Here is a 72,089-nt window from a genome sequence, read left to right as displayed (position 1 = left end):
CTTTTGTTTCCACTTTTACATTATCAAGATTTTCCAAAATTCAGCACATAATAGATGCCAACAGATTTTAATTACTAATATATTTAGATAATTTATGTTAATTAGTCTATAATAACTTCACTTCTTAACATATATATATATATATTTTTTTTTTTTTGGCCAAGACTGTATGTTTTGTTTCTCACATACGAATAACAGATGATTTAATAAATTAGAACAATGGAAGGTGCCAAGCAAATAGCCATAATTTCCTAAGATGTAAAACATATCGTTCTCACAGTACATTTTGGTATTCTGTGGTGACTGCATAGCGTGGAGAAGAAACACAAAATTACTTTACTCTTGTTACATGGTGGATGGTGTTAAACACGATCTATGCTAATGGTCGGATTTTTGCCCTATAAAAATAGATTTTATTTTCTTATGTACAATAAAGACTGTAAGCACGCTAGTAGCATAATCAGAATAGCCAATGACAAAGAAATGGCCTAGAGCTATGCTTCCCAAACTTTGCACATTGGAATCACTTAAGGATATTTATAAAATAACGGTTTGCTGGCTCACACCCACAGACAATATGATTTAATTCCTATGGGATGCCACTCAGGCATCAGAGTTTTTAAAAGATCTGCTGGGGATTCCAATGTACAGCAATATTTGGGGATCATTGGGAGCTTTCTACTCCAAGTCTGGTCACTGTATCAGCAATATCTACAGAACCAGGGAGATGGTTAGAAGCACAGAATCTTCAGACACACTCAAATCTACTGAAAGAGAATCTGCATTTTAGCAAAATATTGAGGCCAACTCCTATGCACATTACAGTGTGAGAAGTATTGGTTTAGAGCAGTGTTACTCAAAGGGTGGTCCATTCACCAGTAGTATCAGCAGCACCCAGGAGCCCACTAAAAATGCAATGTTCTTGGAACATACTCTAGACCTACTAAATCAGTATCTCTGGGGGTCACGTCCAGAAATCTGTGTTTTAACAAAAGCTCTAGGAGATTCTTAGGTGTACTGTATATACTAAATAAAAACCTGCATTTTCACCAGATTCCTAGGTCATCTATCAGCTCATTAAGATGATAAAGGGACTGACCTAGGGAATGTAAGAAACGAACGGTTACTGCTCCAAGTTAGGAAACATAACTTGTTCTCTCTCCAAACCAATTTGTGATGGCCCTGAGATAAATGGGAATGACTTGTCTGCATCAATACAAACAATTTTGCTCAGTTGTGGTACCATTTTGGCCAGTAGAAATGATAACCTCAAACATTAAGTGTTTTTTGCCTTATGGAATACACCCACTCCTCACCTATTGGCATGGTTAGGTTTATGTTTAAAAATGTATCATCTGGCTTTTGTTCCGAATCCTTTTTTCTATTCATTCCGACTTGGTTGCCTTTACTTAAAAGGTGAAGAAACAGTCCCCAGAACGTCAAAGTAATATAAAACATCATACTTTTTAAATAAAGCATAAATTCAAGTACGCTTACATCTAATTCAAGACCTCACATTTTCTACTATTTACATTGCCTTCAAAACAGTATTTTGGGTCTTCACATGAGAGCTATGGTAGGGAGGAAAGCAGAAAGAAACAAAATAAAACAACTCATCCCTGATCGTTGGGGACAGAAATCAGGATCTTGCATTAGTTGTTTTCGAATCCCTACATACAATACTTGGATTACCTTCCACAGATAATGAAGTCTCTAAAGCTATCAATTAGGGACCTACCTAATAAAAAGTTACTGTCAGATAGGACGGAAAGTGAACAGGGAATGAATGCCTCTTACCTTAAACAAACCTGTAGGAATGTATCTACAATCTATTACCTATCGGTCTGTCTGTCTGTCTGCCTATCTATCTGTCTATCATCTATGTAGAGATTTGACACCAAGACAAAAATCTTGTTGTTGTTGTTGTCTATCGTCTCATACTTCTCCTATTATGTATCCTATACACACATCCTGGAAACCCGGGCGGCATAGTGGTTAAGTGCAATGGCTACTATCCAAAAGGTCAGCAGTTCAAACGCACCAGGCGCTCCTTGGAAACCCTATGAGGCAGTTCTCCTCTGTTCTATAAGGTCGCTATCGCACCAGGCGCTCCTTGGAAACCCTATGAGGCAGTTCTCCTCTGTTCTATAAGGTCGCTATGAGTCGAAAAAGACTCGACGGCGATTTTCTTCTTTTTAAACACGTCCTGACTTTCATCTGACATCCTTTCTTTCACGGCCGGCAGAAAGAATAGAAGAGGGGTATACTATGTGAGAGAGAGAAAGAAGAGGGCAACCAGAGAAGACAAGAAAGGGAAAAAGAGGTTGGGGTGGAAGGGGAGCGTGCGGAGGGAAGGAAACTGGAGGAGTGTGGAAAACGCTCCAGCCGTCTGCGTAATCTTGCAGAAAAAGTGAAAATGCCGAAAACAGGATTGAACACGGAATATGTAAGTCCGGAGCATGGGACCAATCTCCACTAATATAACTCCTTAAAATAAAATGTGGGCGACAGATACTCTGGGCATCGCAGAAAGCTGCTGAAAGACCCTTTCAACCCCGCGCGGATAAAATCTGCATCCCAAGTCCTCTACTCCTTACAGCCTATCCTGTAACTCTGGGGTCTTCAGGGGCAGGCTTGGGGGACGCGGGGATGGGGTCATTGGGAAAAGGGGATGTGGGGTGGGTGGCGTGGCCTCCGGTCTTTACGATTGCATTAATTCTGTTGTCCAGGACAAGTTCCAGGTTCTCTGTAAAATGTATTCTTTCCTGCTTTTCTGTTTTAGAAATAATCTTTTTCTCTTTTGTGAACGAACCAGTTTTCAGTCATTTTTTATGGTTGCCATCCTGCAAGGGGTTGGAGGAGGTGTCAGGATGGTCCAGTGGTCTAAGTCCCCAAATTCAAGCATTCGCTTCCCGCGCTCGGGTTTTCTGGTCTCCAGATGGAGGCGTGGGTTCGAGTCTCACTTCTGACATTATTTCCTTTTGTTCCTGCCAGGCTTCCTTAAAAGTTGAACCTTGGAGCCCACAACAGCAGAGGTTTCTTCTTACTCTTGCCGGCTTAACTCTCCTCATGCTCTTAACCAGCTCCTCCTATCTGCCTCGCCCCATCCCGCCACCCCCCCCAACCCAAGTACTAGGCCATCACTCTCCGTTTCTTGGCCTTTACTCTCTTCCCACTGTCCATAATGCAATCCTTTTTGCCTCAAAGATGCCCAGCCCCGAATACTCTTGCCAAGGGCCTAGCGACTCTGTACGGATCTCACAGCAAAGCATAGCAAAGAAAGAGGCATCTCTGGCAACTCAAACCAAACAGTTGACAAACAAAAAGACCTGAACTAGAGAATTCTGGAATGTTTTCAGAGTCTTTCGGACGAAATTTAAAGCCCTGCAGCGCCTGATGCAGGAGAAAGCCATGCAAGAGGCAAGAGCACTGGGGAAGCCACAGGTCAGGCAACACCTGGACACCAGGAAGAGAAGCCCTCTTCCTCCCGCAACACCTAGCCAACATTTTCTCCTGACAAATCCTCAGGGCTAGGAAGCCAAGGAAAACTACTTTAATGGCTCAGATTTATTCTCACAAAGCAGGGAAAAGGATGATTTGGGGCTGAGAGAAAATAAATCCATACTCAGCACTGTTGTTCTTGTTAGGTGCCATTGAGTCATTCCGACTCATAGCGACCCTATGAACAACAGACAAAACACTGCCAAGTCCTGAGCCATCCTTACAAACCTTGCTATGCTTGATCTCATTGTTGCAGCCACTGTGTCAATCTACCTAGTTGGGGGTCTTACTCTTTTCCGCTGATCCTGTACTCTGCCAAGCATGATGTCCTTCTCCAGGGACTGATCCCTCCTGACAACATGTCCAAAGTATGTAAGATGCAGTCCTGCCATCCTTGCTTCTAAGCAGCATTCTGGTTCTACTTCTTCTAAGACAGATTTGTTCATTCTTTTGGCAGTCCATGGTACATTCAATATTCTTTGCCAACACCGCAATTCAAAGGCGTCAATTCTTTTTTGGTCTTCCTTATTCATTGTTCAGCTTTCACATGCATATGGTGCTATTGAAAATACCATGGCTTGGGTCAGGTGCACCTTAGTCTTCAAGGTGACATCTTTGCTTTTCAAAACTTTAAAGAGGTCCCTTGCAGCTGGTTTACCCAATGCAACTCTTTTTTTGATTTCTTGACTGCTGCTTCCATGGATGTTGATTGTGGATCCAAGTAAAATGAAATCCTTGACAACTTCAGTCTTTTCTCCGTTTAGCATGATGTTGCTCATTGGGCCAGTTGTGAGGATTTTTGTTTTCTTTATGTTGAGGTGTAATCCATACTGAAGGCTGTGATCTTTGATCTTCATTGGTAAGTGCTTCAAGTCCTCTTCACTTTCAGAAAGCAAGGTTGTGTCCTCTGCATAACATAGGTTGTTAATGAGTCTTCCTCCAATCCTGATGCCCCATTCTTCTCCATATAGTCCAGCTTCTCATATTATTTGTTCAGCGTACAGATTAAATAAACCAAAACAGATTGAATAGGTATCGTGAAAGAACACAACCCTGACGCACACCTTTCCTGAATTTAATCCAATCAGTATCCCCTTGTACTGTCCTAACAACTGCCTCTTGATCTATGTAAAGGTTCCTCATGAGCACAATTAAGTGTTCTGGAATTCCCATTCTTCGCAATGTTATCCATAGTTTGTTATGATCCACATAGTCGAATGCCTTTGCATAGTCAATAAAACACAGGTAAACATCCTTCTGGTATTTTCTACTTTCAGCCAGGATCCCTCTGACATCAGTAATGATATCCCTGGTTCCACGTCCTCTTCTGAAACCGACCTGAATTTCTGGCAGTTCCCTGTCGATATACTGCTGCAGCTGTTTTTGAATGATCTTCAGCAAAATTTTCCTTGCGTGTGGTATTCATGATATTGTTCTATAATTTCCACATTCGGTTGGATCGCCTTTCTTGGGAATAGGGATAAATATGGATCTTTTCTAGTCAGTTGGCCAGAAAGCTGCCTTCCATATTTCTTGGCATAGGCGAGTGAGCACCTCCAGCGCTACATCTGTTTGTTGAAACATCTCAATTGATATTCCATCAATTCCTGGAGCCTTGTTTTTCTCCAATGCCATCAAAGCAGCTTGGGCTTCTTCCTGCAGTACCATCAGTTCCTGATCATATGCCACCTCTTGAAATGGTTGAACATTGACTAATTAATTCTTTTTGGTATAACGACACTGTGTATTCTTTCCATCTTCTTTTCATCCTTTCTGGGTCGTTTAATATTTTCCCCATGGAGTCCTTCACTATTGGAAATCGGGAACTTGAATTTTTTCTTCAGTTCTTTCAGCTTGAGAAACGCCGAGCATGTTCTTCCCTTTTGGTTTTCCATCTCCAGCTCTAAGCATATGTGATTATAATACTTTACTTTCTCTTCTCGAGACGCCCTTTGTAATCTCCTGTTTAGTTCTTTTACTTCACCAATTCTTCCTTTTGCTTTAGCTGCTCGATGTTTGAGAGCAAGTGTCAGAGTCACCTCTGACATTCACCTTGGTCTTTTCTTTCTTCTCAATGACCTCTTGCTTTCCTTTCCTCATGTACGATGTCCTTGATGTCATTCCACAATTCGTCTGGTCTTCAGTCACTAGTGTTCAATGCGCCAAATCTGTTCTTCAGATGGTCTCTAAATTCAGGTGGGATATACTCAAGGTCATATTTTGGCTCTTGTGGACTTGTTCTGATTTTCTTCAGTTTCAGCTTGAACTTGCATATGAGGAATGGATGGTCTGTTCCACAGTCGTCCCCTGGCCTTGTTCTGAATGATGATATTGAGCTTTTCCATTGTCTCTTTCCACAGGTGTAGAAAATTTGATTTCTGTGTGTTCCATCTGGTGAGGTCCATGTGTATAGTCACCGTTTACATTGGTGAAATAAGGTAGTTGCAATGAAAAAGTCATTGGTCTTGCAAAATTCTATCGTTCGATCTCTGGCATTGTTTCTATCCCCAAGGCCATATTTTCCAGCTACTGATCCTTCTTCTTTGTGTCCAACTTTCACTTTCTAATCGCCAGTAATTATGAATGCATCCTGATTGCATGTTTGATCAATTTCAGACTGCAGCAGCTGATAAAAATCTTCTATTCATCTTTGGCTCTAGTGGTTGGTGCGTAAATTTGAATAATAGTCGAATTAACTGGCCTTCTTTGTAGGCGTATGGATATTATCCTATCACTGACAGGGTTGTACTTCAGGATAGATCTTGAAACATTCTTTTGGACAATGAATTCAACAGCATTCCTCTTCAAGTTGTCATTCCCAGCATAGTGGACTGTATGATTGTCCGATTCAAAATGGCCAATACCAGCCCATTTCAGCTCACTAATGCCTAGGATATTGATGTTTATGCGTTCCGTTTCATTTTTGAAGATTTCCAATTTTCCTAGATTCATACTTCGTACACTCCATGTTCGGATTATTAATGGATGTTTTCAGTTGTATCTTCTCATTTTGAGCCACGCCACGTCAGCAAATGAGGGTCCCAAAAGCTTTAGTCCACCTACGTCATTAAGGTCGACTCTACTTTGAGGCGGGAGCTCTTCCCCAGTCATCTTTTGAGTGCCTTCCAACCTGGGGGGCTCATCTTCCAGCAGTATATCAGACAATGTTCTGCTGCTATTCATAAGGTTTTCACTGGCTAATCTTTTCAGAATTAGACTTCCGGGTCCTTCTTCCTAGCCTGTCTTAGTCTGGAAGCTCAGCTGAAACCTGTCCTCCATGGGTGTCCCTGCTGGTATCTGAATCCTGGAGGCATAGCTTCTAGCTTCACAGCAACACACAAGACCCCACAGTACGAAAACCTGACAGACACATCGGGACATATTGTTTTATGACATTGTTCAAAAACCCCAGAACATGTCAACACTCTCCCTTCTCAACCTTGGGTTCCCTATTACTACCAAAAAAAAGAAAACAAATCCAGTGCCCTTGAGTCGATTCCAACTCATAGCAATTCTATAGGACAGAGTGGAACTGGGCCTTAGAGTTTCCAAGGAGGGCCTGGTGGATTCAAACTGCCGACCCTTTGGTTAGTAGCCAAAGCACTTAACGACTACGCCAGCAGTATGTATGTGTGTGTATATATCTATATTTATATGGAGACATTCTTTTTTGACCTGAAAATGAGATACTGCTGTAACTAACCCTAAAGCATATGGCTTTGGAACTGGGCAGCAGTTGGAAACTGGTAAGACCTTCAGGAGAATGTTAGTGAAAAGGTCCCCGAAATGGGAAGACAATTTCTATCTGCTGCCTAGTTAGGAGAATGAGGAAATTATTATTAGAAGCAGAAGTAAAGGGGCCCCTTGTTATCTAGTGAAAAAGAAAGTTTAACGACACTGTTGTTGTGGTAACACAGAAGGTAAAAATTATACCCAATGAACTGGGTGATTTAGCTAAGGATATTTCCAGGCAATGTGTTGAAGGTGACCCCTGGTGTTTTCTAGCTGCCTAAGGTAAAGCTATGAGTTGGAATCGACTCGAGGGCACTGGGTTTGGTTTGGTTTTTTTAAGATGAAATGGGTGAACTGTTAAGTATAAAAGAACCATGACTTTCTGTATATTAAAAAATAAAACCTTCTCATTTCCATCCCCTCCAGATGACAAACAATGCCACATAAGAAAAGGCTTCTGGGAAAATAGCAGACCCATGACATTGTCAGAAACTAGGGTCTAAAAACGAAACCAAGGGCATAATCATAAAATGTTTTATTCAGACCTCAGACAGATTCAACTGGTCCCTCAAACAGACTTATGAATGAAGAAGCATTCAGGTGATTTTAGGCCCAGCTCTCAAGCCACCGTACCTGAAAGGGGCCCAGATGAGCTAACCTCTCCACACCCCCTATGTCTGCCAACTTACAGATTTTTGAACAAACCAATGTTATTGTTTTATCTCCCTGGTTTGGGGGGCAATTTTTAATGCAACAATCATGACAAAAATACAATATCACAAATGAACACTATAAAAGAGAAGAAATTCAAATAGTGGGCCTCAAATTTCAAACAAGATGTGGGAGCTTGTATTCATTCATATTTAACATTTGAAGAAGGGAAAGGATCCAGACATGCTCATTTTGGAACCAACTCCAGGCTTCTCAGGCTAACAATTTCTCTCCATTCTGGACAAGCTTTTATTTATGGAGAGGCATGACTTAGAGTGGTGTGGGATAAGAATCTAGGGCTTAGAGCTCTGTGGAAAGCAGAGAACCATGCCCAGTACCCACAGAATTGTGCTGCACTGGAGGCTCTATTAGCCTTCTTTTCACACTCTGATGCACTTCCATAATGTTTCTTTACCTGAGAAGGTGATAAAGAGTGTCCACAGAATTCCCACAAGGCCCATAAACTCTTGTGTTTTTAGTCTTCTTGGAAGAGAAAGGGAATGGCTCATTTGTTGAATCTCTGGCATTCTTGGGACTTCTATCCAGGCTCTTCAAACCTAGCTAAAGTTATTTATGCCTGACTAGAAATGTATTGACAACTTCTCAGCTTCTGCGGCTGCCTCCTTCCCATCCTACAAAGGAGGAAGCAAAAGGAGTTGTTCCACTAAATCTTACCTTTTAGGGAGTTGAAAGACCTAAAACAATTACAACCACATTAGGCTGTCTTTAGGTTTAGGGAGAGATGTTATGATTTCTAAGTGAGTCCTGTTTGTTGGATAAGAAACTACTGTATTACAAAATTGGGACCTCTCTTTTCTTTGTGTAGCATCACTTAGTCCAACAGAAGTAGCTAGGTTCCTGTGGACTCAAGATGATGCCAATGTGTGTGGACACTGTCAGTGGATACTTGCTATTTTGAAATAAATGACTATGACAGTATCTCCACAGAATATAATGTAGAGCACAGCCACTGAAAATGTGGTCTACAGACCAGTGCTAAACCGTGTTTGCTACCAGCTAGCACAATTTTGAGATACAGAGCTAGTGCCAGCATGTCAATCAGCTGTATCACTAAGCATTTTGTCTAGTTCTGTTGATTATTCATTTCTTTATTAGTTGTAGAAAGAGTTCTTCAATGAAGTCAGCAGTGCATTTAATTGTATTCTGGTGAAAGTTTACATCTTTTGAGAAGCAGTAACTGATGTTCCCTAACTGATAACTTTGCACACCACTGGTACTGGAGAATTGAGTCCCTGGTGGTAGAAATAATTAAGAGCTTGGTTGTTAACTGAACGATTGGAGTTTCAAACCCATTTGTAGGCACATTGGAAAAGGTTTTCTGCTTCTGAAAGGTCACAGACATGAAAACTCTATGGAGCTCACTTCTACTCTGCAACACATGGGGTCATTATGAGTTGCAACGGACTTGATGGCAATTGCTTTGGTTTTTTGGAGTGATATTAGAGTAACACTCCAACAATAGAATATAGATCAGTATCCTGCAATTCAAAATGAAAGAGGTTTACAAAACTGTATTGTGAAGCTCACAAAGTCCCCAAAAGAAACAGACTATGTTGCCCTCTAGCAGAAACCATACAGCCAAGAAATATCACTGCAGCCTTCACTGGCTGCTTGGCATAAATGAAATTACAGCTGAAGGCAGAGCTTCACCACATTCTCCCCACAACCAGATGCCTCCTCTGCCTTACTTGACAAAAGATATGCTTTCCACATACCAGTCTCACTGGGTTGCCTCTGTTGGAAAGAATCTATATTTGATGCCTTCATCCTCACTTTATGGAAGTTTGTGGCAAACATATTTTTGTTCCTTCTTGCCATGGTTATTCCCCTAATAAAAAAGGTGTAGAGGTAACCACTTCCTATCAGCTGCTCAAACTCCAATCTACCTTATTATCCAAGGTTTATATAGAATAGAAATTCATGCTCCAACCAAATGTAGGAAGGAATCACAGAAATTACAGCACCAGTGTATTGATTCATTTTCCATTTGCCCTTCCAGGACCATTTTCTGCTCTGCTCTGTACCTTGGAAGGCTGCTTTACTTGGGCTTTCTTGCACCCTGGCTTCTGGCAGGATTCAGCCAATGGGATGTACTAGCAGGAGATCAGATGGCAGGAAGAGAGGGAGAGGTAGATGCAAAAATCCCTCCCACTAATTCCCAGCCAGGCTGTATTTCTCCCATGGGCACAACTCCTGGTGGGTGGCTCCTCTCCCATGGCAAGAGCTCTTGCCAAGTTCTGGCAACTCTCCTTCTTTTCCCTGCCCTTTTATGCCTAGGGATACTAAGGACTCCCAGTGTTCTGGTTGCTCAAGGTTTCCTCCCATCTTATTAGTTTCCTTAACTGTCTATCAAGCCCTTCCAGTGGTCTCTCCTCAATTCACTGTTTGAATGTGTGACCTGCTTCCTGCTGAAATACTGATTAATAAAACTGTTGTTGTTAGACCCCTTCTAGTCGGTTCTGACTCACAGCAATCCTATGCACAACAGAAGAAATACCGTCCAGTCCTGCACCTTCCTCACAATCATTTTTGCAGCCACGGTGTCAAACAATCTCATTGAGAATCTTCCTCTCTTTCACTGATAGTCTACTTTACCAAGCATGATGTGCTTTTCCAGAAACTGGCCCCTCCTGATAATATGTCCAAAGTAGGTGAGATGGAGCCTCAGCATCCTCACTTCTAAGGAGCATCTGGCCATACTTCTTCCAAGACAAATTTTTTCATTCTTCTGGCAGCCCATAAAAATAGTCAATATTCTTCTCCCACAGCATAACTCAAAGGCATCAATTCTACTTCAGTGTTCCTTTTTGTTGTCCAGCTTTCCCATGCGTATGTGGTAATTGAAAATATCATGGCTTGGGCGTGGTGCACCTTAGTCCTCAAACTGACATCTTTGCCTTTGGACACTTTAAAGAGTTCCTTTGCAGTAAGTTTACCCAATGCAGTACGTCATTTGATTTTTGGCCTCTGCCTCCATTTACATTGATTTTGAATCCAATAAATGAAATCCTTGATGACTTCCATATGTTCTCCATTTATCATGATGTTGCTTGCTGGTCCAGTTGGGAGGATTTTTGTTTTATTTATGTTGAAGTTTAGTTCATATTGAAGGCTGTAGTCTTTGGTCTTCATTATGAAGTACTTCAAATCCCCCTCACTTTCGGTCAGCAAGGTAGTGTCATCTGCATATCATAGGTTGTCAATAAGTTGTCATGGATTGAATCATTTCACCCCAAAATATGTGTGAACTTGGGTAGGCCATGATTCTCAGTATTGTGTGATTGTCCACCATTCCATCATCTGATGTGCTTTTCCTATGTGTTGTAAATCCTGTCTCTCTGAGGATTAAGGTGGCAGGATTAGAGTCAGTTTTTTTATTGAGGCAGGACTCTATCTACAAGATTAGCTTGTGTCTTAAGTCAATCTCTTTTGAGATATTAAAGAGACAAGTGAGCAGAGAGACAGGGAGACCTCGTACCATCAAGAAAGTAGTGTCAGGAACAATGAGCCTCCTTTGGACCAGGGATCCCTGGGCTGAGAAGCTCCTAGACCAGAGGAAGGTTGATGACGGGGACTTTCCTCTAGAGCCAACAGAGAGAAAGCCTTCGCCTGGAGCTGGATCCCTGTATTTGGACTTCTATCCTACTAGACTGTGAGAGAATAAACATCTGATTGTTAAAGGCATCCACTTGTGGTATTTCGGATATATCAACACTAGATGAATAAGACATGAGTCTTCCTCCAATCCTGATGCCATGTTCTTCTTGGATTATTTGTTCGGCTTACAGATTGAATAAGTATGTTGAAAGGATACAACCCTAATGCATATGTTTCCTGATTTAAACCACGCAGTGTCCCCTTGTTCTGTTCCAATGACTGCCTCTTGGTCTATGCACAGGTTCAGCATGAGCACTATTAAGTGTTCTTGAATTCCCACTCTTCGAATTGTTATCCATAATTTGTTATTGCCCACACAGATGAACGCCTTTGCATAGTCAATAAAACACTGGTAAACATTTTTCTGGTGTTTCTGCTTTTAGCCAAGTTTCATCTGACATCAGCAATGATATCCCTTGTTTCACCTTCTCTTCTGCATCCAGCTTGAATTTCTCGCAGTTCTTTGTCAATGTACTGCTGTACCTATATTTACCCAAGTCCTCCTCCCACCCTTGCCCTCTTGATCAACTTGAGAGCAGGTGTTTCACGGATTGGGCCTAGAAGAACAACAAGGTTTGTGACATGAGCAGCAATGTCCCCACATCTGTGATTCTCCCTCTTCAACACAGCCCTAAATTTGGAAATCAGTCCAATGGTCGCCCTGAAAACATTCGTTACAAGAATTTTCAATTAGACATAGATTTCTTTTTGTACAAGAGGTGGAAATTAATAACAACAAATAAAATTTCAGAAAAATTCAGAATCTGGTTTATTCTGACATAAACAATAGGGCAATTCCTACATTTCCTGAGTCATGAGTAATTGATCCCCCAAATTCTAAGTAGCTCAGGATTCCTGCTGCTGGAGAACAGTGACAAAATTCACCTCTTACCCCCCTCATTCTCCTCACTCTAGGCTAAATTTATATGCCCACTTTTTGTTTTGTTTTGTTTTCCTGTCATTTGTATTTATGAACTCCAGGTCACATGGGACATTATTTTGACTGTACTTGACCTAAGGGATCAAAACGTGGAGTGTATGATTGCTGATCATACCCTTTGTGACTCTTTAGGAGCCCTGGTGGTGCAGCAGTTAATAGCTATGTCTGCTAATTCAAGAGGTGGGCAGTTTGAAGCCACCATCCACTGATTCTAAATCCTGTGAGACAGTTCTACTCTGTCCTTATGGGATCACTGTGAGTCAGAATTGGCTTGAGGGCAGCGGGTTGGGTTTTTTGTTTTTGAGACCTTTTGGAGAGCTGTCTGGCTGGTTTGGGCTTAAACAATACATTTTGCAGCCTCCCTTCTGGAATACAGAGAGCTGTATTCCCGAGATGGAAAAGACGCACAGAGCCTTGATTCCCCATCTCCCAACCAGCGATTCCTATTTTTCTGAGTTGTATTAATAAGTTGCTTGTATTTGTCACTAGTAGAGGGTTTTGCTTTTTGTTTTTCTATTATTACCACGACCTTCTGTTTTTTTTTTTTATCAAACCATGAAAGTAGAGAGGAAAACAATTCCTGCTTCTTTTCGAATGGCCTGTAGGGTGAGCTGTGCAAGGCCCAGGACTTCGAACAGGAGGTCTAGGGTCCGTGGCTGAATTTCCTTTTTATCCTGCTCTCTTTTCTTTTTTCTTTATATTATGGTTGTTGATTGCCTCCGCCGAGTCCCAAAATAGCTATTCTGATGCCCGCTCAAAGCTCCAAGGATGGCGGAATTTATCTTGTAACAATTTTCTGGTTTCTTTGCCACAGCGCGCTAAGACACGTCTCTTGTATTTGGATTTCAGCGCAGCCCAGCGGGGAATAAGAAACACGGCCCCGAGACTGGAGACCTGAATTGACTCTTGGAAACTTTCAGCCTCAAAGAACAGCAAACAACAGGAAGAGTCTCTCCACTAGGCTCCTGTTCCCAGGAGGTCGCCGCATCTCCCCCCTTCAGGCTGCCTCACTCTTACCCTCTCCTTCAGTCTAGCTCTCTCTTCTCATTTCTACTATTGGGAAAAATGGGACAGAGTTCCCCTGTTTCCCCCCAAGGCTCAAAGAACTGAAATTCTGAATACCCTTGAGAAAAACACCACAGAGCAGAGGGCCTGGCAGTAAGTAAAATCAAGAGGGCACTGAAGTCCCCACCCAAATTCCTTATCTTCAGAACAGACAGGCTGTCATTTCCGTCTCTGGTCAACTTGTAGTTCCCGATCTTCGATTATCCTGGCTTTCTTCCAAGTTCTCAGGAGCCAGATTAGGGGTCTTGTACTTACTTCTTTTGACAAAAGTCAATGGATGGGATGTTAAAGCCAGCAGAGAGTGGGACTTGCTTGAAAACATCCCAGAAAACCAGAGAAGGAATGACAGTGGAACGTCAAATTTTCTCGAAACCAAAAACTAAAAAGAAGTTTGAGTGTGTTAATCATCAGCTTCAGGACCAGGGAATAGTTGCTTCCCTGTGAAACCTCAGTGGTTCAGGGGCTAGAACGCTGGTCTTGTAAACTGGGAGTTGTAAGTTGAATCACACTGGAACCATAGCTATTTGTTTTTCTCTTTGGCTAGATGGTTTGAAGGTTGTATTTCCTAGAAAAATGGTAAAGCATCGGAAGGCAGCAGTTCGAACCCTCTAGGTACTCCTTCGCAGGAGAAACATGAATGAAGTACAGCCTCAGAAACCCTACAGGTTAGTTCTATCCCGACCTACAAGTCTCTGTGAGTCAGACTGGAGGTCAATGGGTTGTTTGGGTTTCCCTGAAGCCAAATCTCTAGGAATTCGAGCCCGTTATTAGGCTTACCTACCTTCTCAGAATACAGGAGCTCTCTGCTAACAATAATAAAAAAAAAATAACAATAACAGACAGTTCTAAAATGAAGATTCCTAAGGAAAAATGGAAACAAAGCATCTGGGTTGTTGATAATACAGGAAATTCTGCTGTAAGAAATGTGCTAAAAGCTACCAATGCGCAGGTAGTGTCAATCTAAGACAATATAGGCAAGTTAACAAGTGCCCCTGTCCGATAAAACCAAAAACCTTACCAGTTTCCGTAGTGTCGATTCTGACTCATATCTGCTTTATGAGACAGCAAAGAACTGCTCCATAGGGTTTCTAAAAAGCACCTAAGTGGATTTGAATGGTCGACCTTTTGGTTAGCACCCAAAGTCTTAACCACCATGCCATCAGGGTTCTCCTGATCTGATAAAGAAATTTGTGGTTAGTTTCAATGAACTGCAACTTAAAGAGTCCTCACTTATTAAGCCAGCCATAGGTCTCAGGGAACCATGGTTGCCTAGTGGTTAAGAGCTACCTCTTCCAATAAAAGGTCGGCAGTGCAAATCCACCAGGTGTTCTTGGATATCCTATGGGGCAGTTCTACTCTGTCATATAGACTCACTGTGAGTGAGAATCCACTCGAAGGTAACAGGTTTGGTTTTTCTTGGTTTATGTGATGTGGGAAAAGGTCCTCAGAGTTTCTTTCGGTTTATGTGCTGGCCTCTTGAAAGGAACAAGGACGTTTCATGCTTTTCTCTCCACAACTGGGTTCCTGCTCAGGAGTTATCTGTACATGCTGGATGCAGGGATTTTGGCTTCTAGAGAGAGATCAGAAAATATTTACATGGGCAAGGCTTTCAATGGAAGCTAAGAATGTGAGGAAAATAAATATTTTAGAATACACCATCCAATCTGTTTCTTCTAGCATAGCACTTGGCTTCATCAGGCTAATCATTTAAATATTATCCCAAATGTTTGATCAAAATTAAGTAAAGGTAAAAAACCATTTTCAAAAAGAAGGAAATAAAACACAGGGAAACATCTTTCTCATATTTTCTGCTTTCAGTCATGATCTGATATCCCTTAATCCACATCGTCTTCTGAATCTGGCTTGAATTTCTGGCAGTTATCTGTCAAAGTTCTGCTACAAACACTTTTCAATGATCTTCAGCAAAATTTTACTTGTGTATAGTATAATGATATTGTTCGAGAATTTCTGCCATCTGTTGGATCACCTTTCTTTGGAATGGGTACAAATATGGATGTCTTCCAGTCAGTTGAATAGGTAGATGTCTTCCAAACTTCTTGATTGAGGTGGCATTGCATCCCAAATCAAGTGCTGCACCTGTTAGGCTATAGAAAAAGGAAGTGGTGGGATTGCTGTGTTTTTCTAAAGGTAACTATGTGAAGGCCTTCTTTTAGCTTGCTTGCCTCAGTGTCTTAGTCATCTAGTACTGCTAGAATAGAAAAACCAAAAGTGGATGGCTTTAACAAAGATGATTTTATTCTCTCACAGTGTGGTAGGTTACAAGTCTGAATTCAGGGTGTCAGCTCCAGGGGAAGGCTTTCTGTCTTTGTTGGCTCTGGAGCATAGTCCTTGTCCTCAATCTTCTTCTGATCGAGGAGCTTCTCAGGTGCAGGGATCCCAGGTCTGAAGGATGCACTCTGCTCCTGGTGCTGCTTTCTTGGTAGCATGAGGCCCCCAACTCTCTGCTGGCTTCCCTTTCCTTTTATCTCTTGAGATATAAAAGGTGGTGTGGGTCACACCCCAGGGAAACTCCCTTTACCTTGGATCAGGGAGGCGACCTGAGTAAGTGTGGTGTTACAATCCCACAGTAATCCTTTCAACATAACAATCACAATCTGGAGGGAAACCACACAATTCTGGGAATCATGGCCTAACCAAGGTGATACACACACTTTTGGGGTAAATAGTTCAACATTCAGTCATTGGGATTTTGAATCTAAGAAACCTCAGAACCGAAACAAAACAAGGTTCTACTGATCCACTTGACATAGTATGGTCATCCAAAATAATTCCTTCCAGGGCAATGAGAAATCCATTTTTAGGAACTTGTAAAGGATACAAGAGAAAGATTAATATTTTTAAAAGTAGCTTTCAATGCAATATGGTAATTCATGATCAGAGACTGAAATGAAGACACAAAAGTCAGTGTTTGTAGTCCCTTGGGGTGACCCCAATGGATTTCTAGTCCATTGCCTTAACCACTTGACCATAACTATAGATGCTTCTAGGTTTTTACAGTGGGCTCTGTGTTGCCATATATCATCTATTCCATGCCATTTTTTGCTTTAATAAGGAGTTAATAAGAACTGACAGTAACTAATAACATCTTTCAGAAATGCTTTTTCTAACCAGGATCCAATCAAGGTCATTCATTGCATTTGGTTGTTTTCTTAATCCCTTTTAGTCCAGACCACCTTCCCATCACTGTTCGTTGTTTTTGCTTTCTTTTGATGTTGACTTAAAAAAAAAAGTCCAAGCCAATTGTCTTGTGGAGTGTTCTACCTTCTGGATTTGTCTCATTGTCTCCTCATGTAATCTTTTAATTTATTCCTCTAATTTTTTGTACACTGGAAGTCTAAAGGATTGGTTATATCATTTCAATTAATTGAGTAGATTCACGTTCAACATTTTTGGCCTGAAATGTGTATTCACTTCAGGAACATTTGTCAGGATACCCCACTGATAGTGAAAATAAAGTGGTGCTCCCAGGGTTCTTCATTTTGCCCTTTCCAATTGGCAAGTAATATGTGGGGTGGTAACTTTAGTGCCCTGTACATCTGTTATTTTCCAATAACCCTTTGTCTAATGGTTTTAAGACTGTTAATGCTCTTCACCTAGGCCTATTAAATCTCTGGGGGTTGCATATACTGATTGTTCTAATTCCACCATAACCCACTCCTCACTTATCAGCATGGTTAGGTTTATTTATATTTTTTTAATGTATTATCTTGCTTTTGTTTTGAATCTTCCTTCTATTCCTTCCTGCTTGGTTACCTTTACTTAAAAGGTGAAGAAAGGGTTCCCAGAGAGTCAAAGTAATGTAAAACATCACACTTTATTAAGTAATGAAGCATTAATTACTTACACCTAATTCCAGACCTCACATTTTCTACTACTTTCCATTGCTTTCAAAACAATGATTAAGTTCTTCATATGAGGACTGGGGTAGGGAGGAAAGCAGAAAGAAACAAAATAAAACAACTTAACCCTGATCATTGGGCACACAAATTAGGATTTACGTTAGTAGTTGCCAGTCCATGCATACAATATTTCGATGTCTTCCACAGAAAATGAAGTCTCTGAAACTATCAATTTGAGGGTGTAACTAATAAAACGTTGCTGTGAGACAGGATGGAAAGTGAACAGTGAATGAATGCCTCTCACCTTAACCAAACCTCTAGGGATGTACCTATCTATAATTTATTATCCAACTGTCTGTCTGTCTATCCACCTATCCATGTTAAGATTTTATTCCAAGACAAAGATCTTGTTGCTTTTGTCTCTGGGCTCGTATTTCTATTATTATGTAACCTATGACCGCGCTGATTTCCCTTCCCATCCTGTCTCCCACGGCCGGCAGAAAGAATAGAAGGGGGTATGGTATGTGAGAGAAAGAAAACGGCAAGAAAAGAAAAGGAAAAGAGAGGTTGGGTTACGGAGGGCGTGCGTAGGGAAGGAAACTGGAGGAGTGTGGAAAATGGTCACGCAATCCGCCTACACTTGCGGAAGTAAAAATGCAGACAATAGGATTGCTCAGCGAATACTTAAGTTCGGCGCACGGGTTCAGTCCCCACTAATACAACGTCTTAAAATAAAATATGGGCGAGAGATAGTGTAAGCCTCGCGGAAAGCTGTTGAAAGACGTTTCGACAAAGCGCGGACAAAATCCGCGTCCTACGTCCTCTACTCCTTAAAGCTGATGCTGTAACTCGCGGTCTTTCTGGGCAGTCTGGGCTGGGGGATAGGGGAACAGTGGGAAAACGGCCTGTGGGGTGGGTGGCGTAGACGCCAGTCTTTAGAACTGCGTTAAATCTGTTGTCCAACGCAAGTTTCAGGTTCCCTGTAAAACGTGTTCTTTCCTGCTTTTCTGTTTTTAGAAGTAATCTTTTCCTGTTTCTTGAAGGAAACAGCCTTCATAACGTACGGTTGTCATCATGCGTAAATGCTACACGCAGTGTCCGGATGGCCGAGTGGTCTAAGGCACCAGACTTAAGGTATCCCTCCACGCATTTGGGGCTTCTGGTCTCCAAGTGGAGCCGTGGGTTCGAATCCCACTTCTGACAGGGTTTTCTTTTGTTAGGGTCAGGGTCTGTTCAAAGTTTACCCTTCAGGCCCTCAACACCTAAGGTTTCTTCTAGGTCTTGGCCGCCCTAACTCTCCTCCTGCTTTTGAGATCACACCAGCTCGCCCTTTCGGCGTCGCCCTGTTTTGGGGGCCCCCAAGTACTGGAACATCACTCTCCGTTTCTGGACCTTCATTCTCTCCCCAGTGTCCATAGTGCAACCCTTTCTGCCTCAAAGATGCCCAGCCCTGAATACTCTTGCCAACGTCCCAGCGCACCTGTACCAATCCCATAGCCAAGCGCAGCAGAGAAAGAGGCATCTCTCGCAACTCAAACCAAACAGTCGACAAATGAAAAGTCCTGAACTAGAGAATTCTGGAAAGTTTCCAGAGCCATTCAGACGAAATTTAGACCTTCTGATTCAGGAGAAAGCCATGCATGGGGCAAGAGCACTGGGGAAGCCGCAGGCCAAGCATCTCCTGGACACCAAGGAGCAAAAACCTCTTCGTCTTGCAGTCTCTCCAGGTAAATCCTCAGTACTAGGAAGCAAAGGAAAAATATTTTTAAAGACCCAGATATATTTTCACAAAGCAGGTAAAAGGATGGTTTGGGGCTGAAAGTCAGTAAATCCATAACGAGCACAAACTAATTCAGATTTATATCTATATATCTTTACCTGAAAATGAGATTCTGCTGTAACACACCCCAAGGCATGTGGCTTTGGGACTAGGCAGCAAGTGGAAACTGGCAAGACCTTCAGGAGACTGTTAGTGAAAGGTCCCCAAAACAGGAAGACTGTTTTTATCTGCTGCCTAGTCAGGAGAATGAGGAAAATATTAGAAGTAGAAGGAGAGGGGGCCCTTGTTATCTACTGACAGAAAGGTTAGCAATACTGTCACTGTGGTAAGGCAGAAAGTAAAAACTATACCTAAGGCACTGGATGATTTAGCTAAGGATATTTCCAGGCAATGTGTTGAAGGTGACCCCTGGCGTTTTCTAGCTGCCTACAGTAGGAAGAGTGTGTGCCTATGAGACAGAGACATAAAATAAAGAAAGAATCATTAATTTTAAAGGAACCATGACTTGGTGGTTATTAAAAAATAAAACTGTCACAGTTTCAGCCACTCCAGATGACAAACAATGCTTCAATTAACAAAAAGCCTTCTGGGAAAACATCAGACCCAAGGCATTGTTCAGGAAAGCAGGGTCTAAAGATGAAGCTAAGGGCATGATTGTAAACCCTTTGTTCAGACCTCAGAAAGACTCAGGTGGTGCCTCAAACAGACTGATGAATGAACAACCATTCAGATGATTCTAGCCTCAGCTTTCAACCCACCCTAGCTGAGTGGATCCCAAATGAGCTATTCCCCCCACCCCACCCCCACGAGGCTGTCAAATTACAGATTTTGAACAAACCAATGTTACTGTTTTTTGTCCCTGGTTTTTCGGGCAATTTCCAATGCAACCATAGTTCTGTAACGATAATCATGACTAAAATATAATATCATAAATTAACACTATAAAAGAGAAAGAAAAGAAATTCAAATAATGGAGCTCAAATTTCAAACAAGACTGAGAGCTTGTATTCATATTTGACATTAGGGGAAGGGAAAGGATCCAGACCTGCTTGTTTTGGAACCAACTCCAGGCTTCTCAGGCTAACAATTTCTCTCTATTCTGGACAAGATTCCATTTATGGAAAAGTATGACTTAGAGTGCTTTTGGAGTATGAATCTAGGGCTTCGAGCTCTATGGAAAACAGAGAACTAAGCACACTACCCACTGAATTGTGCTGCACTGGAAGCTCTATTAGCCTTCTTTCTGCCCTGTGGTGTGCTGTAATATGTTTCTTTACCTACCCAGTACTAACCCAACAACCCAGTGCTGACCCGACGACTACGAAGGTGAAAAAGACTATCTGCAGACTTCCCACAAGGCCAATATGCTCTTGTGTTCCACCTCTTCCTGGAAGCGAAATTGCATGGCTGCTTTATGGAATCTTTGGCACTCTTGGGAGTTCCTTCCAGCCTCTTTGAACCTAGCTAAAGTTATTTATGCCTAGCTAGAAATGAATCTATACCTTCTCAGCTTCTAGTGCTGCCTCCTTCCCCTCCTAGAAACAAGGAGGCAAAAGTGCTTCTTCCATTACCTGTTAGGGAGTTAAAAGGGCTGTCTGTAACAATTATGACCACATTGAGCTTTCTTTAGGTTTAAGCAGAGATATTATGAATTCTAGTTGAGCCTTGTTTGTCAGATACCTGCCTTCAAAAGGAACTACTCGATTACAAAACTGGGAACTTTCTTTGCTTTGTGTACCACCACTTAGTCCAACAGAACCAGCTCGCTACCTATGCATTCAAGGTCATACCAATGTGTTTGATCACTGTCAGTGTGTACTTGCCATTTTGAAGTAAATGCCTATGATGGTATCTCCATAGAATCTGATGTAGAGCACAGCCACTGAAAATGTGATCTGCAGATCATGTGTTTGCTACCAGTCAGCACCATTTTGATATACAGAGGTTGTGCGAGAATGTAAATCAATTGTATTACTAAGCATTTTCTTTACTTCTGTTGATCGATTGATTGATGATTTATTTATTTTTAATTTGTAGAAAGAGTTCCTTAATGAACACAGTAGTGCATTTAATTATATTCTGCTGCAAGTTTACAGTTTTGTGAACCAGTAACTGATATTGTCTAGTCGACAACTTTGCTGACCATCAGTATTAGAGAAATGAGTCCTTGGTGGTGCAAATGGTTAAAAACTTAGCTGCTAACTGAAAAGTTAGAGGCTCAAACACACCCAGAGTCACCTCAGAAAAGCTGATCTGCTTCCGAAACGTCATAGGCTTGAAAACTCCGTGGAGCTCAGTTCTACTCTGCAACAGGTGGGGTCATGATGAGTTGCAATTGATTGACGGCAATTGGTTTTTTTTTTTTTTTTTTTGGTTTGGTATCAGAGAAACATTACGACATCAGAATATAGATCATTATTATGCATTTTACAAAGAGAATTCATTATAGGAGTATGTCATGGATTGAATAGTGCACCCCAAATTATGTGTCAACTTGGTTATGCCACGATTCCCAGTATTGTGTGGTTCTCCTCCATTTGGCGTAACTTCTGAAAGCATTGTAAATCTTAATCTCTGCCTGTGGTTAATGAGACCAGATTACCCCCCCCCCAAAAAAAAAAAACAGATTAGCTTATGTTGAAGAGGATTAAAGTGGGATGTAGCACCCTTACTCAGGTCACATCCCTGATCCATTTTATAGGGAGTTTCCCTGGGGTGTGGCCCACATCACCTTTTATCTTACAAGAGATAAAAGGTAAGGGAAGTGAACAGAGAGTGGGAGGCTTCATACCACCAAAAAAGCAACACCACAAGCAGAGCTCATTTTTTGAACCTGGGGTTCCTGTGCAGAGAAGTTCCTAGACCAAGGGAAGATTGATGACAAGAACCTTCCTCCAGAGCTGAGACAGAGAGAGAGGGCTTTCCACTACATTTGGTGCCCTGAATTCACACTTCTAGCCTACTATGGGAGAATAACTTCCCTTTGTTAAAGCCATCCACTTGTGGAATTTCTGTTATAGCAGCACTAGATAACCAAGACAGAGTATAAGTAGAAAGAGGTTTACAAAATACTGTTCTGAACCTCCCAGACTCCCCAAGAGAAACAGACTATGTTGCCCTTCAGCAGAAACAGTACAACCGAGAAATATAACTGCATCCTCGCCTGGCTGCTTGGCATAAACCAAGTTATAGCTTGAAGACAGACTTTTACCACATTCTCCCCAGAAACAGGTGCCTCTTCAGCCTTACTGGACAGAAGAGATGCATTCCGCATACTAGTCTCACTAGTGTGCATCTGTTGGGAGGAATCTGTATTTGATGGCTGCATCCTAACTTCGTGAAAGTTTATGGCAAATATATTTGTAATCCTTCTTACAATGGCTATGCCCCTAACAAAAAATGTCTAGAGGTAAATATTTCCTATAAGCTGCTCAAGTTCCGATTTACCTTATTATCCAAGGTTTACATAGAATAGAAATTCATGCCCAACCAAAAGTAGGAAGGGGTCACACAAATTACAACCCCAGTGTGCTGATTTATTCTCCATTTGCCCATCCAGGTCCATTTTCTGCTCTTCTCTTTACCTTGGAAGGCTGCTTTACTTGGGCTTTCTTGGTCCCTGGCTTCTGGTTGGATTCAGAATTCCAATGGGAAGCACTAGCAAGAGATCAGGTGGCAGGAAGAGAGAGAGGTAGATGCAAGTATTTCTTCCACTCATTCCCTTCGAGGCTGTGTTTCTCCCATGGGCACAGCTCCTGATGGGTGACTCCTCTGCCATGGCGAGAGCTCTTGCCAGGTTCTGGCAGCTCCACTCCTTCCCCCGCCCCTTTATGCCTAGGGATGTTAAGACTCCCAGTGTTCTCATCCCTCAGGGTTTCCTCACATCTTATTAGTTTCCTTAACTCTATAAAGAGGCCTTGCAATGATCTCCCCTCAATACACTCTTTGAATGTGTGACTTGCTTCCTGCTGGAATACTGATTAATACTACTGCTGTTGTTGTTATATGCTGTTGAGTCGATTCTGACATAGCAACCCCATGTACAACAGAAAAGAACAGTCTCCATTCCTGCGCCATCCTCACAATCATTGTTGCAGCCACTGTGTCAGTCCATCTCTTTGAGGGTCTTTGCCTTTTGTGCTGACCCTCTACATGATGTCCTTCTCCAGGGACTGGCCCCTCCTATAACATGTCCAAAGCATGTGAGATGAATTCTCACCAACCTCTCTTCCAAGGAGCATTTTGGCTGTACTTCTTCCAAGACAAATTTGTTCTTTCTTCTGGCGGTCTGAGGTATGTTCAATATTCTTCTCCAATACCACAATTCAAAGCATCAATTCTTCTTTGATCTTCCCTTTTCATTGTTCACATTTTCCATGCATATGAGATGACTGAAAATGTTATGGCTTGGGTCAGACGCACCTTAGTTCTCAAAGTGCTATCTTTGCTTTTGAACACTTTAAAGAGGGCTTTTTTTTGCAGCAGATTTGCCCAATGCAATACGTCAATTTATTTTTTGACCTCTGTTTCCACGTGCATTGATTGTAAATGCAAGTAAAATAAACTTCTTGACAATTTCAATATGTTTCCTATTTATCATAATGTTGTTTATTGGTCCAGTTGTGAAGATTTTTGTTTTCTTTATGTGGAAGTGTAATCCATACTGAAGGCTGTAGTCTTTGGTCTTTATCAGTAAGTGCATCAAATTCTCTTCATTTTCAGCAAGCAAGGTTCTGCCATGTGCACATTGTAGGTTTTCAATGGGTTGGCAAGGATTGAACTGAGTCCCACAAAAATGTGTGTGTCAGCTTGGCTACGCCACGATTTCCGGCATTGTGTGATTGTCTACCATGAGTCTTCCTCTATTTCTGATGTCATGTTATTCTTAGAAGAGTCCACTTCTCCAATTATTTACTGAGCATACAGATTGAATAAATATGTTGAAAGGATACCGTGCTGACGGGTACATTTCCTGATTTTAAACCACGCAGTATCCCCTAGTTCGGTTTCAAAGACTACCTTTTGGTCTACGTACAGGTTCTACATGAGCAAAATTAAGTGTTCTGAAATTCCCATTCTTCGAATTGTTACCTGTCATTTGTTATGATCCACACAGTTGAATGCCTTTACATAGTCAATAAAATACAGGTAAACATTTTTCTGGCGTGCTCTGCTTTTAGCCAAGATTCATCTGACATCAGGAACGATATCCGTTGTTACACATGCTCTTCCAAATCCAGCTTGAATTTCTGGCACTTCCTGTCAATATACTGCTCCAACCTAGATATACCCAAGTCCACTGCTCATCCTTCCCTTCCTGACCAGTTGTGGACAGGAGCTTCAAGGGCTGGGCCGACCACAACAAGAAAGTCTTTGACATGAACATGAACGTTCTTGCATTTTCAATTTCCTCTTTTGAATACAGTCCTAGATTTGGAAATCAGTGCAATATTTGCTCTGCAAACACTCATTACAAGAAATTCCAATTAGGCAAAGATTTCCTTTTGTACAAGAGGTGGAAATAAATAACAATACAGAAAAGTTTGGGACAATTAAGTATCTGGTTTATTGTCACATAAACAATCGGCCAGGCCAGGTCCTATATTTTCTGAATCCTGATTTAATTGATTCCCCAAATCCTTAAAAGCTCAGTAAACTGGCTGCTGGAGAGCAGTGACAAAAATCACCCCTCACCCCCTGATTCTCCTCACTCTCAGCTGCATTAATATGCTGACTTCTTGTTTTGTTTTGTTTTCCCATCCTTTGCATTTATGAACTCCAGGTCACATGGGACATTATTTTGCCTGTCCTTTTTTTTTTTTTTGACCTAAAGCGTGAAGAGGGGGAGTGTGTGATTGCTTTTCTTATGATGCAAAGGCTTTTGGTAGCCCTGGTGGTGCAGCAGTTGAGAGGTATGGCTGCTAATCCGAAAGGTTGGAAATTCAACAGCTGGAAACCACAGGCTACTCCTTTTAAACCATATAGGGCAATTTTACTCCCTCCTACAACATCTCTATGAGTCAGAATGGACTCCATGGTAACAGTTTTGGTTTTTTGCTTTTGAGACCTTTTGAAGAGCTGACTGACTGCCATGATCTTAAACAGCAGATTTTGCAGCCTCTTTTCTGGAAACCGAGAGAGCCGTATCCCCAGATGGAACAGATGCACAGAGCCTGGATTTCCCACCTCCTCACTAGCGACTCTGAGTCCCAATGCACTCTAGGGCAGTGGGTGGGAACTAGTGAGTGGAAACCCTGGTGTCGCAGTGGTTAAGTGCTAGGGCTGCTAACCAAAGGTTCAGCAGTTTGATCTGCCAGGAGCTCCTTGGAAACTCTATGAGCCAGTTCCACTCTGCCCTATAGGGTCACTAGGAGTCGGAACCGACTCGATGGCACTGGGTTTCGTTTTGTAGTGGTTAAGTGCTACAGCTGCTACCCAAAGAGTGGGCAGTTCGAATCCTCCAGGCGCTCCTTGGAAACTCTGTGGGGCAGTTCTATTCTGTCCTATACGGTCGCAAAGAGTCAGAATCAACTCGATGGCACTGGGTTTTTCTGGGTATGAACGTAGCGAGGAAAACAGTTCTTGCTCCTTTTCGGATGGCCTGTAGGGTAGGGCCCCTGACGTGGAACAGGAGGTTTAGGATCCACGGTTGAGTTTGCTTTTTATTCCGCTCTCCTTACGTTATGGTTGCTGTTTTTCTATACCGAGTCCCCGAATAGCTATTTTGAAGCGCCCCTCAAAGCTCCAATGATAGCGGGATTTACCTTTTAACAATTTTCTGGTTTCTTTGCCACAGCGCGCTTGGATTTCAACGCCACCCGGTGGAGAATAAGAAACACAGCCCCAGGATTTCAGACCTGGATCCAGGCTGGAAATAATCTTTTAGCCTCAAAGACCAGGGCACAACAGGAGAAGCCTCTGGATTAGGCTTCTGTTCCCAGGAGGTCACCGCAGCTCACCCTTCCAGACTGCTGCACCCCTAGTCTCCCCCCTCAGTCAGGCACTTCTGGTTTCTGGTATCGGGGAAAATGAGACAGAGTTCGCGTGTTTTCCCCCAAGGCTCTAAGAACTGAAGTTCGGAATATCTGGGCTCCAACCCCTGAGAAAAGTACTGCAGAGCGGAGGGCCTGTCTCTAAGTAAAATCAAGAGGGCACCGAAGACCTCACCCCAAACTCAGTATCTTGACAGTTATCACCATTTCTTGTCGACGTGTAGAACCCCAGTCTCGACTACACTGGATTGGAGCAAAAGTAGCAGACTCTCAGGATGTATATTAGGAGCCCTGTACTTCTTCTGACAAAAGTCCTTGGAGGAGATGTTAAAACTTGCAGAGAGTGTGGAACTTGTTTGAAAACATCCCAGAAAACCAGAGAAGGAATGAGGGTGGAGCGTCAAGTTTTCTAGGAACCAAATAAAACTAAAAAGCCAGTGTTTGACTGTGTAAGTCATCAGCTTCAGGACAAGGAGGGTAATAGGTGCCTCCTAAAGCTATTTTTTTTTTTTTAAAAGCTATAGGGTTGCTATGAGTTGGAACTGACTTGACCTCAAAGGGTTAGATTTTTTTTTAAGGCTGGGTTTTTCAAGGGTTAGAGCACTGGCTTCTTAAACCAGGGGTAGTGAGTTGCAATGTTACTGCCACCTTGGCTGCTTACTTTTCACCTTGGTTAGGTGCCTTGAAGAGTTATTTTTCCTAGAAAACTGGTAAAGCACCGAAAGGTGGGGGTTTGAACCCTCCAGGCACTCCTCCGCAGGAGAAAAATGCAGAAATTACAGCTTCAGAAACCATACAGGGTAGTTCTATCCTGTCTTGTAGGGTTGCTATGAGTCAGACTAGAGGGCAACGGGTTATTTGGGTTTCCTTAAAGCCAAATCTCTAAGAATCAGAGCCCTTATTATGCTTACCTTCTCAGAATAGGGGAACTCCCTACTAACAAAAATAGAGAATTTAAAATGAAAGCTGCTCAGGAAAAACGGAAATAAAGCAGCTGAATTGTTAATAATACAGGAAATTCAACTGTAAGAAACCTCCTAAAAGCTACCAATGCACAATTAGTGTCAACCTAAGCCAATATAAGGGAGCTAACAAGTGGTTGTTTCTGATAAAATAATTTGTAGTTCATTTAAATCAATTGCAAGTTAAAGTGTCCTGGCTAAAATAGCCATCTGCAGACTTAAAGAAACTATGTTATAATTGTTGTTTTTATGATCAAAATTTTATCTAATGAACTCTTAGCCTCCCTGACCACAGGAATCACGTTTCATCAGCAGGCCTGCCAGAGAAAAGAGTAGAAGATCTGCTCCACTAAAAATTACAGGTTAGGAAAACCCATGAGGCGGTTCTACTCCGTCCTGTAGGGTTGCTATGAATTGGAATCCACTCAATGGCATGCAACAGCAACGAAAATACATTCTTAAAGATTCGTGAGGAGAAGGCACACAAAAAGGTAAATGGAATATTTCCTAGGTTATAAAAAAGCTCATCGTTTTCCTCAAATGGCAAAAAGAGGTAAAACCATATCCCTTTCTCTCTGGAACAGAATAAATACAGCCTTGAGTCTTTGATCCTTCAGAATCATCTTTTTGAGAGAGAATTTGAGTATCACAAGCAATTCCTGTTTGCTACCAGGTCTTCATCTCCTCCTTAAAAAGCAGGCTAAAGACCCAGTGATCCTTCTGTATTTTTAAAACTATTATAAAATAGTATATGTCTATTTTCATGTTTTTGCCCAATATTCAAAACATTGATAATATTCTCTATTAGCCACCCCTCCTCTGAACTATTTCCAGCCACTCATAATGGCCTCATCATCTCTATCTGGGTTTCTATCAGTCAGGGTCTCAACAGGAGAGAACATGTTCCAATTGGGATGACTCAAGAAGGATTTTAAAAAGGACTGCTTAATTAGGGGGCCCTGGTGCTGCAGTGTTTAAATCTTCTGTTTGGTAACCACAGGCAGTTAGAATCCACCAGCTGCTTCTTGCAAATCCTATGTGCCTGTTCTATTCTGTGGTCCGAGTTGGAACAGACTCAGTGGCAACTGGATACGTATTTATATATGTACATGCACTCTTCACTGGTTTGCTCCTCTAGAGAACCCAGCCTAAGACAGTGTTATTTCTTCATAATTAAATCAATCAGTCAAACAAATGACACAAAAACACCTACAGAAGAGTGTAAGAGGCAGCAATAGCTCCTTTGTATTTAGTTCGAATGAGAGAGAAATGAGAACAAAAGGCAGCACTAATAGTCTCTCTGATGTCTTTCATTCCTCACTGTACTTTGTACTTGGTAGATACAGAACAAATACTTGCCAGTGAGAGAATGAAATTCCTGGTGGAGTTATTTCTCAGAACCTAATATTTCCACAGTAACTTTTTTTTTTTTTTTGTGGAACTTCAAAATTAGAGAAGGGTAATAAGCCAGCCAGGATTTGAACCTGGATTCTTCTGATCCGTAGTCAGACGCGTTACCCATTGCGCCACTGGCCCAAACAGAGAAGCAGCATCGTAGTAAATTCTAGGCGCCCTTGAGTGGGTTCTGATTCATAGGTACCCTATGTACAGGAAAAAGAAGCACTGCTCTGTCCTGCGCCATCCTCACAGTCGTTATGCTTGAGCCCATTGTTGTAGTCACTGCTCAACGTGTTTCATTGAGGGTCTTCCTCTTTTCCTCTGACCCTCTACTCTACGAAGCATGATGCTCTTCTCCAGGGACTGGGCCCTCCTGATAGCATGTCCAAAGTATGTTAGATGAAGTGTTGCCATCCTCCTTTCCAATGAGCATTCTGGCTCTACTTGCTCCAAACAGATTAGTTCGTTCTTCTGGCAGTCTGAGGTATATTCAATATTCTTCATCAACACCAAAATCAAAGGCATTGATTCTTCTTCCATCTTCCTTATTCAGTGTCTAGCTTTCACATGCATATGAAAAAAAAATGCATATGAGGTGATTGAAAATACCTTGTCGTGGGTGGGGCGCACCTGAGTCCAGGTGTGAGGATTGTTGTTTTCTTTATGTTGAAGTGAAATCCACACTGAAGGCTGTAGTGTTTGATCTTCATCAGTAAGTGTCTCAAGTCCTCTTCACTTTGAGCAAGCAAGATTGTTTCATCTGTATAGGACAGACTGTTAAAGAGTCTTCCTCCAATCGTGCCGCCACATTCTTCTTCATATAGTCCAGCTTCTTGGATTATTTGCTCAGCATACAGATTGAATAAGTATGGTGAAAGAACACAACCCTGACACATACCTTTCCTGACTTTAAACCACGCAATATCCCCTTATTCTGTTCTAAGAACGGTCTCTTGGTCTAAGCACAGGTTCCTCAAGAGCACAATTCAGTGTTCTGGAATTCCCATTCCTTGCAATGTTATTGATAATTTGTTAAGATTGACTGAGTCGAACACCTTCGCATAGTCAAAAAAACATGGTAGCCCTTGGGGATACCAAAAAACACGCATTGATAATACTCTGAATCCAATACTTCCTCAAATGGTGAATTGTTTATTGAAAAGAAAAGATGCCCAGCTGGATAACGTTTTACATCAGAGTCTCAGGCTTTGATTGGGGAAGAGTATTTGCTGATTCTTCAGGCTGGGGACTGAGCTGGACCATCCAGTGCAACTGTACCATCTGACTCTGTTATTTCCCACTCATCCTGAATTCTGGGGAGCTCAGCTACAATACAGAATGATAATTAATGTCAGTCACACCCATGAGACCTGGTTAATGTTACCCATTGCAAAAATAGTTTAGACAAATTCCATCCTTTGCTTTAATAGGATGACTCTTGCCATTAACTCAGATTTAGCTTAGAAAAAGCACTGTGGTGCCCTTTAAAAGTTTAGACTAATCTAGCATGTCCATAGTTAATACTTTTTCTACATGGCTTCATTTACCCTCAAGCTCCCTAGAATTTTTTCATCCTCTCTCTCTGATGTGGCCTGGGAACATTGCCTTAATTTGCCCCACCTCTTATGTGAGGTGGCACTAGGACCTTGGAACTTCTTTTGATTCATATGTTGACTTTCTGAAATTAGCAAGAACCTTTAGTGCTCTTCTCTCCACCACCTGAGTTCCTGCACAGGAGTTATCTATTTACACCAGATGCAGGAATTTTGGTTTCTAGAGAAAGGCCACAAAATATTTACATCGGCAAGGATTTGGGTGGAAGCTAAGAATGTGAGGAGAATATATATTTTAGAAGGCACCATCAAATCTGTTTCTTCCAGCATAGCGTTACGATTGATCAGGCTAATCATTTAAATATTATCCCAAATGCTTGATAGAAATTAAATAAAGATAAAAATCTATTTGCAAGAATTAAAAAAAAAAATAACACAGGTAAACAACTTTCTGGTATTGTCTGGTTTCAGCCATGATCCATGTGACATCAGCCATGATATCCCTTGTTCCACACCTCTTCTGAAGCTGGCTTGAATTTATGGAAGTTTCCTGTTGATGCACGGTTGCAACCACTTTTGAAAGATTTTCAGCAAAATTTTACTTTTGTGTGATAGTGATGATATTGTTTGATAATTTCTGCAATCTTTTGGATCACCTTTCTTTGGAATGGATACAAATATGGATTTCTTCCAGTCATTTGAATAGGCAGCTGTCTTCTCAGGATCTTGATTTAGGTGACATCGCGACCTAAATCAAGTGCTGCATCAGTTATGGCTGTAGAAAAGGAAGTGGTGGGATTACTGTGTCGTTCTAAATGCAACTATGTGAAGACCTTCTTTTAGCTTGATTTTTTTCAGTCAATGGGAATTTGAACCCAAGAAGCCTCAGAATTGAAACAAAACAAGGTTCTATGAGTTCCCTTGACTTAGTTTAGTCATCCAAAACAATTTCTTCCAGGGCAATGAGAAATCCATTGTTAGGTAACTTGTAAAAGATCCAAGGGAAAGTTTAATACCTAAAAAAGTAGCTTGCACTATAATATGGTAATTAGTGGGCAGAGATGGAGATGAAGACATAAAAGTTAATGCTCCAAGTTGCAAAGGGTGATCCCAATGAAATTCTAGTCCTTCATCTTAACCAGTCAACCACAATTACAGATGCCCATAGGTTCTTTACAAGGTACTCTATCTTACCATATATCATCTATTCCATACTATTTTTTATTTTAATAAAGATGTAATAATAATGGATAGTAACTAATAACAACAACAAAACGTGTTTCAGAACTGTTTTTAAACAGGATCCAGTCAAAGGCCATTCATTTATTTCATTGTTTCCTCAATCTCTTTTAACCTAGACAAGAATTGTATCATTTTTGTTGTTTTTGCTTTGTTTTGACATTGTCTTTTTTAAAAAGTCCAAGCCAATTGTCTTGTGGATTTGTCTCGTTGTATCCTCACACAATCTTTTAATTTATTCCTCTATTTCCTGTACATAAACATAAAGAAAAATATAAACGTGAAGAAAACAAAAATCCTCACAACTGGACCAATCAGCAATAGCATGATAAACGGAGAAAAGATTGAAGTTGTCAAGGATTTCATTTTACTTGGATCCACGATCAACAGCCATGGAAGCAGCAGTCAAGAAATCAAGAGATGCACTGCATTTGGCAAATCTTCTGCATAGGACCTCTTTAAAGTGTCGAAGAGCAAGATGTCACCTTGAAGACTAAGGGGCACCGGATCCAAGCCATGGTATTTCCAATTGCATCATATGCATGTGAAAGCTGGACAAGGAATACAGAAGAAGGAAGCAGAATTGAAGCCTTTGAATTTCGGTACTGGCGAAGAAAATTGAATATAACATGGACTGCCAAAAGAATGAACAAATCTGTCTTAGAAGAAGTAAAGCCAGAATGCTCCTTAGAAGCAAGGATGGCGAGGCTGTGCCTTACATACTTTGGACATGTTGTCAGGAGGGATGAGTCCCTGGAGAACATCATGCTTGGCAGAGTACAGGGTCAGCGGAAAAGAGAAAGACCGTCAGTGAGGTGGATTGGCACAGTGGCTGCAACAATGAGCTCAAGCATAACAACTATTGTAAGGATGGTGCAGGATTGGGCAGTGTTTCATTCTGTTGTGTATAGGGTCCCTATGAGTTGGAACCAACTCCACAGCACCAAACAACAACAACATTTCCTGTACAGTGGAAGTCTAAAGGATTGATTCTATCCTTTTGATTAACTGATTAGATTCATGTTAAAAAATTTTGGCCTGATACGGTGTACTTTAAACAGTACTTACCTCACATCAAGAGGCACTAGTCAGTATATCCCAATGATAATGAAAATAAAGTAGTGCTCCCAGGGTTCTCTCTGTTTTCACTTTCCAATTGGCAAGTAATTGGTGAGTGGTAAGTTTAGTACCTTGCACCTCTGTTATTTCCCAGGAACCCTTTGCCTAATGGTTTTAAGATCGCTAATGTTCTTTGCCTAGGTCTACTATTTCTCTGGGGGTTAGAGATAGTGATTGTTTTCATTCTACCATTCCTTCTACATATGTGAGAGTCATTCTGGTCATGGTTGTTGCCCTTTTTTTTTGCCTCCCTCTCCCTCCTAAGAAACCCTGGTGGCATAGTGGTTAAGTGCTACTGCTGCTAGCTAACCAAGAGGTCGGGAGTTCAAATCCACCATGAGCTCTTTGGAAACTCTATGGGGGCAGTTCTACTCTGTCCTATAGGGTCGCTATGAGTCGGAACCGACTTGACGGCAATGGGTTTTTTTCGGTGCATTCCCTCCTGCCGCGCCTCCCAGTCTTTGCGTAGCAACCTGGGAACTCAGGTTGATGAGCGCTAAAAGGCTCCGAAGAGTTTGCACTTTCTGGCCAAGTGGACGGGAAGAGAGCGACAGTATGCAGATTGTAAAGTCTCCAGCGGTTCTCAAACTCGAGTGCATACAGGCATCACCTGGATAACTTGATAAAACCCGGATTCCTGGGCCTCACCTGCAGAGATGCTAATCCAGTAAACAGAGGGTGGCGTGGAGCTGCGGAATGTACAGCTAAAAATTTGCGTTTTTAAGCGGCTCCCAGGGGCTGCTGCGGGTCCAAAGAGGAAATTTTGAGTAGCGCCGACCTAGAGAATGGACCGGCTGTTTTGTGGTAATGAGCTATAAACAAAAGATACTTGGATAAAACAAAAGAAACAAAAAGAAAGGCAAAGAATGTGGAGGGGAAATATATGGAGAATAAACTCTTAGGGTGAAAATGAGTAAATTTCTTATTTTCAGCTTTAACAAAGAAAAGTATTAAAAGGGAGCAGAAATGCCACTACGAACAAAACGTTTTTGGATTCTTCCAACAGAAATACAAACGCTGTCGAGCAACCACGAAGGGATTCAAACCCTCAATCTTCTGATCAGAAGTCAGACGCCTTATCCATTAGGCCATGTAGTTTCCTCACAGTAGATGCGGAAAACATTTTTTAAAAGAAAAATAATCTGCTGCTCTTCATGTGTGCGATTAGGTAACAAAAATTAACCTAATGATCAAATATACTGTAAAGTTACAACTGAATAACCACCAAGGAGAGGAATATAATGCTAAAATGATTGAAATATGGTGATATTAATATATATATAAAAATGCTTTAATTGATAGTGTGCTTTATCTTTTTACGGGAACTAGGGAGAAAGGCCCCGCCAGGGAGGAAATGCTCTAGCTGATAGCTGAAGGAGGAGAGGGGTAAACTAAGCCAAGACAGAACCGAGTTGCTTCACAGATCCAGGGAACCTCCACTCCCTTGCTATCTAGGTAAAGATTGATTGTGGATTAAACACAAAAATTTACTTTTTCCTCCCCGGAAATCACACTCGAATAACTCTAAAATACAAATTTACATAGGAGAAAAATTTCCAGAGAGGAGATAAGAGCAACGAAGTTTTGTAATCTGGAAAGGCTATTAAGAAGTGATAGCTGATTTGTCAGACCTTAGGAAGCTGAATCCTAAACACATAGTGGGAAAAGCAAACAGGCAACCAGATTTTCACCACAGAACCCCCATCCCACCCCGCATAGAATGGCCTCATTGTCTCAGGAATTTCAGCACTAGCTTCATTTGGAAACTGCCCTTCCTCAGTTCTGGAAGAAGACTGGAAGTTTACTTTCTCGAGAGCATAAAGTATAGGGTCTCTAGGATGGGTCAGAGATTCTCAGACTTGTCCGTGCAGCATGATCACCTGGAAGGTTTCTTAAAACACAGATTTCTGGGCCTCAAGCCCAGAGTGTCAAATTCAGTATGTCTAGATTTTTTTAGGGTGTGGATTTTGGGGGTGTGGCTGAGAATTTCTGTTTCTAACATGTTACTATTGTCAAAGGCCTGGCTTTCAGATCTTCACCATCCAGGTAGAAAATGGAATCGTTTTCTACCACATACCTGAGATAATACGAATTAAAAAGCTTGTAACACACGAATAGCAGTCAGTGCTAAGCGCTCCGTAAATGCAAGCGATTTGTCTGGGGCTCACCTTGTAAAGTGAATGTCAAGTGCACACAATAGAGCCCGCACAGCCCACGGGTTCTTACTGAGGAAGTGAGAATTTTGGGAAGAGATGCCACCGGCGCTATGCCTTGAGAAGAAGCAGCTTTTCTCCAGGTTGAAGATGGAGCTGGTGCGCGGATAGGGAGGAGCAAGGTAGAAGATGCGAAGCCGGGCCTCCGCAAGGCTGGAAGTTTGTAACGGAAGAGGGCGGCGTTTAGGGAATTTACAGGTAAAGCAATACCCGCAACTTTGTAGCCGTTTTTATTCCTGCTTCACTGAGGGTCTAAAACGAATATATATATGTTTATTCTCAAAATAGAGAAATTTCGACGAGTGGAAAGATTGAACGTTTTTCCTTTTGTTTTTTCTTTCCCCATATGGAGCGTTTGGGATTAATATTTACTATGATCAATCCCTTAATTTTTCTCATGGAAGCATTAGCAAAACTGTGAAAGGTGGAGTGAAAAATAATCAAAGTTAATGATAAAGAAATAAATATTTTGAATCTGGAGGTAGGGGAGGGGAATGATTCAGAATTCTGTGGTAGGAAGGCGGAGACACCCTTGCCTGTGACCTCGTGGCGCAATGGTAGCGCGTCTGACTCCAGATCAGAAGGTTGCGTGTTCAAATCACGCCGGGGTCACAGTGATTACATTTTGGAGAGAGAAACAAAAATCATTTGACAGTCTACTTTCCTTCGAGGCATAGTTGCCTGAAGTTGATCCCCAGTGTGAGACCTGTTAGGGCTGCCTGAGACTGAATCCACACAAAGAGAACAGATGATCTACCTTTTTAGAATTTCAGTGGGATGTGACTGTATCTCCTCTTCTGCCTTTTGCTTGCTTTGGGGATTCTAAGATGGGAGACAGAATCCCCACATCGGTCGTGCATCTTTTGCTACCTTACTTTAAAAAAATATTTAAGTTTCCTCGCTGACACCAAGGACTACATAGTCTCCTTTCTTATCACTTCTCGCGTTCCTTAGCTACTCAGGATTCCCGTATCCACCTAAGTACTGGCCGGTCCTCAGGCTCTTCCTTGGCCCTCTTTCCTTCCCGACTCTTTCTTTTCTGACAGGCCTCCAACATTTCCTGCATTCTTCTCATCCGGCCCACAGTTTCATCCCCAGCCCCCGTGAGCCAAGACCCTGGAGCTGCCCTGGGCTACACTTTCTCTTCTTTACTTCCCAATCTGAGCAGCCAGTTTTGCAAAGTTTTACCTCCTAATATGTTACATGCCATCTGTCCACTTCTTTTCATTACCACAATGACCTCTTTCTTCCACCAATTATTCCTTGCCAGGGATTTTGACAGAACCTCCTAACTCCTCTCTCCAAATCTTCTCTTGCTCTTTTAAAGCAGTTTCCTTATTATGCTTGTGTTTAAGTGCACGTCTTATCCTGAACTTCTCTTGCTTAACACAAAAGAAAACAATTAACTGTGATTACTAACTCCATATCACAGGGGCCTTCTTTCAGTTCCTCAATGCATTATGCTCCTTCTCACCACATGGACTTTGCCCATGCCATTTCCTCTGTAAGGGATGTTCTATGTCCTTTGCTGCATGGTTCAGACACACATCTTCATTGGCCAACCAAAACAAAACACTAACAGGGGAGTACAGGTTAAAGAAATGTATCATTTATCACAGAGTAAAGTTTTAGCAGCCATTAAAATAATATCCAAGAAAAATAACTCATGATACAGAAAGATGTTTAAGACACTGGAAGTGGACAAAAGATGCATTCGGCAACTGTTTACTGGTACTATATCATCCAGTTAGGTTTACAGCCATATGACTCATAAGTCTAAGTAGCTAATGCCAACACTACAATACTAACAGTGGTTATCTCTGGGCATGGGATTTAGACACTAATTTAATTCGTTTCTTTTTTGCTGACTTGTATTTTTCAAATGTTTCATACTGACAAGGTTTTATTTAAAAAGAGGAAAACATAGAAATTATTTTTACAAATTACTGAGCATATGTTCGGCCAGCTCTCTTGAAAGAGGAATCATACATAGGAGCTTCTGCTCCAGAAGAAATAAGCAGTCCAGTGAAAGGGGCAGCAGTACCAACTCATAATTACGGTAAAATACGAAATATAAAAGGACAAGCACATATTTGACCCAGGTTTAGTAGAGATTTAGAAGTGATTGCTTCCGATGGACAGTGTTAGTGTCAAGAGTACAGAGTATGGGACTTAGGGAGTGTGATGGTTAAGATTGTGTGTGAACTTGGCTGGGCCATGATTCTCAGGGTATTGGCAGTCGTATAATGTTTTGATCACTTCACTGTTGAGATTTGATAAGTGATCACCCCCATGATGGCATCTGCTATGAGTAGCCAATCAGTTGAAGGGGAGTTTCCTAGGGCAAATCACCTGCATCAAGTGTGGGCAAATATTCTGGCAATGATAGGGGCTTTTGCTCATTCTAAATCCATCAGCTGGCTCTTGTTTGTCTGACCTGTGGTTCTTAGGACTTGAGCTAGCAGCTTACCTGAGATCTTTCCTGTCAATCGTGGGATTTGTCGATCTTCACAACTCTTGAGCAACAGCCCTGGTCTCTGGCCTGCCAATCTTTGGTTCACCAGCCCGTGAATCAGGAAAAGCCTCTTTTCTGACCCATGGACCAGGGAAGATACAGCCTCTACGACCATGCGAGCCCTTTCCTTGATATAAATTTCTCTCATTATATGTATATTTATGTGCTTTGCTGGTTTTGCTTCTCTAGAGAACCTAGCCTAAGGCATTTGATACTGAATGGTTTTAGACAAACAGAATTGCAAGGATGAATTTTCTAAATTGGTTCTCAAGTCTGATTAGTCTTAAAGATGTTGATGACTCTGCTTCAAGTAGTAAAGAGGGCACTGTTAATTCATGGCATGAAGTGCCAATTCAAAGACAAAAAATATCACCACCAATAGATCAGGTACTGGTGAAAGATGAGGTTCTGGGTGATTGCACGTATGATACCTTTCAACAATTTTGTCATAATGAGAAGTATAAGGAAGCTGGTTGGTTGGTCCTACTTTCGCTAGACAAAGTAGAGAAAGAAAGAGATGAACTCAGGGCTTCAGAGTCAAAGCTTGAGCACTGCATAACTCACCTCAAATTTTCCATTTGTGCCTTGAAAGAAAGCCTTACTTCTTGTAGTAAGAGAGCTGCTATTGTCAAAAACCCAGCCTAGACTCTTTTTTATAAGAGCAGCTGAATTAATAACTCCAACTCAACTGGCAAACTCAAGAGGTATCTGAAGTTAAAGTGAGGGCATTTATTGGGAAGAATTGGGATCCTGAATCCTGAGATGGGGACATATGGGCAGACAATTAGGAAGCTGGAGACACTGAGCCCCTAAATTCCATTAAATCACTCCTACCAGTAGAACTATTAGCCTCTCCACTCCCATCTAATGAGGTTAACTCAACTGCATCTAAAGTGCCTTTGCCTGAGTCATTGCCTGTGACATTGCCTGAAGCAGATGCTTTTCAAGACAATGCTGAATGTACTCAAAAAATTTCCGTGTAGATTTCTGTTTCTAGACCTATAACCAGACTTAAGTCTCAGCGAGCCCCAAAAGATGAAGTAGAAAGTGTAACACAGGAGGTTATACACTACACTCTGAAAGAATTGCTTGACTTTTCTAATATGCACAAGTAGAAAACTGGGGAATATGTGTGGGAATGGCTATTAAGGGTGTGGGATGATGGTGCAAGGCACATAAGGACGGATCTGCCTGAGTTTATTGACATAGGCTCACTAAGCACAGATTCTTCATTCACTGTTTCAGCTCGAGAAGTTAGGAAAGGATCCAATAGTTTATTTGGTTGGGTTGCTGAACCATGGATTTCACAGTGGCCTACACTAAAGGAAGTTGAAGAACCAGGCCTCCCTTCGTATATTGCAGAAGAAGGCATTCCAAGGCTTAGGAAAATTGGCATCCTAGGGTGTGTTTATCAGGTTAGACCCACAGACCAACACATGGATTGCACAGAAGATGCTCCTTTTACCACAACTGTGAGGAAGAAATTTGTGAGGGGAGGTGCAGCATCCTTAAATCTGTGATTGGTATTTTGTATGAGTCAGATTTGACAGTGGTATTGCCCCAACTCAATTAAGACACCTAAGTATAATGGAGACACTTGGAGACTGTGGTGATAGGGGCCAAGTGGCAGCATTCAATCGACAAAGACAAAGTGGGCATGGTTACCGTAATGGACAGCAGTCAAAGAAGTAATCAGTATAGTCTGACTGCAATGGATTTATGGCATTGGTAGGTAGTCATGGTGTCCCTAGAAGTGAAATAGATAGGAAATCTACTAAATATTTACTTGATCTATACAAACAGAAGAATTTTAGGTCAAGTGAACAGCAGTCTAACTCAAATCACCAGAATAGAGAGTAACGGCCCCCAAATCAATACCCAGACTTGAGCTAGTTTACAGATCCACAGCCCCTTAATTAAAGGGGAGGCCGTGTCCCCTTGAAGAAGGACTCCAATAAGCTGCCAAAAATTTATACTGTTAGTCTTTCTCCCAGCCATTCCCTAAGGCATCTATGGCCTTTTACAACAGTGACAGTTCATTGGAGAAAAGCAAATAATCAGGCTTTTCTGGGATTACTAGATACTGGCTCTGAACTGAAACTAATTCCAAGAGATGGAAAACATTACTGGGGTCCTCCTGTCAGTGTGGGGACATATGGAGATCCGGTTATTAATGGAGCTGTAACTCGTGTCAGTCTCACAGTAGGTCCGGTGGGTCCCTGAACCCATCCTGTAGTGATTTCCCCACTTCCAGAATGCATAATTTGAATAGATATACTCAGCAACAGGCAGAACATCCACATTGGGACCCTGACAAATAGAGTAAGGTCTATATGGTCATAAAAGCCCAATGGAAGCCCTTAGAACTGCCCCCACCTAAGAAAATGGTACATCAAAATCAATACCACAATTCTGGAGGGATTGCAGAGATTACTGCCATCACCATTGATTTGAAGGATGCAGGGGTGGTGATTCCCACCACCTCCCCTTTCAACTCGCCTATTTGGCCTGCAAAAAAAAAAAAACAGATGGACCTTGGAGGATAACAGTGGATTTTCAAAAACTTAAGCAGGTAATGACTCCAATTGCAACTGCTGTTCCAGATGTAGTCTTACTGCTTGAGCAAATTAATGCATCTCCTGGTACCTAGTATGCAGCTATTGATCTGGCTAATGCCTTTTTCTCCACACTTGTTTTGAAGGACCATCAGAAGCAGTTTCCCCTTTGCTGGAAAGGCCAGAAATACACCTTCATTTGTACAGGGCTACATCAACTCACCAGCCCTCTTCATAGTTGAGTCCACAGGGACCTTGATCACATTTCCCTTCCACAAGACATCACGCTCATCCATTACATTGATGACGTTATGCCGATTGGATGGAGTAAGGAAGAAGAGTCAATGAGTCTGGACTTACTGGTAAATCATTTGTGTGCTAGAGTGTGAGGAAATCAATCCCACAAAAATTCAGGGACCTTCCACCTCAGTGAAATTTCTAGGGGTCCAGTGGAATGGGAAATGTGAAAATATTGCCTCTAAAGTGAAGGAATAGTTATCGTGTCTGGCTCCTCCCAGAATTAAAAAGAAGGCACAATGCCTAGTGGGCCTCCTTGGATTTTGGAGGCAGCATATTCCTCATTTGGGTGTGCTATTGTGGCCTATTTATTAGGTGACTCGTAAAGCTGCTAGTTCTGAGTGGAACCCTGTCTTAGTTATCTAGTGCTGGTATAACAAAAATACTACAAGTGGATGGCTTTAATAAAGAGAAATTTATTTCTTCACAGTAAAGTAGACTAAAAGTCCAAATTCAGGGTATCAGCTCCAGGGGAAGGCTTTCTATCGCCATCAGCTTTCTCATCAATCTTCTCCTGGACTAGGAGCTTCTTTGTGTAGATCCAAAGGATGCACTCTGCTCCTGAAACTGCTTTCTTGGTGGTATGAGGTCCCCTGTCTCTCTGTTTCCTTCTATCTTTTATATCTAAAGAGATTGCCTCAAGACATAATGCAATCCTGTAGGTTGAGTACTGCCTCACTAACACAACTGCTGCCCCACTAACACAACTGCTGCCCCACTAACACAACTGCTGCCCATCCTCTGTCATTAACATCATAGAGACAGGATTTACAACATATAGGAAAATCACACAATACTGGGAATCATGGCCCAGACCAACTATTACACATATTTTTGGGAGAGACATGATTCAATCCATGACAGACCCAGAACAAGAGAAGGCTCTGAAGCAGGCTTAGCCTACTGTGCAAGCCACTCTGCCACTTGGGCCATATGATTCAGCTGATCCAATGTTGCTTTAGGTGTCCATGGCAGGTACAGATGCCATTTGGTGTCTTTGGCAGGCCCCTATTGGTGAATCACAGTGCAGACCCCTAGAACTTTGGAGCAAAGACCTGCCATCCTCTGCAGATAACTACTCTCCTTTTGAGAAACAGATTTGGGTTGTTACTATGCCTTAGTAGAGACTGAATACTTAGCCATTGGACATCTAGTCACCACGTAGCCTGAGCTGCCCATCATGAACTGGGTGTTGTCTGACCCACAGGATCATAAAGTTGAATGTGCATAGTAGCAGTCCATCATTAAATGGAAGTAGTGTATAGGGATTTGGCCTGAGCAGGACCTGAATGGACAAGTAACCTGCATGAGGAAGAGGCCCAAGTGTCTGTGGTCTCCACTTCTATCACATGATCTTCCATATCCCCATCTGTACCTGTGGCCTCATGGGGAGTTCCTTATGATCAGTTGACTCAGGAAGAGAAAACTCCTGCCTGGTTTATAGATGTTTCTCGGTGATATGCACACACCACTCGGAAGTGGACAGCGGCAGCACTATAGCCCTTTTCTGGGACCTCCCTGAAGGGCAGTGGTGAAGGAAAATCCTCCCAATGGGCAGAACTTGGAGCAGTGCACCTGGTCCTTCATTTTGCTTGGAAGGAGAAATGGCCCAATGTCCAATTACGTACTGATTCATGGGCAGTGGCCAATGTTTTGGCTTGATGGTCAGGAACTTGGAAGGAACATGACTGGAAAATTGGAGACAAGGATTTCTGGGGAAGAAGTATGTTGACACACCTGTCTGAGTGTGCCAAAGAAGTGAAGATATTTGTGTCTTACGTGAATTCTCACCCTATGGTTACCTCTGCAGAGAAGGATTTTAAAAATCAAGTGAATAGGATGATGCGTTCTATGGAAACTACTCATCCTCTTTTTCCAGGAACTTCCATCATTGTTCACTGGGCTCATGAACAAAGTGGCCGTTGTGGCAGGGATGGAGGGTATACATGGTCCAGCCACATGGACTTCCACTCACCAAAGCCGACTTGGCTATAGCCACTACTGAATGCCCAGTCTGCCTGCAGCAGAGACCAACATTGAATCCCCCAATACGGCAACATCCCTCAAGATGATTAGCTAGCAACCTGGTGGCAAGTTGATTACATTGGACCACTTCCATCATGGAAAGTACATTTTGTTCTTACTGGAATAGACACTTACTCTGGATATTGATTTGCCTTCCCTGTGTGAAATGGTTCTGTCAAAACTACCATATGTGTACCTACAGAATGCGTTATCTACCGTCATGGCATCCCACACGACATTAGTTCTGATCAAGGGACTCGCTTCACAGCAAATGAATTATATCAGCGGGACCCTGATCATGGAATTCACTGGTCTTACCATCTTCCTCATCATCCTGAACAGTTGTCTTGATAGAATGATGTAATGGCCTCCTAAAGACACAATTATGCTGCCAACTTGGTGGCTATACTTTGCAGGGCTGGGGCAATGTTCCCCAGGAGGCTGTGTACACTCTAAACCAGCATTCAATATATTGTGCTATATTTCCCATCGCCAGGATTCATGGGTCCAGGAATCCAGGGGTGTAAAGGGGAGTGGCACCACTCACTATTACCCCTAGTGAACCACTCACAAGATTTTTGTTTCCTGTGCCCTTGTCTTTATGTTCTGCAGGTCTAGAAGTCTTAGTTCAAAGGAGTAATGCTCCCAGCAGGAGTCACCTGACTGATTCCACTGAACTGGAAGCTAAGAATACCAGCTGGCCACTTTGGGTTACTTATGCTTCTAGATCAACAGGCAAAGAAGGGAGTTATCATACTGGGTGGTGTGATTGAACCTGATTACCAAGAGGAAATTGAACTGATATAACATTGCAGAGGTAAAGAAGAGTTTGTCTGGGATGCAGGAGGTCCCATGGGGGCATCTCTTAGTACTACCATGCCTTGTGATTATTAAAGTCAATGGAAAACTACAGCAACCCAATTCCAACATAATAATGGCCCAGACCCTTCAGGAATGAAAGTTTAGGTCACCGCATCAGGCAAAACACCACGGCCAGCTGAGGTGCTTGCTGAACGAAAAGGGAATAGGGAATGGATGATAGAAGAATGTAGCTGTAAATACCAGCTAGAGGCACATGACCAGGTGCAGACTATAAGATATAAAGAGGGTTATTGCATTTTCAGTTGTATGTATGTTCATTCCATCATTTTAGGCCCAAGTATGACTTGATAATTGTCTTTATTCAGAAATTATGTATGGTTCAAAAAGGTGTGTACAGGTGCCAAGGTGCCAAGTGGTGGACTGTGATGGTTAAGATTGTTTGTCAATTTGGCTGGGCCATGAGTCTCATATTTTTGTAGTCGTATAGTGCTGCGATCACTTCCTTGTTGAGATTTAATATATGATCACCCCCATGTTGGGATCTGCTGTGAGTAACCAGTCAGTTTAAGGGGAGCTTCCTTGGGAAGGTCAGCTACACTGAGTGTGGGAGGACATTCTGGCAAGGCTGGGGAGCTTTTGCTCCTTCTGGATCATGCAGCTGGCTGCTGTTTATTTGACCTTCAGTTCTTGGGGCTTGAGTTAGCAGCTTACCTGCTGTCTTGCATGCTGATCTTGGGATTCATTGATCTTCACAGTCTGTCAGCAACAAATCTGCTTCTGGCCTGCTGATCTTGGTCTCTCCAGCACCTGAGGCTTCATGAATCAGGAGAATACTCTTTCCTGACCCATGGAATTGAGACGTTACAGCCTCTACAAGTGTGTGAACCATTTCCTTGATAGAAATGTTTCACTCTCTGTATATTTTTATATGCTTTACTGGTTTTGCTTCTCTAGAGAACCCATCCTCAGACACGAAGGAATTCAGAGAGCAGGGACAATGGAACAGAATTTTGAACCACAAATAGAAGTTATATATGAGGGAAAAAAGAGATAGGAGGGCAGAGAAGAAATTTATCATTTAGGTGGGTACAATTTTTTGCTTATTTGCTTCTTTTTATATATATGAACAAAAAACAAACCAATAACAACGAAAACAAAAAAATCTCTGAGCTTCCAACATGGGTTTTGTACATGAAAAGGTGGTATGATTAATTTAAAGTATCCAATAAACTTCAAAAATGCTATGATTTTTTCTGCCATAATATCTTGAAATGCTTCTGTCACTGTACTAACTGAAGTGAAATTGTATGTCTTACCAGCTTGTCTCTTCCTTCAAACTCCAACCACTTGAGGGCAGGAACTATGTATGTTTTCTCCAGAGCCACATCTAGTGCTAAACACATGATAGGAGATTCATAATTGTCTCTTAATTGGAAGAGAATTAGACAGAATAAGAGTTAAGAAGTCAGAATGGCATAAAGCATGTTACATTCTTTTTTATATCTTATCATTCTCTGTATCCTGAAAGATGTGGTAGATAATTTAGCTGTAATTGTTGGGCTCTTGCAACATGATACAGAACAACATATAAGAATCTCCTTTAAAAAATAACCTTGGATGGTAACTAATGTCACAAAACAGTTTGTGTATAAAATTTTTAAGTGAAAACCTAATCTGAGCTATAAACATGCACCAAAAACACAACAAAATTGAAAAAAAAAACAAAAACCCTTGGCCAGTTCATCAGGATTTTCCATAACCTGGATGAAATATCCCTTAAGTGTTATTTTCTTTTCCTTTGATGATATGCCACCAGACCCCTTTCTCACTACTGAGTCATCCTCTAGAGAACCTCATGACCAGCATCAAGGTGGCCTGAAATCTGGCTATGAGTACCAGTCTTGAAAAATTATAAACTCCCCTCCAAGTTAACAAATTGTATTTTGATTTATAACATCAGGCTCCTGTGACCCCTTTTAATGTGAATCAGTCCCTAGAACCTTATTACCCTCAGGGGATAATTTCACTGAGTTTAGCCTACCAGTAAAGCTGAGGTCCAATCCCTGGAATAAGAGACAAAAACAAAACAGTAATCATTTCTGGAAAGTTGACTGATTTCCAAAAATGAATTTAAAAATTATTCTGTTTAGAGTAAATAAAAATGATATTTTTATTCAATCTGACACAAGGATTTCCCAGTTTTAGGTTTTATATATGCACACTCTTCTGTTTTCACTGGATTTATCTTTTAGCTGAGCATTTGGTTTCACTTCCCACCACCATTCCCACCACACACTCTAGTTGGGATGTCTAACACACTGATATAGTCTAACCATATTTACTGACTCTAGCATTTGGTAAGGAAATGCTACATTCTGCCTCTGTTTCACTGTAGAAACCAAGCTAAAATATCATTTCCATAAAAGGCCAATCCAAAGCTTATTTTAAAAATCCAGGATATTAGGAAATAGTTTCCAATTTGCATCAGGAGCCATAGTAAAACCGTGAGTATTTTAAACCTTATTGCAAGACAACTAATAACTTCTAGGTAATGTTTGTTCTAGAGATTATTTTTAAAATATTGGTTTTTAAGGTTACCTGAAGTAGACGTATCTTTTTGATTTATGTGAGCATTGTACTGAACGTGAGAATCGAAACCACCCCCACAGCTTAATGTCTACATTAACATGACTTTAGTATTTCCGTATTTTCATCTGTTTTGATTCCTCCCAATACAACCCTTTCAGTATCTTTCCTTTATTGGGAAAAAACGTTTTCACTGAAAAGCACAAAAAATTATAATTTTTATATTACTGTGATTCCAGTAGCCCGGGGTTTGTGGAAAGAGATGAAGGCTAACACTTTTCTAATTTTGCCTTTATAAATTATACCATCTAGCATGTATTTGGTTTTCGAATAACCAGAAACAATTCTGTCCAAGCTCAGGCATAAAAAGATAAAACTACTGTATAAAGGAGAAAAAAACAGTTAATGTTCATGAAATTAGATGTTAGAAAGCAAACATTTTATTGGCACCAGGACCTTTTTTGTCTTTTATAATGGTAATTGTTTTTCAATGAACAAAGATTTAATCAGTACCCCTGAAACTATGGCCCTCTGACACCCTGCTAAGACAGAACTAAAGCCACTCCCTAAATCCACCTTTTAGCCAAAGATCAGACAGGCCTACAGAACAATCAAGAACACATGTGAGGAACATGTTTCTTAGTTCAATGAAGTATAGGAGACCTAATGAGCAACACCTACCCAAAAGCAAAGATGAGAAGGCAGGAAGCGACAGGAGATCTGGAGGAATGGACATGGGGAACCCTGCGTGTAAATTGAAAAAGGGAGAGTGCTGACATATTGCTAGAATTTCAACCAATGTCACAAAACAATGTGTAGAAATTTTTGAATAAGAAGCTAATTTGCACTGTAAACTTTCACATTAAACACAATAAAAAATAAATAAATAGGGATAAAAAACCCATAAATAGTTTAATTAACACAGTAGGATAAAAAGTCCTGGGTCAGTGGAAAATGATGCATTGTCTAGAAGATACCCCTCTGGGTTATCTACCTATTCTGATTCAATGCCCAACTGTGTAAATATGAAAAAACTGATAGCAATACAAAACAGTTCTTGTCTATAGCTGAGTAAACTCTGTTCTGTCTACAAATAGTTTCTGTCCTCCTGGTTTGGTTGCTTTACTGTGGAAGAGGTTAACTTTGTATCCATTCTCACTTTTGCTTCAATAGTCCTCATCTGTAACTGTCTCTGTTCTTTGGATTTTCCTTTGAACTGGTTAAATCTGCCTGGTTCCTTTATCGTGAGATTAAAAAAAGAAATCTTGCCTTTCAAGGGCTTACTTTCTAGTGACAAATAAATTCAGTGTTGAACAATTATTTTTAAAAGATATTTAAATCAATAAATGCATCATTGTCTTAGTATTAAATTAGCCCAGCTTTTAAAAGCCAATAGGTATATTAAAAAATGTAATTGTATTAATATCAGGAGTCGTCAGAGGCTTTTAAAATTTCACCCAAAAGGATGCCCTTAATCACCACTCCTATTTAACATTGTGTTGAAAGTCCTAGCTAGAGAAATAAGGCAAGAAACAGAAATAAAGGGCATCCAAATTAGTAATGAGAATTTAAACCACCCCTATTTGCAGATGATATGATACTATACATAGAAAACCCAAAAGGCTCCACAGGAAAACTACTGGAAGTAACAGAAAGGTTCAGCAGAGTAGGAGTATACAAGAATCATTTGGATTCCTATACACCAATAAAGAGAACGATGAAACCCAGAAAACAATACCATTTATAATATCCAACTCCGCCCCCCCCCCAGATACTTGGGAATATATCTAACCAAGGATATACAAGACTTATACAAAGAAAACTATAAAACACTACTGCAAGAAACCAAAAGAGATCTACATAAACAGAAAAACATACCACGCTCATGGATAGGTAGACTCGACATTGTAAAAATGACAACTCTACCCAAAGTGATTTACAGATACAATGTAATATCGATCCAAATATCAACAACATTCTTTAAAGAGATGGAAAAACGTATCATTAACTTTATATGGAAAGGGAAGAAGCCCTGAATAAGTAAAGCACTATTGAAGAAGAAGAATGAAGTAGGAGGACTCCCACTACCTGACCTCAGAACCTAATTAATATACAGCTGTGGTAGTCAGCTGAAACAGCTACAAGGACAGATACATTGACGAATGGAACAGAATTGAGCACACAGATGTAAATCCATCCACCTATGGTCACCTATGGCCCAAAGTCCATCAAATGGGGAAAAGACAGTCTTTTTAGCAAATAGTACTAGGAAATATGGAAGTCCATCTGCAAAAAAAATGAAAAAAGACCTATACCTCACACCATATACAAAAACTAACTCAAAATGGATCAAAGACCTAAATATAAAGCCAAAATCTATAAAGTTCATAGAAGAAAAAACAGGATCAACACTAGAGGCCCTAATACACAGCATTAAAAAAAAAATACAAATCACAACCAACAACACACAAGGTTCAGAGGATAAGCGAGATAACTGGAATCTTCTAGTAATTAAAGACTTATGCTCATCAAAAGACTTCATCAAAAAAGTAAAAAGAGAAACTAGAGACTGGGAAAAAATTTTGGCTATAACAAAACAGACAAAGATTTATTCTTCAAAATCTACGAGAAAATCCAGCACCTCTACAACAAAAAGACAAATAAGCCAATAAAAAAATGGACAAAGGAAATGAACAGATGCTTCATCAAAGAAGACATTCGAACAGCCAACAGACAGAGGAGGAAATGCTCATGATCTCTAGCCATTAGAGAAATGCAAATCAAAACTACAATGCGATACCGTCTCTTCCCACCGTTATTGGCACAAATCAATGAAACAGGAAATAACAAATGTTGGAGAGGCTGTGGGAGATCCAAACTCATGCACTGCTGGTGGGAATGCAAATGATACAACCATTTTTTGAAAATGTGATGACGCTTCCTTAGAAAGCTAGAAATAAAAATACCGTATGATCCATCAATCCAACTCTTAGGAATATATCCTAGAGAAATAGGAGTTCTCACACAAATAGACATAAGCACACTCATGTTTACTGCAGCATTGTTCACAATAGTAAAATATAGAAACAGCCTAGATGCCCATCAACAGATGAATGGACAAACTCTGGTACATATACACAATGCAGTGTTACACAATGACAAAGAACAATGATGAATCTGTGAAGCATCTCGTAACATGGATGACTTGGATGAATCTGCAGGGCATTATGTTGAGTGAAATAAGCCAATCACAAAAGGACAAATATTGTATGAGACCACTACTATAAAAACTAATGAACAGGTTTACATACAAAAAGAAACAATCTTTGATGGTTACAGGAGAGGGAAGGGTTGGAGATGCGATAAGTGGTAACTTGTGTGACGGGTAAGACAGTATAGAATACTGGGGAAGCCAGCACAGCCCGTACAAGGAAAGCTTATGGTAGTTCCATAGACACATCCAAACTCCCTGAACGTCCAAATCGCTGGGCCGAAGGCTGTGGGGACAGTGGTCTTGGGGAACATCTAGCTCAATTGGCATAACAGAGTTTATAAAGAAAATGTTCTACGTTCTACTTTGCTGAGTAGCATCTGGGGTCTTAAAAGCCTGTGAGCGGCCACCTAGGACACTCCACTGATCTCACCCCTTTGGGAGCAAGGAATAATGAAGAAAACTAAAGACACAAGGGAAAGATTAGTCCCAAGGACTAAGGGACCACATCTAACATGGCCTCCATCGGATTGAGTCCAGTGCAACTAGACGGTGCCTGGCTACCACCACTGACTGCTCGGCCAGGGATCACAATAGAGGGTCTCTAGAGCTGGAGAAAAATGTAGAACAAAATTCTAACTCCAAAAGCAAGACCAGACTTGCTGGCCTGACAGAGGCTGGAGAAACTCTGAGAGTAGGGCCCCGGGACACCCTTTCAGCTCAGTAATGAGGTCACTCCTGAGGTTCACCCTTCAGCCAATGATTGAAGGCCCATGGAACAAAACAAGACTAAAAGGGCACCCCAGTCCTGGGGCAGGGACTGGAAGGCAGGAGGGGTTGGGAAAGCTGGTAATAAGGAACCCAGTGTTTAGAAGAAAGATTGTTGACATGTCTTGGTATTAACCAATGTCATACAACATTGTGTGTACTAACCTTTTGATGAGAAACTAGTTTGTTTTGTAAACCTTCATTTAAAGTACAATAAAAAAATAATTAAAAATTTTTTCACCTAAAAGAGTAATGAAACAAATTTTTGTTTCTATTTTTACATTATCAAGTTTTTCCAAAATTCAGCACATAATAGATGCCAACAGATTTTAATTACTAATATATTTAGATAATTTATGTTAATTAGCCTATAATAACTTCACTTCTTAACATATGTGTATATATATATATATATATATACTTTTTTTTTTTTTTGGCCAAGAGTGTAAGTTTTGCTTCTTACATATGAATAATAGATGATTTAATAAATTAGAGCTATGGAAGGTGCCAAGCAAATAGCCATACTTTCCTAAGATGTAAAACATATCATTCTCACAGTACATTTTGGTATTCTGTGGTGACTGCATAGCGTGGAGAAGAAACACAAAATTACTTTACTCTTGTTACATGGTGGATGGTGTTAAACACGATCTATGCTAGATTATGGTCGGATTTTTGCCCTATAAAAATAGACTTTATTTTATTATATACAATAAAGAGTATAAGCACATGAGTAGCATAATCAGAATACCAATGACAAAGAAATGGCCTAGAGCTATGCTTCCCAAACTTTGCACATTGGAATCACTTTAGGATATTTATGAAATAACGGTTTGCTGGCTCCCACCCACAGACAATATGATTTAATTCCTATGGGATGCCACTCAGGCATCAAAGTTTTTAAAAGATCTGCCGGGGATTCCAATGTACAGCAATATTTGGGGATCATTGAGAGCTTTCTATTCCAAGTCTGGTCACTGTATCAGCAACATCTGCAGCACCAGGGAGATGGTTAGAAGCACAGAATCTCCAGACACACTCACATCTACTGAAAGAGAATCTGCGTTTTAGCAAAATATTGAGGCCAGTTCCTATGCACATTACAGTGTGAGAAGTATTGGTTTAGAGGAGTGTTACTCAAAGGGTGGTCCATTCACCAGTAGTATCAGCAGCACCCAGGAGCCCACTAAAAATGCAATGTTCTTGGAACATACTCTAGACCTACTAAATCAGTATCTCTGGGGGTCACGTCCAGAAATCTGTGTTTTAACAAAAGCTCTAGGAGAGTCTTAGGTACAGTGTATATACTAAATAAAAACCTGCATCTTGCATTAGTTGTTTTCGAATCCCTACAGACAATACTTAGATTATCTTCCACAGAAAACGAAGTCTCTAAAGCTATCAATTAGGGACCTACCTAATAAATAGTTAACTATGAGATAAAATGGAAAGTGAACAGGGAATGAATGCCTCTTACCTTAAACAAACCTGTAGGAATACATCTATCATCTATTATCTGTCTATCTGTCTGTCTACCTATCTAGCTGTCTAACATCTATGTAGAGCTTTGACACCAAGACAAAGATCTTGTTGTTGTTGTTGTCTATGGTCTCATACTTCTCTTATTATGTATCCTATACACACATCCTGGAAACCCGGGTGGCGTAGTGGTTAAGTGCAATGGCTACTATCCAAAAGGTCAGCAGTTCAAACGCACCAGACGCTCCTTGGAAACCCTAAAGGGCAGTTCTACTCTGTTCTATAAGGTCTCTATGGGTCGGAAACGATTCGAGGGCGACGTTTTTATTTATTTATTTCTTTTTTTTAAACACGTTCTGACTTTCATTTGACATCCTTTCTTTCACGGCCAGCAGAGAGAATAGAAGAGGGGTACATTATGTGAGAGAGAGAAAGAAAAGGGCAACCAGAGAAGACAAGAAAGGGAAAAAGAGGTTGGGGTGGAAGGGGAGCGTGCGTAGGGAAGAAAACTGGAGGAGTGTGGAAAACGCGTACTCTTGCAGAAAAAGTAAAAATGCCGGAAACAGGGTTGAACAGGGAATATTTAAGTCCCGAGCATGGGCCCAATCCCCACTAATATAACTTTTTGAAATAAAATGTGGGCGACAGACACTGTGGGTGGGCATCGCAGAAAGCTGCTGAAAGACCATTTCAACCCCGCGCGGATAAAATCTGCATCCCCAGGCCTCTACTCTTTAAAGCGGATCCTGTAACTCCGTGGTCTTCAGGGGCAGGCTAGGGCGAGGCGGGGCTGGGGTCATTGGGAAAAGGGGACGTGGGGTGGGTGGCGTGGCCTCCGGTCTTTAAAAAAAAAAAATTTTTTTTTATTGCATTATTTCTGTTGTCCAGGGCAAGTTCCAGGTTCTCTGTAAAATGTATTCTTTCCTGCTTTTCTGTTTTTAGAAATAATCTTTTTCTCTTTTGTGAACAAACCAGTTTTCAGTCATTTTTTATGGTTGCCATCCTGTAAAGGGGTTAGAGGACGTGTCAGGATGGCCGAGTGGTCTAAGGCGCCAGACTCAAGCTTTCGCTTCCCGCGCTCGGGGTTTCTGGTCTCCATATGGAGGCGTGGGTTCGAATCCCACTTCTGACACTGTTCAGTTTTGTTCCTGTCAGGCTTCTTTAAAAGTTGAAGCTTGGACCCCACAACAGTGGAGATTTCTTCTTGCTCTTGCCGGCTTAACTTTCCTCATGCTCTTAATCAGCTCTTCCTATCTGCCTCGCCACATCCTGCCCCTCACCCCGCAAGTACTAGGCCATCACTCTCCGTTTCTTGGCCTTTACTCTCTTCCCACCGTCCATAATGCAACCCTTCTTACCTCAAAAATGCCCAGCCACGAGCACTCTTGCCAAGGGCCTAGCGACTCTGTACCGATCTCACAGCAAAACATAGCAAAGAAAGAGGCATCTCTGGCAACTCAAGCCAAACAGCTGACAAATGAAAAGACCTGAACTAGAGAATTCTGGAATGTTTCCAGAGTCTTTCGGACGAAATGTAAAGCCTCGTGGCGCCTGATGCAGGAGAAAGCCATGCAAGGGGCAAGCGCGCTGGGGAAGCCACAGGTCAAGCAACACCTGGACACCAGGAAGAGAAGCCCTCTTCCTCCCGCAATATCTAGCCAGCATTCTCTCCAGGCAAATCCTCAGGGCTCGGAAGCAAAGGAAAACTACTTTAAAGACTCAGATTTATTTTCACAAAGAAGGGAAAAGGATGATTTGGGGCTGAGAGAAAATAAATCCATAATCGGCACTGTTGTTGTCGTTAGATGCCTTGGAGTCGTTCCGACTCGTAGCGACCCTATGCACAACAGAACAAAACACTGCCCGGTCTTGACCCATCCTTACAATCGTTGCTATACTTGATCTCATTGTTGCAGCCACTGTGTCAATCCACCTCGTTGAGGGTCTTCCTCTTTTCCGCTGACCCTGTACTCTGCCAAGCATGAAATCCTTCTCCAGGGACTGATCCCTCCTGACAACATGTCCAAAGTATGTAAGATGCAGTCCCGCCATCCTTGCTTCTAAGGAGCATTCTGGTTCTACTTCTTCTAAGACAGATTTGTTCTTTCTTTCTGCAGTCCATGGTACATTCAATATTCTTTGCCAACACCACAATTCAAAGGCATCAATTCTTCTCTGGTCTTCCTTATTCATTGTTCAGCTTTCACATGCATATGGTGCCATTGAAAATACCATGGCTTGCCTCAGACACACCATGGTCTTCAAGGTGACATCTTTGCTTTTCAAAACTTTAAAGAGGTTCCTTGCAGCAGATTTACCCAATGCAATGTCCTTTGATTTCTTGACTACTGCTTCCATGGCTGTTGATTGTGGATCCAAGTAAAATGAAATCCTTGACAACTTCAATCTTTTCTCTGTTTATCATGATATTGCTCACTGGTCCAGTTGTGAGCATTTTTGTTTTCTTTGTGTTCAGGTGCAATCCAAACTGAAGGCTGTGGTCTTTGATCTTCATTAGTAGGTGCTTCAAATCCTCTTCACTTTCAGCAAGCAAGGTTGTGTCCTCTGCACAACACAGGTTGTTAACGAGTCTTCCTCCAATGCTGATGCCCTGTTATTTTTATATACTCCAGCTTCTCGGATTATTTGCTCAGCATACAGATTGAATAGGTATGGTGAAAGAATACAACCCTGACACACACCTCTTCTGACTTTAAACCAATCAGTATGCCCCTGTTCTGCATGAACAACTGCCTCTTGGTCTATGCAAAGGTTCCTCATGAGCAGAATTAAGTGTTCTGGAATTCCCATTCTTCGCAATGTTATCCATAGTTTTTTATGATCCATACAGTTGAATGCCTTAGCATAGTCAATAAAACACAGGTAAACGTCCTTCTGGTATTCTCTGCTTTCAGCCAGGATCCATCTGACATCAGCAATGATATCCCTGGTTCCACGTTCTCTCCTGCAACCCGCCTGAATTTCTGGCAGTTCCCTGTCGATATACTGCTACAGACATTTTTGAATGATCTTCGGCAAAATTTTGCTTGTATGTGATATTAATGATATTGTTCTATAATTTCCACATTCGGTTGGATCACCTTTCTTGGGAATAGGGATAAATATGTATCTTTTCTGGTCAGTTGGCCAGGAAGTTGTCTTCCATATTTCTTGGCATAGATGAGTGAGCACCTCCAGCGCTATATCTGTTTGTTGAAACATCTCAATTGATATTCTATCAATTCCTGGAGCCTTGTTTTTCACCAATGCCTTCAGAGCAGCTTGGACTTCTTCTAGAAGTACCATCAGTTCATGATCATATGCCACCTCTTGAAATGGTTAAACATCGACTAATTCTTTTTGGTATAGTGACTCTGTGTATTCCTTCCATCTTTTTTTGATGCTTCCTGTGTCATTTAATATTTTCCTCATGGAATCCTTTACTATTGCAACTTGAGTCTTGAATTTTTTCTTCAATTCTTTCAGCTTGGGAAATGGTGAGCATGTTCTTCCCTTTTGGTTTTCCATCTCCAACTCTTTGCACATGTCATTATACTACTTTGTCTTCTCGAGAGGCCCTTTGAAATCTTCTGTTCAGTTCTTTTACTTCATCAATTCTTCCTTTCGTTTTAGCTGCTCGACGTTCGAGAGCAAGTTTCAGAGCCTCCTCTGACATCCATCTTGGTCTTTTCTTTCTTTCCTGTCTTTTCAATGACCTCTTGCTTTCTTCATGGATGATGTCCTTGATGTCATTCCACAATTCGTCTGGTCTTTGGTCACTAGTGTTCAATGAGTGAAATCTGTTCTTCAGATGGTCTCTAAATTCAGGTGGGATATACTCAAGGTCATATTTTGACTCTCGTGGACTTGCCCTAATTTTCTTCAGTTTCAGCTTGAACTTGCATATGAGCAATTGATGGTCTGTTTCACAGTCGTCCCCTAGCCTTGTTCTGTCTGATGATATTGAGCTTTTCCATTGTCTCTTTCCACAGGTGTAGAAAATTTGATTTCTGTGTGTTCCACCTGGTGAGGTTCATGTGTATAGTCACCGTTTATGTTGGTGAAATAAGGTATTTGCAATGAAAAAGTCGTCAGTCGTGCAAAATTCTGTCATTCGATCTCTGGCATTGTTTCTATCACTAAGGCCATATTTTCAAACTACTGATTCTTCTTCTTTGTTTCCAACTTTCGCATTCCAATGGCCAGTAATTATCAATGCTTCTTGATTGCATGTTCGATCAATTTCAGACTGCAGCAGCTGATAAAAAGCTCCTATTTCTTCATCTTTGGCTCTAGTAGTTGGTGAGTAAATTTGAATAATAGTCGTATTAACTGGCCTTCCTTGTAGGCGTATGGATATTATCCTATCACTGACAGGGTTGTACTTCAGGATAGATCTTGAAACATTCTTTTCGATGATGAATGCAACAGCATTCCTCTTCAAGTTGTCATTCCCAGCATAGTGGACTGTATGATTGTCCGATTCAAAATGGCCAATACCAACATATAGAAATGTAATACATGTGTAATATATCTGCCAAGAATAGCAGAAATGAGATGGGTGGGAGTATCAGCTCACTAATGCTTAGGATATCAATGTTTATGAGTTCCATTTCATTTTTGATGATCTCCAATTTTCCTAGATTCTTACTTTGTACATTTCAGGTTCCAGTTATTAATGGATGTTTGCAGCTCTTTCTTCTCATTTTGAGTCGCACCATGTCAGCAAATGAAGGTCCTGAAAGCTTTACTCCATCCACCTCATTAAGATCTACTCTACTTTGAGGAGGCAGCTCTTCCCAGGTCATCTTTTGAGTGCCTTCCAACCTGGGGGGCTCATCTTCCAGCACTATATCAGACAATGTTCTGCTGCTATTTATAAGGTTTTCACTGGCTAAAGCTTTTCAAAAGTAGACTGCCAGGTCCTTCTTCCTAGTCTGTCTTAGTCTGGAAGCTCAGCTGAAACCTGTCTTCCATGGGTGACCCTGCTGGTATCTGAATACTGGTGGCATAGCTTCCGGCTTCACAGCAACACGCAAGCCCCCACAGTACGACAAACTGACAGACAGGTTGAAACATATTGTTTTATGACATTGGTTAATAACCCCACAACATGTCAACACTCTCCCTTCTCAACCTTGGGTTCCCTATTACTACAAAAAAAAAAAAAAACTCAGTGCTCTCGAGTCGATTCCAACTCATAGCGATTCTATAGGACAGAGTGGAAAGGGCCATAGAGTTTCCAAGCAGCGCCTGGCAGATTCGAACTGCCGACCCTTTGGTTAACAGCTGTAGCTCTTAATGACTACGCCACCAGTGTGTATGTGTATGTATGTATATATATATGTATATATATATGTATTTCTTACCTGCAAATGAGATACTGCTGTAACAAACCCTAAAGCATGTGGTTTTGGAACTGGGCAGCAGTTGGAAACTGGTAAGACCTTCAGGAGAAAGTTAGTGAAAAGGTCCCCAAAGTGGGAAGACAAATTACTTTATGTTGCCTAGTCAGGAGAATGAGGAAACTATTATTAGAAGCAGAAGTAAAGGGGCCCCTTGTCATCTAGTGACAGAAAGTTTAGCAACAGTGTTACTGTGGTAACACACAAGGTAAAAAATATACCCAATGAACTGGATGATTTAGCTAAGGATATTTCCAGGCAATGTGTTGAAGGTGACCCCTGGCGTTTTCTAGCTGCCTAAGGTAAAGCTATGAGTTGAAATGGACTTACTGGCACTTGGTGTGGTTTTGTTTTTTTAAGATGAAATGGGTGAATTTTTAAGTAGAATTGTTAAGTATAAAAGAACCACAACTTGGTGTATATTAAAAAATAAAACTTTCTCATTTCAAGCCCCTCCAGATGACAAACAATGCCACATAAGAAAAGGCTTCTGGGAAAACAGCAGACCCAAGAGATTGGCAGAAAATAGGGTCTAAAAACGAAGCTTAGGGCATAATCATAAAATGTTTTGTTCAGACCTCAGACAGATTCCACTGGTCCCTCAAACAGACTTATGAAAGAACAAGCATTCAGGTGATTTTAGGCCCAGCTCTCAAGCCACCCTACCTGAAAGGAGCCCAGAGGAGCTAACCTCTCCACCCTCCCAGGTCTGCCAACTTACAGATTTTCGCACAAACCAATGTTATTGTTTTATCCCCTGGTTTTGGGGGCAATTTTTAATGCAACAATGATGACCAAAATATAATATCACAAATGAACACTATAAAAGAGAAGAAATTCAGATAATGGAGCTCAAATTTCAAACAACATGTGGGAGCTTTTATTCATTCATATTTAACATTTGAAGAAGGGAAAGGTTCCAGACATGCTCATTTTGGAACCAACTCCAGGCTTCTCAGGCTAACAATTTCTCTCCATTCTGGACAGGCTTTCATTTATGGAGAGGCATGACATAGAGTGGTATGGGAGAAGAATCTAGGGCTTAGAGCTCTGTGGAAAGCAGAGAACTAGGCCCACTACCCACAGAATTGTGCTGCCCTGGAGGCTCTATTAGCCTTCTTTTCACACTCTCATGCACTTCGATAATGTTTCTTTACCTAAGAAGGTGATAAAAAGTCTCTACAGAATTCCCACAAGGCCAATAAACTCCTGTGTTTTTAGTCTTCTTGGAAGAGAAAGGGAATGGCTCACTTATGGAATCTTTGGCATTCTTGGGACTTATTTCCAGACTCTTCAAGCTTAGCTAAAGTTATTTATGCCTGGCTAGAAATGTATTGACACCTTCTCAGCTTCTGCAGCTGTTCTTTCCCATCCTACAAAGGAGGAGGCAAAAGTACTTGTTCCACTAAATCTTACCTTTTAGGGAGTTGAAAGACCTAAAATAATTACAACCACATTCAAGGAGAGATGTTATGAATTCTAAGTGAGTCCTGTTTGTTGGATAAGAAACTACTGTACTACAAAATTGGGACCTCTCTTTTCTTTGTGTAGCATCACTTAGTCCAACAGAAGTAGCTAGGTTCCTGTGGACTGAAGATCATGCCAATGTGTGTGGACACTGTCAGTGGATACTTGCTATTTTGAAGTAAATGACTATGACAGTATCTCCACAGAATATGATGTAGAGCACAGCCACTGAAAATGTGCTCTACAGACTAGTGCTAATCTGTGTTTGCTACCAGTCAGCACCATTTTGAGATACAGAGCTAATGCCAGCATGTCAATCAGCTGTGTCACTAAGCACTTTGTCTAGTTCTATTGATCAATTGGTTGAGTATTCATTTATTTATTAATTGTAGAAAGAGTTCTTCAATGAAGTCTGTAGTGCATTTAATTATATTCTGGTGAAAGTTTACATCTTTTGAGAACCAGTAACTGATGTTCCCTAACTGACAACTTTGCACACCACTGGTACTGGAGAATTGAGTCCCTGGTGGTATAAATGTTTAAGAGCTTGGCTGCTAACTGAACGATTAGAGTTTCAAACCCATTTGTAGGCACATTGGAAAAGGTTTTCTGCTTCTGAAAGGTCACAGACATGAAAACTCTATGGAGCTCACTTCTACTCTGCAACACATGGGGTCATTATGAGTTGCAACGGACTTGATGGCAATTGGTTTGGTTTTTTGGAGTGGTATTAGAGTAACACTCCAACATTAGAATATAGATCAGTATTCTGTAATTCAAAATGAAAGAGGTTTACAAAATTGTATTGTGAAGCTCACAAAGGCCCCAGAAGAAACAGACTATATTGCCTTCTAGCAAACAGTAGAGCCAAGAAATATCACTGCAACCTTCACTGGCTGCTTGGCATAAATGAAATTACAGCTGAAGGCAGAGCTTCACTACATTCTCCCCACAACCAGAAGCCTCCTCTGCCTTACTTGACAAAAGATATGCCTTCCACATACCAGTCTCACTGGGTTGCCTCTGTTGGAAAGAATCTATATTTGATGCCTGCATCCTCACTTTATGGAAGTTTATGGCAAACATATTTGTGTTCCTTCTTGCCATGGTTATGCCCCTAATAAAAAAAGGTGTAGAGGTAACCGCTTCCTATCAGCTGCTCAAACTCCAATCTACCTTATTATCCAAGGTTTATATAGAATAGAAATTCATACTCCAACCACATGTAGGAAGGAATCACACAAATTACAGCACCAGTGTACTGATTCATTCTCTACTTGCCCTTCCAGGACCATTTTCTGCTCTGCTCTTTACCTTGGAAGGCTGCTTTACTTGGGCTTTCTTGCACCCTGGCTTCTGGCAGGATTCAGCCAATGGGATGTACTAGCAGGAGATCAGATGGCAGGAAGAGAGGGAAAGGTAGATGCAAAAATTCGTCCCACTAATTCCCAGCCAGGCTGTATTTCTCCCATGGGCACAACTCCTGGTGGGTGGCACCTGTCCCATGGCAAGAGCTCTTGCCAAATTCAGGCAACTCTCCTTCTTTTCCCTGCCCTTTTATGCCTAGGGATATTAAGGGCTCGCAGTGTTCTGGTTGCTCAGGGTTTCCTCTCATTTTATTAGTTTCCTTAACTGTCTACCAAGCCCTTCCAGTGGTCTCTCCTCAATTCACTGTTTGAATGTGTGACCTGCTTCCTGGTGAAATACTGATTAATACAACTGTTATTGTTAGACCCCATCTAGTCATTTCTGCCTCATAGCAATCCTATGCACAACAGAAGAAATACCGTCCGGTCCTGCACCATCCTCACAATCATTTTTGCAGCCTCGGTGTCAAACAGTCTCATTGAGGGTCTTCCTCTCTTTCACTGACAGTCTACTTTACCAAGTATGATGTCCTTTTCCAGGAACTGACCCCCTTCAGATAATATGTCCAAAGTAGGTGAGATGGAGCCTCAGCATCCTCACTTCTAAGGAGCATCTGGCCATACTTCTTCCAAGACAAATTTTTTTCATTCTTCTGGCAGCCCATAGTCTAGTCAATATTCTTCTCCCACAGCATAATTCAAAGGCATCAATTCTACTTCAGTGTTCCTTTTTGTCGTCCAGCTTTCCCATGCATATGTGGTGATTGAAAATATCATGGCTTGGGTGTGGTGCACCTTAGTCCTCAAACTGGCATCCTTGCCTCTGAACACTTTGAAGAGTTCCTTTGCAGGAAGTTTGCCCAATGCAGTACGTCATTTGATTTTTGACCTCTTCCTCTATGTACATTGATTTTGAATCCAATAAAATGAAATCCTTGACGACTTCAATATCTTCTCCATTTATCATGATGTTGCTTGCTGGTCCAGTTGGGAGGATTTTTGTTTTATATTGAAGTTTAGTTCATATTGAAGGCTGTAGTCTTTGATCTTCATCATTAAGTGCTTCAAATCCTCCTCACTTTCAGGAAGCAAGGTTGTGCCATCTGTATATCATAGGTTGTCAATGAGTTGTCATGGATTGAATTGTTTCCCCCAAAAATATGTGTGAACTTGGGTAGGCCATGATTCTCAGTACTGTGTGATTGTCCACCATTCCATCATCTGATGTGCTTTTCCTATGTGTTGTAAATCCTGTCTCTCTGAGGATTAAGGTGGCAGGATTAGAGTCAGTTGTTTTATTGAGGCAGGACTCAATCTACAAGATTAGCTTGTGTCTTAAGTCAATCTCTTTTGAGATATTAAAGAGACAAGTGAGCAGAGAGACAGGGAGACCTCGTACCATCAAGAAAGTAGAGTCAGGAACAATGAGCCTCCTTTGGACCAGGGATCCCTGGGCTGAGAAGCTCCTAGACCAGAGGAAGATTGATGACGGGGACTTTCCTCTAGAGCCAACAGAGAGAAAGCCTTCCCCTGGAGCTGGATCCCTGTATTTGGACTTCTAGCCTACAAGACTGTGAGAGAATAAACACCAGATTGTTAAAGCCATCCACTTGTGGTATTTCTTTTATATCAACACTAGATAACTAAGACATGAGTCTTCCTCCAATCCTGATGCCATGTTCTTCTTGGATTATTTGTTCAGCATACAGATTGAATAAGTATGTTGAAAGGATACAACCCTAATGCATATGTTTCCTGATTTAAACCACGCAGTATCCCCTTGTTTTGTTCCAACAACTGCCTCTTGGTCTATATACAGGTTTTGCATGACGATTAAGTGTTCTTGAATTCCCACTCTTCGAATTGTTATCCATAATTTGTTATTGCCCACACAGTCGAATGCCTTTGCATAGTCAATAAAACACAGGTGAACATTCTTCTGGTGTTTCTGCTTTTTTCTGCTTTTAGCCAAGTTTCATCTGATATCAGCAATGATATCCCTTGTTTCACCTTCTCTTCTGCATCCGGCTTGAATTTCTCGCAGTTCTTTGTCAATGTAGTGCTGCAACCTATATTTACCCAAGTCCTCCTCCCACCCTTCCCCTCTGGATCAACTTGGGAGCAGGTGTTTCACGGATTGGACCTAGAAGAACAGCAAGTTTTGTGACATGAGCAGTAATGTCCCCACATCTGTGATTCTCCCTCTGGAACACAGCCCTAAATTTGGAAATCAGTCTGATGATTGCTCTAAAAACACTCGTTACAAGAATTTTCAATTATGCACAGATTTCTTTTTGTACAAGAGGTGGAAATTAATAACAACAAATAAAATTTCAGAAAAATTCAGAATCTGCTTTGTTGTGACATGAACAATAGGGCAAGTCCTACATTTCCTGAATCGTGAATAATTGATCCCCCAAATTCTAAGTGGCTCAGGATTCCTGCTGCTGGAGAACAGTGACAAAATTCACCTCTTACCCCCCTCATTCTCCTCACTCTAGGCTAAATTTACATGCCCACTTTTTGTTTTGTTTTGTTTTCCTGTCATTTGCATTTATGAACTCCAGGTCACATGGGACATTATTTTGACTGTATTTGACCTGAGGCATCAAAACGTGGAGTGTATGATTGCTTTTCATACCCTTTGTGACTCTTTAGGAGCCCTGGTGGTGCAGTGGTTAAGAGCTATGTCTGCTAATTCACGAGGTGGGCAGTTTGAAGCCACCATCTGCTGATTCTAAATCCTGTGAGACACTTCTACTCTGTCCTTCGGGGATCACTGTGAGTCAGAATCAGCTTGAGGGCAACAGGTTAGGTTTTTTCTTTTTGAGACCTTTTGGAGAGCTGTTTGGCTGGTTTGGGCTTAAACAATAGATTTTGCAGCCTCTTTTCTGGAATACAGAGAGCTGTATTCCCGAGATGGAAAAGACACACAGAGCCTGGATTCCCCATCTCCCAACCAGCGATTCCTATTTTTCTGAGTTGTTTTAATAAGTTGCTTGTACTTGTCAGTAGTAGAGGGTTTTGCTTTCTGTTTTTCTATCATTACCACGACCTTCTGTTTATGGTGAGCTATCAAAGCATGAAAGTAGAGAGGAAAACAATTCCTGCTTCTTTTCGAATGGCCTCTAGGGCTAGCTGTGCAGGGCCCATGACTTGGAACAGCAGGTCTAGGATCCATGGCTGAATTTCCTTTTTATCCTGCTCTCTTTATATTATGGTTGTTGATTACCTCTGCCGAGTCCCAAAATAGCTTTTCTGATGCCCCCTCAAAGCTCCAACGATGGCGGAATTTTTCTTGTAACAATTTTCTGGTTCCTTTGCCACAGCGCGCGCTCCAACAGGTCTCTTCTATTTGGATTTCAGTGCGGCCCAGTGGGTCATAAGAAACATGACCCCGAGATTGGAGACCTGAATTGACTCTCGGAAACTTTCAGCCTAAAAGACCAGCAAACAACAGGAGTCTCTCCACTAGGTTCCTGTTCCCAGGAGGTCGCCTCATCTCCCCCTTTTAGGCTGCCTCACTCTTACCCTCTCCTTCAGTCTAGCTCTCTCTTCTCATTTCTACTATTGGGAAAAATGGGACAGAGTTCCCCTGTTTCCCCCCAAGGCTCTAAGAACTGAAATTCTGAATACCCGTGAGAAAAATACCCCAGAGGGGAGGGCCTGGCAGTAAGTAAAATAAAGAGGGCACTGAAGTCCCCACCCAAATTCCTTATCTTCAGAACAGACAGGCTGTCATTTCCATCTCTGGTCGACTTGTAGTTCCCGATCTTCGATTATCCTGGCTTTGATCCAAACCATCAGGAGCCAGATTAGGGATCTTGTACCTCTTTTGACAGAAGTCTAAGGACGGGGTGTTAAAACCAGCAGAGTGTGGGACTTGTTTGAAAACATCCCAGAAAACCAGAGAGGGAATGACAGTGGAATGTCAAATTTTCTAGAAACCAAAAACTAAAAAGAAGTTTGAGTGTGTCAATCATCAGCTTCAGGACAAGGGAATAGTTGCTTCCCTGTGAAACCTCAGTGGTTCAGGGGCTAGAACGCTGGTCTTGTAAACTGGGAGTTGTAAGTTGAATCACACTGGAACCTTAGCTATTTGTTTTTCTCTTTGGCTACATGTTTTGAAGGGTTGTGTTTCCTAGAAAACTGCTAAAGCATAGGAAGGCAGCCGTTCAAACCCTCCAGGTACTCCTTCGCAGGAGAATCATGTATGAAGTACAGCCTCAGAAACCCTACCGGTTAGTTCTATCCCGACCTATAAGTCTTTGTAGGTCAGACTGGAGGTCAATGGGTTATACGGATTTCGAGCCCGTTATTACACTTACCTACCTTCGCAGAATACAGGAACTCCCTGCTAACAAAAATAGAGAATTCTAAAATGAAGATTCCTAAGGAAAAATGGAAACAAAGCATCTGGGTTGTTGATAACACAGGAAAATCAGCTGCAAGAAACGTGCTGAAAGCTACAGTGCACAGGTAGTGCCAATCTAAGACAATATAAACGAGTTAACAAGTGCCCCTTTCCGATAAAAACAAAAACCAAACCGGTTTCCGTAGAGTGCATTCCAACTCATATCTGCTCTATGAGACAGCGAAGAACTGCTCCATAGGGTTTCTAATAAGCACCTAGTGGATTTTAATGGTCGACCTTCTGGTTAGCACCCAAAGTCTTAACCACCACGCCATCAGGGTTTTCCTGATCTCATAAAGAAATTTGTGGTTAATTTCAATGAACTGCAACTTAAAGAGTCCTGACTAATTTAGCCAGCCACAGGTCTCAGGGAATGATGGTTGCATAGTGGTTAAGAGCTACCTCTTCCAAGAAAAGGTCGGCAGTTCAAATCCACCAGGTGTTCTTGGATATCCTATGGGGCAGTTCTACTCTGTCATATAGACTCACTGTGAGTGAGAATCCACTCGAAGGTAACAGGTTTGGTTTTTCTTGGTTTATGTGATTTGGCAAAAGTTCCTCAGAGCTTCTTTCGGTTTATGTGCTGGCCTCTTGAAATGAACAAGAACGTTTAGTGCTTTTCTCTCCACAACTGGGTTCCTGCTCAGGAGTTATCTGTTCATGCTGGATGCAGGGATTTTGGCTTCTAGAGAGAGATCAGAAAATATTTACATCGGCAAGGCTTTCAACGGAAGCTAAGAATGTGAGGAAAATAATATTTTAGAATACACCATCCAATCTGTGTCTTCTAGCATAGCACTTTGACTCATCAGGTTAATCATTTAAATATTATCCCAAATGTTTGATCAAAATTAAGTAAAAGTAAAAATTCATTTTCAAAAAGAAGGAAATAAAACACAGGGAAACATCTTTCTGATACTTTCTGCTTTAGTCATGATCTGATATCTGATATCCCTTAATGCACAACTTCTTCTGCATCTGGCTTGAATTTCTGGCAGTTATCTGTCAAAGTGCTGCTACAACCACTTTTCAATGATCTTCAGCAAAATTTTACTTGTGTATTATATAACGATATTGTTAGATAATTTCTGCAATCTGTCGGATCACCTTTCTTTGGAATGGGTACAAATATGGATCTCTTCCAGTCAGTTGAATAGGTAGATGAATTCCAAATTTCTTGATTGAGGTGACATTGCATCCCAAATCAAGTGCTACACCTGTCTTTAAAAAAAGGAAGTGGTGGGATTGCTGTGTTTTTCTAAAGGTGATTATGTGAAGCCCTTCTTTTAGCTTGCTTGCCTCAGTGTCTTAGTCATCTAGTACTGCTAGAATAGAAAAACCAAAAGTGGATGGCTTTAACAAAAAGGAATTTATTCTCTCACAGTCTAGTAGGTAACAAGTCTAAATTCAGGGTGTCAGCTCCAGGGGAAGGCTTTCTCTCTTTGTTGGCTGTGGAGCATAGTCCTTGTCCTCAATCTTTTTCCGGTCAAGGAGCTTCTCAGGGGCAGTGACCCCAGGTCTGAAGGATGCACTCTGCTCCTGGTGCTGCTTTATTGGTTGCATGAGGCCCCCACTCTCTGCTAGCTTCCCTTTCCTTTTATCTCTTGAGATATAAAAGGTGGTGTGGGTCACACCCCAGGGAAACTCCCTTTACCTTGGATCAGGGAGGTGACCTGAGTAAGTGTGGTGTTACAATCCCACACTAATCCGTTCAACATAAAATTACAACCACAAGATGGAAGGCAACCACATAATTCTGGGAATCATGGCCTAACCAAGATGATACACACACTTTTGGGGGGAAATAATTCAACCCATGACATTCAATCACTGGGACTTTGAATCTAAGAAACCTCAGAACTGAAACAAAACAAGGTTCTACTGATTCACTTGACACAGTATGGTCATCCAAAATAATTCCTTCCAGGGCAATGAGAAATCCATTTTTAGGAACTTGAAAAAGATACAAGAGAAAGATTAATACTTTTAAAAGTAGCTTTCAATGCAATATGGTAATTCATGGTCAGAGACTGAATTGAAGACACAAAAGTCAGTGTTTGTAGTCCCTTGGGTTGACCACAATGGATTTCAAGTCCATTGCCTTAACTACTTGACCATAAGTATAGATGCTTCTAGGTTTTTGCAATGGGCTCTATGTTGCCATATATCATCTATTCCATGCCATTTTTTGTTTTAATAAGGACTTAATAATAACTGACAGTAACTAATAGCAACATCTTTGAGAAACGCTTTTTCTAACCAGGATCCAATCAAGGTCATTCATTGCACTTGTTTGTTTTCTTAATCCCTTTTAGTCTAGACCAGCCTCCCATCACTGTTGGTTGTTTTTGCTTTGTTTTGACATTGGCTTTAAAAAGAAAAAAGTCCAGGAGGGTGGGGCCAAGATGGCTGGCTAGGTAGACACTACCTCGGATCCCTCTTGCAACAAAGACTTGGAAAAAGAAGTGAATCGATCACATACATGACAATCTAGGAATCCTGACCAACAAACACAGATTTAAAGAGTTAACCTGAGTGACAGAGACTGAGAACGAACAACCACGCAGAAGCAGAGACCATTTTCAGAGCCTGGAGCCAGCGTCCCAGTGATGAAACCTTGGCGCCAGGCTTTGGACTGGGTGAAGGGTTGCTGAGCACAGCATCCTATGAGGGTACAAACACGGGGTGCAGCCCTACCCCCCTGAACTGACCTTGGGGGAAGACCAGCTAGTGCACGCAGGCAGCACAGCGAGGCGGCTGACAGGAGGAGAAGTCACCTGGAGGCAGCGACTGGTTTTGGAGCCGAGAGTGCAGCGCCCCAGCCGGGGAACCTTGACGCTGGGCTTTGGACTGGGAGTGGAGGAACTGACCTCGGCTTCTGAGACAGCGCAAGCACAGGACATGGGCCTGATCCTCCGGGGCAATCTCTACGCAGCCAGCGTGCACAGTCGAGGCACCCCTGGGGAATCTCAGATAAAACAGTCATCCCAAGCAAGATAAGTAACTTTGTCTATATTCTGGGATGCTACTCCCTCCTGTTTATCTGAACCCTCCCCTCCCCTTTGCAGGCAGCTTCATTAACATTGGAATTTCCTGAGCCAGAGTGAGAACTACTCCACGGTTTTTCTTTTACTTTTTGTTGTTTTTTTTTTTTTTTTTGATCTTTTCCTAACCCATTCTTCTGGCCTGAGAGAAGCAACCACAAAAAACCCAGGGACCAAAAATCCTTCCCTAATTGGACTAAAAACACAGAACCAGCTCCAACCAAGCATATGTGATCCACAGTCTCGGGCTTTCATCCCTACAGGGAACAAGGTGGCTACTACAATGTAAAGGCATTTCTGATAGGGATCTGACTGCAATCTTTTTAGCGGATTACTGGGAAGACAAGTTTCCCAGGTCTGGTATCTCTGTGTATTCAACAGAGCCCTCACTGTCCCACAACAGGGAACTGAGGGCTGAAGCTCCCCCCAGACCACCTAGCCTCCTGCCTTAGGCATCTGATGAGGGTGACACCTACCAGTCTGTAGAGGTACTTGCATTGGGGGCCTAAGGTACAGCTGCAGAGCCCATCCACCAAAGTGTTTTAGGAATAGAGACACACCTACCTCACTGACACTTGGGGGAAGCCTGTCAGCATCCTGCCCCCCCGGAGTGTGAACCCCAGCTGCTACTAGAATCTGGTGCGCACAACTATCACCACTACTTCTCGAGGTGGATAGGTGACAGTCTGCATCACACACTTGATGACCCAAAATCAGATTCTACTCAAGAATAGTGAATCGACTCAGGAATATATATCTGGTAACAGCCCAAACCACCTGGTAATAGGTCATAAGTGAGTCAAGGGCTACAATAATCAAGACAGCTCAATCTAGTAGCCCATCTACGTATATTGAAAGAAAACAAAACAACATAAGACTCAGTGAGCAAATATAGAATAAGTCACTACAATATCTTAGTGATGGCTCAGAGACAGCAGTTGATATCAAACCACATAAAGAAGCAGACCACGACTGCTTCTATAATCCCCCAAACTAAAGAATCAAAATCTTTCCCAAATGAAGATACAATCCTGGAATTGCCAGATACAGAATATAAAAAGCTAATTTACAGAATGCTTCAAGACATCAGGGATGACCTCAGAAATGAAATAAGGCAATCTACAGAAAAAGCCAAGGAACACACTGATAAAGCAGTTGAAGAACTAAAAAAGATTATTCAAGAACATAGCGGAAAAATTAATAAGTTGCAAGAATCCACAGAGAGACATCATTCAGAAATCCAAAAGATTAACAATACAATTAAAGAATTAGACAACTCCATAGGAAGTCAGAGGAGCAGACTCGAGGAATTAGAATGCAGAGTGGGAAATCTGGAGGACCAGGGAATTAACACCAATATAGCCGAAAAAAAATCAGATAAAAGAATTTAAAAAAAATGAAGAAACACTAAGAATCATGTGGGACTCTATCAAGAAGGATAACTTGCGTGTGATTGGAGTCCCAGAACAGGGAGGGATAACAGAAAACACAGAGAGAATAGTTGAAGATCTGCTGACAGAAAACTTCCCTGACATCATGAAAGACGAAAGGCTATCTATCCAAGATGCTCATCGAACCCGATTTAAGATTGATCCAAGAAGAAAAACACCAAGACATATTATCATCAAACTTGCCAAAACCGAAGATAAAGAGAAAATTTTAAAAGCAGCCAGGGAGAAAAGAAAGGTCTCCTACAAGGGAGAATCAATAAGAATAAGTTCAGACTCCTCGGCAGAAACCATGCAGGCAAGAAGGCAATGGGATGACATACACAGAGCACTAAAGGAGAAAAACTGCCAGCCAAGGATCATATATCCAGTAAAACTCTCTCTCAAATATGAAGGTGAAATTAAGACATTTACAGATAAACACAAACTAAGAGAATTTGCAAAAACCAAACCAAAGCTACAAGAAATACTAAAGGAAATTGGTCAGAAAACCAATAATATCAGATACCAACACAAAACAAGGTCACAGAACAGAACATCCTGATATCAACTCAAATAGGGAAATCACAAAAACAAATTAAGATTAATTAAAAAGAAAAAAATGCTCAAAACAGGGAATCATTGAAGTCAATATGTAAAAGATCACCATAATCAAAAAGAGGGACTAAATACAGGTGGCATAGAACTGCCATATGGAGAGGGATACAAGGCGATATAGGACAATACAAGTTAGGTTTTTACTTAGAAAATTAGGGGTAAATATTAAGGTAACCACAAAGAGGTATAACAACTCCACAACTCAAGACAAAAACCAAGAAAAATGTAACGACTCAGCAAACATAAAGTCAAATACTATGAAAATGAGGAACACACAATTTACAAAGAAAAATGTCTCAACACAAAACAGTAAGTGGAAAAATGAAATTTTCAGCAACACACATAAAAAGGCATCAAAATGACAACGCTAAACACATGCTTATCTATAATTACGCTGAATGTAAATGGAATAAACGCACCAATAAAGAGACAGAGAGTCTCAGACTCGATAAAGAAACACGATCCTTCCATATGCTGCCTACAACAGACACACCTTAGACTTAGAGACACAAACTGAAACTCAAAGGATGGAAAAAAAATATATCAAGCAAACAATAAGCAAAAAAGAGCAGGAGTAACAATATTAATTTCTGACAAAATAGACTTTAAAGTTAAATCCACCACAAAGGATAAAGAAGGACACTACATAATGATAAAAGGGACAATTGACCAGGAAGATATAAACATATTAAATATTTATTCACCCAATGACAGGGCTGCAAGATACATAAATCAAATTTTAACAGAACGGAAAAGTGAGATAGACACCTCCACAATTATAGTAGGAGACTTCAACACACCACCCTTGGAGAAGAACAGGACATCCAGTAAGAAGCTCAATAGAGACACGGAAGACCTAATTACTACAGTCAACCAACCTGACCTCATTGACTTATACAGAGCTCTCCACCCAACTGCTGCAAAGTATACTTTTTTTTTCTCACGCACATGGAACATTCTCTAGAATAGACCACATATTAGGTCATAAAACAAACCTTTGCAGAATCCAAAACATTGAAATGTTACAAAGCATCTTCTCGGACCACAAGGCCTTAAATTGGAAATCAATAACAGAAAAATTAGGGAAAAGAAATCAAATACCTGGAAACTGAACAATACCCTGCTCAAAGAAGACTGGGTTATAGAAGACATTAAGGAGGGAATAAAGAAATTCATAGAATGCAACAAGAATGAAAACACTTCCTATCAAAACCTCTGGGACACAGCAAAAGCAGTGCTCAGAGGTCAATTTATATCGATAAATGCACACATACAAAAAGAAGAAAGAGCCAAAATCAGAGAACTGTCCCTACAACTTGAACAAATAGAAAGTGAGCAACAAAAGAATCCATCAGGCACCAGAAGAAAACAATAAAAATTAGAGCACAACAAAATGAATTAGAGAACAGAAAAACAATTGAAAGAATTAACAAAGCCAAAAGCTGGTTCTTTGAAAAAATTAACAAAATTGATAAACCATTGGCCAGACTGACTAAAGAAATACAGGAAAGGGAACAAATAACCCGAATAAGAAACGAGATGGGCCACATCACGACAGACCCAACTGAAATGAAAAGAATCATATCAGATTATTACGAAAAATTGTACTCTAACAAATTTGCAAACCTAGAAGAAATGGATGAATTCCTGGAAAAACACTACCTACCTAAACTAACACAATCAGAAGTAGAACAACTAAATAGACCCATAACAAAAAAAGAGATTGAACGGTAATCCAAAAACTCCCAATAAAAAAAAGCCCTGGCCCGGATGGCTTTACTGCAGAGTTCTACCAAATTTTCAGAGAAGAGTTAACACCACTACTACTAAAGGTATTTCAAAGCATAGAAAATGACGGAATACTACCTAACTCATTCTATGAAACCACCATATCCCTGATACCAAAACCAGGTAAAGACATCACAAAAAAAGAAAACTACAGACCTATATCCCTCATGAACATAGATGCAAAAATCCTCAGCAAAATTCTAGCCAATAGAATTTAACAACATATCAAAAAAATAATCCACCATGACCAAGTGGGATTTATACCAGGTATGCAAGGCTGGTTTAATATTAGAAAAACCATTAATGTAATCCACCATATAAATAAAAGACAAAAACCACATGATCTTATCAATTGATGCAGAAAACGCATTTAACAAAGTCCAACACCCATTTATGATAAAAACTCTCAGCAAAATAAGAATTGAAGGAAAATTCCTCAACATAATAAAGGGCATCTATGCAAAGCCAACAGCCAACATCACTCTAAATGGAGAGAGCCTGAAAGCATTTCCCTTGAGAATGGGAAACAGACAAGGATGCCCTTTATCACCGCTCCTATTCAACATTGTGCTAGAGGTCCTAGCCAGAGGAATTAGGCTAGACAAAGAAATAAAGGGCATCCGGATTGGCAAGGAGGAAGTAAAATTATCTCTATTTGGAGATGACATGATCTTAACACACAGAAAACCCTAAGGAATCCTCCAGAAAACTACTGAAACTAATAGAAGAGTTTGGCAGAGTCTCAGGTTATAACATAAACATACAAAACTCACTTGGATTCCTCCATATCAACAAAAAGAACATCGAAGAGGAAATCACCAAATCAATACCATTCACAGTAGCCCCCAAGAAGATAAAATACTTAGGAATGAATCTTACCAAAGATGTAAAAGACCTATACAAAGAAAACTACAAAGTACTACTACAAGAAACTAAAAAGGACCTACTTAAGTGGAAAAACATACCTTGCTCATGGATAGGAAGACTCAACATAGTAAAAATGTCTATTCTGCCAAAAGCCATCTATACATACAATGCACTTCCGATCCAAATTCCAATGTCATTTTTTAATGTGATGGAGAAACAAATCACCAACTTCATATGGAAGGGAAAGAAGCCTCGGATAAGCAAAGCATTACTGAAAAAGAAGAAGAAAGTGGGAGGCCTCACTCTACCTGATTTCAGAACCTATTACACAGCCACAGTAGTCAAAACAGCCTGGTACTGGTACAACAATGGACATATAGACCAATGGAACAGAATTGAGAACCCAGATATAAATCCATCCATATATGAGCAGCTGATATTTGACAAAGGCCCAGTGTCAGTTAATTGGGGAAAAGATAGTCTTTTTAACAAATGGTGCTGGCATAACTGGATATCCATTTGCAAAAAAATGAAACAGGACCCATACCTCATACCATGCACAAAAACTAACTCCAAGTGGATCAAAGACCTAAACATAAAGACTAAAACGATAAAGATCATGGAAGAAAAAATAGGGACAACGGTAGGAGCCCTAATACAAGGCATAAACAGAATCCAAAACGTTACCAAA

General features: G+C 41.2%; 4 non-coding genes across 4 annotated transcripts; 3 read left to right on the top strand and 1 right to left on the bottom strand.

Moving 5' to 3' along the window:
• Positions 1-18,583: 18,583 nt before the first annotated feature.
• On the top strand, positions 18,584-18,690 carry TRNAL-UAA (transfer RNA leucine (anticodon UAA)). The gene is made up of 2 exons: positions 18,584-18,621; positions 18,645-18,690. It is a non-coding gene; the product is annotated as a tRNA-Leu (tRNA).
• Positions 18,691-28,684: 9,994 nt separating this feature from the next.
• TRNAR-ACG (transfer RNA arginine (anticodon ACG)) lies at positions 28,685-28,757 on the bottom strand. Its single transcript has one exon. It is a non-coding gene; the product is annotated as a tRNA-Arg (tRNA).
• Positions 28,758-35,283: 6,526 nt separating this feature from the next.
• On the top strand, positions 35,284-35,355 carry TRNAW-CCA (transfer RNA tryptophan (anticodon CCA)). Its single transcript has one exon. It is a non-coding gene; the product is annotated as a tRNA-Trp (tRNA).
• A 16,671-nt stretch (positions 35,356-52,026) lies between these two features.
• Positions 52,027-52,133, top strand: TRNAL-CAA (transfer RNA leucine (anticodon CAA)). The gene is made up of 2 exons: positions 52,027-52,064; positions 52,088-52,133. It is a non-coding gene; the product is annotated as a tRNA-Leu (tRNA).
• Positions 52,134-72,089: the final 19,956 nt, after the last annotated feature.

This window comes from Elephas maximus, chromosome 1 (assembly GCF_024166365.1).
Source record: "Elephas maximus indicus isolate mEleMax1 chromosome 1, mEleMax1 primary haplotype, whole genome shotgun sequence".
Classification (NCBI taxonomy): Eukaryota; Metazoa; Chordata; class Mammalia; order Proboscidea; family Elephantidae; genus Elephas; species Elephas maximus.
The sequence above is the reverse complement of the archived record's forward strand: the minus strand, read 5'-3'. Positions and strand labels throughout refer to the sequence as shown.